Raw genomic sequence first — 68181 nt, 5'->3', positions numbered from 1 at the left:
ACGAGGCTAACGTCTTGGACTGGGCCACCTTTTACAAGAAGTGGGGTCCGATCTTGGATGGTATATCCAGTTCAGAGTCTAACACTTCCTCTTATGGTAGGTTATCCATGGGAGGAATTTTGCCGAACGTGCTGACCAATATACACTCCTGCCGAAGATGATGAGCTCAAAATCTCCTTACTGGTGGGTTGATCGGGAGGTTATAGGCATCCCGTATTTCTATTCGGCGGATAACAACCTCGAGTGGAGCTTTTGGCATATCCGACTGAGGGTTTCTCGTGGCGTAGTCTGGCAAAAAAGGAGCGTGTGTGCCAGGACATCCTCCTGGAAAATAAGGATCGTCATAACTTCTATATGTATGAATACCTCTGCCACCGGATTGGCGTGAAGGTTCCATTCGGTGACTGGTCCGCCCAGGTATTACAGCATCTGCAGGTGGCCCCTTCTCATTTTCATCCCAACTCTTGGGGGTTTATCCAGACATTAAAAAAAATTTGTGAGGTGATGGAGCATTCGTGCACGCTCTGTCTCTCTTACTGGATGTTCCGAGTGGAGCACAGCTCCAATAAAGATGAAAGTGACATGGGCCGACGTGGATGGACTTCACTTCAATCTGCGAACGGACGTGCCCTCTTCCAACCCTTCGAGGGATCTGTCAAGGGGTGGAAAGCATTTGTGGGCGTATGAGCCTGATGGACAAACTCAGTTTTCCTTTTCCTAGAACATGGGAATCCATAAAAAACCGGCCAAGTCTTTCAGTTTCTCGTACGACCAGCTGAATCGTTAGGAAAGGGAGGTGGCAGATGAGATGCTTAACTGGGTTAAGGAGGGTCAGGTTGTAGTTTGTTACAAGCTGACTCAGGGAGATCATTTTTTTTAGGCTGAAATTGGTGAGCATCTGGGTTTACAGATATAGTATGCATGTATTATTTTATCTCTTTGTATCCTTTATCCAGTTCCGATACCTTTTTCTCTTTTTCAGCAGCTGCTATAGGTGATCAATCCGATCGATCAAGTCTCTTGAGGAGGGTCGCCCTGAAGAGGAAGAGTGTTGAGGTTACCAAAAAGGCGAGGTTTGACTCGCCCACCCGTGTAGAGTCTTCTCGAGGGGAGTCATCTGTTTTGGCGGAAATGGTGCCTCCTCCTTCTGAAACTGAAGCGGTGGTTGTGCTCACCCCGACTGATGCCCTCTCGGTTGACCTAATCGGGGAAGAAGTTGTGCTTGTGGGGGCTCGTGATCCTCGCACGGAGGAATCTGCTAAGGGGAAAACCACTAGCAGTGGTAAAGGAAAAGTGGCCGCCAAGCCCTCCTTCCTATATCGGATTCCCAAGGTGGTGGAGACTGGGCTGCTCAACCCTGGGGTTTTGGAAAAGATGGACTCACTTCTTGTGTTGGATATTTTGAGGAGGGTTCGGGAGGTCGGGGTTTTGGCTGCTTCTGTGGCTAAATACCTCAAGGGTGATGGGGTTTTGGCTACCCGAGTCGAGGAGGATGCTTTGGCTAAACTCCAAGAGCAACATTCGGCTGAACTCCACGAGCTGGAGAAGAAATACTTCGAGGCGCTTAAAGTCCAAGAGAAGCAGAACTTGACTGCTAGGGAGCAGCTGTCGACTCTGACACTCCAAATTCAAGAAGCTTGGGATGCAGCATTGTAGGCCCAGGCCGATATAGGGTCTATCCAACGGGAAGTTGGGGCCCTGTGCGATCTCCTTGACCGAGTTGATGGGGAGAAGCATCATCTGAAGACGAAGTTGTTGTTGGCTGATGAATGGAATGAGACAAACAAAGGTCACATTGTTCGGTTGAACGAAGAGTTGGCCCAGCTGAAGGCGTCCTACCAGGACCTAGAGGAAGATGTTGTCGGTATGGGAAATGCCGGGTGGGATAATGCATTTGCTCAGGTCCGGCTGGTACTACCAGATGCAGACTAGTCGTGAACCTGGATAGATGCCACGGTTCCTCTTGAGGGGGAGTTGATCGTTGATGACGGGGAAGGTCCAGTGAAGCTTCCGGTCCCGGGTAGGATTTAGTAGGGAGGGAGCTGACGAATCTTTGTATTTTGCATGGATTTTGCAAATGAATGAAATGTTGATTTACCCTACTTATTTACTTTGTGTGTCGCTCTGGTGTTTATATTGTCCGATTAGCAACTTTATGGACCTTGAACGATTGTTTGACAACCTATCCATTTAATAAACTTTAATACCACCTCGTCTTGATTAACCGGGTTATCCATTTAGTAAACTTGAATGACCATCGAGTCTTGATTAACCGGACTATACATTTAATAAACTTGAATAACCATCAAGTCTTGATTAACCAGGCTATACATGTAATAAACTTCATTAACCAGACTATCCATTTAGCAAACTTGAATTTTTTTAATAAACTCCAAGTCTTGATTGGTCGGGCTATACATTTAATAAACTTGATTAACCGGACTATCCATTTATTAAACTCGAAATTGTTTAATAAAGGGGAGACGGGTCCATCTTTTCGAGGGATGGTGACGATTTAGGGGACTTGATCCCATTTTGGCCTCACTAATTGCTCGCCATCAGAGGGGACTGGTCCACGCCTCTAAGGGGTGTATTGCTGGCAACCAAGAGGACTTGGTCCCGACTTGGGTCGGTGAATTTGAACTGCCATCAGAGGGAGACTGGTCCAGGCCTCCGAGGGGTGCATTGTTGGCATACAAGAGGACTTGGTCCTGGCTTGGGTTGGCGAATTTGAATCGCCATTAGAGGGGATTGGCCCACGCCTCCGAGGGGTGTATTGATGGCGACCAAGAGGACTTGGTCCTGGCTTAGGTTGGCGAATTTGAACTGCCATCAGATGGGGATAGGCCCACGCCTCCAAGGGGTGTATTGTTGGCGACCAAGAGGACTTGGTCCTGGCTTGGGTTGGCGAATTTGAACAGCCATTAGAGGGGGACTGACCTATGCCTCCGAGGGGTGTATTACTGACAACCAAGAGGACTTGGTCCTAGCTTGAGTTGGCGAATTTGAACCGCTGTCGGAGGAGGACTGGCCTACGCCTCCGAGGGGTGTATTGCTGGCGACCAAGAGGACTTGGAAAAGACATCTAAATAATACCTCGTTAACATATAAGTGGGATTCAGTTACATCATTTTGTTCAGTCGTATAAAGGTCTGGCACAGGGTTTACATTGTGAAGCATAAAATTGTAGAAGATTTGCCACGTTCCAAGTACGGGGGATTTCCTTCCCTACTAGGTCTTTGAGCTTGTAGGCTCCTTTGCCAGTCTTGCTAGTTACCCGGTACGGTCTTTCCCAATTAGGTGCCAGTTTGCCCTTTATTTTTCTGACGTCAGCTCTCCTAAGTATTAAACTGTATGTTTCAAAGTCTCGCAGTACTACCGTTCGGTTGTATTTCTCGGTGGCTCTCTGTTTGAAGGTGGTTTCTCTGATTCTGGCTTGGTCTCTCTTCTCTTCGATCCAGTCTAAGTTGTTCCTTAAGATGGTCGAATTGGAAGCGTTGTCGAAGTGTGCTATTCGCTAGGTGGGTTCGTCGATCTCTACTGGGATCATAGCCTCAGACCCATAAGTAAGGTTGAAAGGAGATTCCCCATGGTGGAGTGAGGAGTTGTATGGTAATCCCATAGGACAAGATGCAGTTGTTCCGGCCAAGCTCCCTTAGCTTCTTGTAACCTTCTTTTTATCCTGCGGTGTAGGATATTGTTAGCCACCTCTGCCTGACCATTTTTCTGAGGATGTTCAACTGAAGTGAAGCGTTGTTTGATTTGGAGGCTTGTCAGCAGTTCTATGAACTTCTGGTCAGAAAACTGAGTTTCGTTGTCAATGACTATTGCGGCAGGTATCCCGAACCTTGTTATGATATTTCTCCAAGTGAACATCCGGATGTTGGCTACCATAATGTTGGATAGAGGTTCAGCTTGAATCCATTTAGTGAAGTAGTCGACCGCCACTATTAAAAATTTAAGATGGCTGGTTGCTGGTGGAAATGGTCCCAAAATACCATACCCCATCTGCAGAAGGGCCATGTGGTTATTGTCGTTGTCAGCTCTTCAGGGGGGCCTTGTAGAGGTCAGCAAACAATTGGCAGGGTGTGCACTTCTTAGTGAATTCGGAGGCGTCTTTGTCCATGGTTGGCCAATAATACCCAGTCTGGAGTATCTTTTTGGTGAGTGATGCTGCGCCAAGGTGGTGACCGCAACTTCCTTCGTGAATTTCTTGAAGGACATATTGAGTCCTATCAGGGCCGAGGCATTTGAGCATGGGAGTAGAAAAGCCCCGACGGTACAAACAACCGTGTACCATGGTGAAGCATGAACTATACCTGAGGAATCTTTGTTTGTCTTTCTAATCTGCTGGTAGGTCGCCTTTCGGATCTGTGCTTGCTCGACAGCCATGACACTGGGTTGTAGGATTGTCCCTTGATTTAGTGACATGTTGTTACCTAAGCTCTATGTGCTTGCTAGTTTAGACAGAATGTGAGCACGAATATTCTGTTCCCTTGGGACGTGTTATATGGAGGCAGTTTCGAACTTGCCCATTAACTCCTTAACCTTGGCTAGGTATTTTCCGAGTAACACGTCTTTTGTCTGATAGGCCTCTATAATCTGAGAGACTGCAAGTTGGGAATCACTGCATATGGAGACTTTCACAGCCCCTACTTCTCTGGCCAACTGCAAACCGACAATGCATGCTTCATATTCTTCTTGGTTATTTGATGTGGGAAAGGTGAAAGTCAGCGAGTGTTCGATGGTCATCCCCTGGCCGTTATCCAACAAAACCCCTGCTCCGCTGCCCCGAGGATTGGATGAACCGTCAACATATATGGTCCATATTTGCTCATAACTACCTGGATGTGTGGTCAATTCGACAACAAAGTCGGACAGGACTTGGCTTTTGATAGTCGTCCTGGGTTCGTACCATATATCAAATTGGAATAGTTCAATACTCCAGGAGATCATCCGCCTGGCCAGCTCAGGCTTGTGCAAAATTTGGCAGATAGGCTGATTGGTTCTGGCCACCACCGGATGAGATTGAAAATACTGTCGCAGTCGTCTTGTTGCCACCAAGAGGGCGTATACGAACTTTTCTAACTTCTGATACCTGCGCATGTTGATAATTTCTTGGCATTTTTTTGGGTTGGCTTCAATACCCCGACTTGTTAACAGAAATCCTAAAAACTTGTCGGCTTCGATTACGAATGTACACTTTTCCGGGTTGAGGCGCATATTAAACTTGCACAGTCGACCGAAGACGAATTTTAGGATACTCAAATGATCCTCTGTTGGCAGACTCTTAACGATCTTATCATCCATATAGACTTTCATGTTCTTTCCAATCTGATCTCCAAAAACGGTGTTAATCTTCTTCTGGTATGTAGTCCCCGCATTTTTCAAACCGAACGGCATGACCGTATAACAGTAAGTCGCCTTGGGTGTAATGAAGGTGGTCTTGTATTGATCTAGGGATACATGGGAATTTGGTTATATCCTGAATAAGCGTCCATAAATGACAGAAACCGATACCTGGAAGAATTGTCAACGAGATGATCGATGTTCGGGAGGGGGTATGGATCCTTTGGGCACACTTTGTTCAAGTCTGTATAATCCACACACATCCGCCACTTCCCCGATGATTTTTAAACCAGCACGACGTGTGTAAACCAGGTGGTATATGTTATTTCTCGGATGAAGTCGACCATTAGTAATTCTGAGATCTTTTGAGTAACCTCGGTTGCTCTATCGGCACCCATTTTTCTTTTCTTCTAGGCCACCGGTCGTGCTCCTGGATTTTTCGTGAGGCAGCGGCATGCAACAGAGGGGTCTATTCCGGGTATATCCGCAGTGGACCAGGCAAAAAGATCTTTGTTGGTCTTCAGGCATTTGATTAGTTTTGACCTCTGAGCTTTGTCGAGAGTACAGGCGATATACACCAGATTTTCTTTCAAGGGGCCGAGTTGAAGGGAGGTTTTTTCTCCCACTGGCTGAGGTCACAGGTCTTCTGTATCTGCCCTGGCATCTAACTCCACCAAGTGCACGCCCCACTGTTTTTTATTAGGGGGTGGTGCTCATGTTGAAGTTTGATTTGGTCGAAGGCTCATCTGATATCAACTTCTTGCACTATGTTGATCTTCCCTAACCGTGCATACCCTGAGGTCAGATAAGAGAAACTTCATGCAAAGGTGTGGAGTGGAAGTGTTGGTCGACCGAGTATGGCGTTGTAGGCCGAGACATAGTCGATGACCAGGAACTTTGTTTGAATTGTCCGAGTCAGATGGTTCCCCAACAGTCAGCATATATCAATATAGTCTCAGAGGTGATTCCTTGTCCAGTGAAACCGACAAGCTGTCCATCATATGGCAACAGGTCTCTGTCCTTGAGTTCCATTTTTGTGAACAGGTCTTGAAACATGATGTATGTCGAACTGCCTTGGTCAACAAATAAACATTCCACCTTATTATTATTAGTTTTGGCAGTGATGACGAGGGGATCGTCATGACCGCGGACGACGCCTTCATAATCACGATCATCGAAAGAGATCAGGGGTGCTGCCTGGTGGCCCTGATATTGGCGGGATTTTTGGACAGTTGATTGCATTATCTCCCAGACATATATTTTATGAGCTAACCTGGATGTACCATCGGCAGTGAATCCGCCGGATATGGTGTTGATGTCTATTAGGCTCCATTATCGCCTATTGTTGGAGTGATATTGGTCTCTCTGATCTCTGTTCGGAGGACGTTCCTAGTGATGGTTTGAGGGGAACGTCTCCGAGGAGAACTGGATCGATGCATATGTGGCGATTGTTCCTGGCGGGCCCGAGCTATAAATTTCTGGAGATGTCCGGCTTGGATCAGGTCTTCGATAGTGTCACACAGTTGGGTACATTCTTCTATTACATGGCCAAAGAAGGTGTGGAAGTCACAATATTTGGAGCGGTCTTGAGTCCCTAATCTCCTGCTTGGATTGGGTTTGGAGAGCTGGACTAAGTGGGCGGCCATAACTTCTTGCAAAATTTTAGTTCGACTAGCATTGAGGGGTGTAAGAGGAGTATTTGGGTGTTTTGGGTTGTCGGAGTGGATCATCTTGAGGGTGTTCGTGTGTTTTTGGGCGTTTGGTTTCCTGTGAGGGGAGTTGGTATTCTCTATGGTCGGTGGGTGGGCGGTTATGATGGATTTTTTCTAGATTGATGAATTGTTGAGCCTTATATCAGAGTTCTTCCATTGTGAGGTCTGAATATTTAGCCAATTCTTGCCTGAAGAAGCCATCCTGCAAGCTTGTCACCAAGATATGTATCGCCACCTCCGGGCTTAGAGTGCGAACCTTCATGGCCGCCGAGTTGAATCTGTCTAGGTAAGCTCGGAGGGGTTCATGTGACTCTTGCCGTATACCGGACAAGGTGTAGGAAGAGCGAGGCTGCTCTTTGCTTGTTGTGAAGCGGATGTTGAATCTGTTGGCGAGAGTGGCCCATTGGTCGGTATTGTTTGGTGCGAACCAGGTAAACCACTGCAGGGCAGCCCGTTTCAGAGTAAGGGGAAATGCTCGGCACATGATATGGTCGGTCGCCCCATGGAAAAGCATTGAGGCCTCAAAGGCATCCAAATGATCATGTGGGTCATTTGTTCCATCGTATTGTTCGATATTGCTTAGTCGAGTAAGATGTTTTGGGAGTGGTGAGGACATAATAGTTTCGGTGAAAGGATGCCTTGCTCGTGAGGAGTTGTGGTCGTGTTTAGGGGGGGTGAGTTATCTAAGTGGTTTTCGTGTTTGGGGGCTATTAGCCTAGAGGCTTCAGCGGAGTGCTCATCAGCAACTGGCCGTGAAGGTCCATTACTGGGTTCTGGTCGATGTTGGTGCAGCTCGGCTAGTAGTTGGGCATGTTGTTGAATAATTTGGCCTTGGGTTTGTATCATGTGTAGGAGTTGTTGGGTAGTGGATACTTCTAGGATGTGTTTGGGGAATGACTTTGGCTAGGCTGGTGAGATGGTTGCACTAGTGTTGGAGGTTCAATGGAAGGGATATCGTGATTCGGGTTGAGTGGTTGCATGGCTAAATGGTTGAGCTTGGTTATGGGTGATCACCATGTTGTAGGTAAGCCACAGACGACGCCAATGTTCTTTGTTGTTGGGATTGGACGATCGGGAATGGAGGACGGATGGTCGAGAGCTGATGATGAATGGTCGGGAACGTGTGGGAGAGCAGGAGACTTGGTCGGATAATCGTCTGGACCTGCTGGGGGAGGTACCTGAAAAGGTTCTCCGACGATTGAGTTAGTAATGTATTCTAGAGAAAGAAGGGGAGTAAACAAGAGAGATGTTAGAGCAATAAGTGTAGCAATGAATGAGGGAATGAGAATTAATTATACTCCATGTATGGTATCCTATTTATAGAGCATTGTGAATGCTGAGTTGGCATCTGGCCATTGGTCAGCATCTAACAGACATAAGGAACGTACTCAGATCGTCCTTTCTTGTCCTACGAATCTGCTCTGGCCAAATTGTCGGGGACAGGCGGAATATGCAGGTGGCATGGTAGACGGTCTGTTATCTGACATTGAAGGCGGGTCAGCGACGCATTAAATGGTGGGTCATAAACGCATTAAATGCTATGCCATGAGCATTAAATGTTATGCTAGGAGCATTTAATGCTATGTCGGGAGCTCTTATAGTTTCTACCACAGGGGAACCTACTTAAGGTGGGCAAAAGAGGTTAGGCGGGATAATGGACGTTATGTTCAGGACCTATGATCAATTGCCCGGTTATGACCGGGATGGAACACCACCCTCAAATCTTCATTATCCCCGTGATGCTACAACCTTTAAATTATTATCATTTTACTTCACTGTGATCAAATATTCACATACAATCTTTACTAGCTAGATTCTAAAGTGCAATCACGAAGTTACTTTCCAACTTGGTGAATTACGTGTTGCAAACCAAATTCAATTTCTGGGGAATCAAGGAACTACACTTCTGTAGCCATCATATAGAAGAAATGTTACACGTGAAGGTAAATGGGTGATAAATGAGGTGCATGATAATACAGTTATACAAGTGGGACACGTATGGTGGAGAGGAAATCAAGCAAAACCACACAAGTTAGAGAAAAAGAGTCATCAATACTGCACTGAAGGATTACATCTGGGCAATGAAGTGAGGATATAAGGGGAAAGAAAAACAAGACATGGGCATGAAATTAGTGTGAACAAATCCTTCTTTCTCTGGCCCTACCTCTAGGATTTTATCTGCACTGCACTTTTCTTATTTTCTTTTATATTGTGATAGTTGAATTTGGTACTTGTTAAAATATGGTAAGAGTCATGAAAATAAAGTTTCTTGATGAATCAAGAAATATATAAAAGAAAGCTTAAAGAAAGAAGAATGAAAAACAAAGATTGATAATATTTTCATTGAATTAATTGATTTGATTGAATAAGAAGTGAGTCAATATAACTTATTTATACAAGAGAAAAAATAAAAAGAAAGTTTGTAAAGCAAGTAACTAACATAAACCTAACTTGCTAATTCCTAACTTTCTAACCAACTATCATCTTCCAAAATAACCTATCATATATCTTTAATATCCCCTCAAGTTGGTGAGTGATAATTTTTACTCTCCAACTTGGAATTGATTTGAAGTAATAACAACGTTTAACCACCCATGACAGAAACTATATCATCAAACATTTAATCATCCATAGCAGAAGCTATATCTTTGCTTAACCACTATGGACATAAGTTACCCATCCGATGCTTAACCATCCATGACGAAGTTATATCTGAGCTTAACCATCATAGACATAAGCAAACCAACCATTGATGATGAAAGAGAGAGAACAGATCAGAATCTTGATCCTAATGAGATGCTTCTATGATGAATAAGAAAGAATGGTAAATGATGAAGAATAAGAAAATTATCTAATCTTGTATAGGATAAATTGGTCATGCTACTCCATTCTTGAAGAGCTTGAGGATATCAAGAAGCTAGCTTATGTACTTGAAAAGATTTTTTGACCAAAAACAAACTCCTTTGATTTGAATTTGAAGGTCGATGAAGAAGATGATAATGAAGAATTTAGGGCAAGGTCGATGAAGAAGATGATAATGAAAAATTTAGGGCTATATGTTGAAAAGAAACATTGGATGCTGAAGAACAACGCTGGAGCAATCAAAGAAATCAAGACAGTCTTGTCACATGTAGCATTTTCACCTATTGGAAGCAAAATAACACTAATGAAGACCATTGAGATGAAAAAGAAAGCATCACCATGTTCTTGATTGTTGAAGTTTTCCATGAAATCCTTCATGGAACCATAAGCAGACGCTATCAAAAGATAATTATGCTCTGATACCATGTTAAAATATGGTGAGAGCCATGAAAAGAAAACTTCTTGATGAATCAAGAAGTGTATAAAAGAAAGCTTAAAAAAGAAGAATGAGAAACAAATATTGATAATATTTTCATTGAATTAATTGATTTGATTGAATAAAAAGTGAGTCAATATGACTTATTTATACAAGAGAAAAGAATAAAAAGAAAGCTTGTAAAGCAAGTAACTAACATAAACCTAACTTACTAATTCCTAATTTTCTAACCAACTATCATCTTCCAAAATAATCTATCATATATCTTTAATAGTACTCATCATCATTACCTAAAAGTGGAATATTCTTCTTGTAAAGAACAACACTGCTACTAGTAACACGTATATAAATTCCACAGTACTCTTTCTACAACTTTTTCTGTTTCTGTGCTTAAACTCTATTGTTGTGATTTTCTCTTACAAGAAACAAATTGAGAACACAAGATAAAGCTGTGGAAGAATTCTTCATATACTATGTATGAACAAAATAAAGGAGACATAAAATGCAAACTAGAACTTCAAAGAAAAAATCAAATTAAAACTGCTAAATTTTACAAACTGGGTTTGAAATGAGTTTGTGTACGTATTAATCAGGTAATGAGGGAACAGGAAAAGTGAAAAAACTAGCAACAAAAAGGCACAAGCTTGCAATGGCATAGCTTATTGCACCAGGAAAATGATGTTTCACTTGACATAAGCAATGGTACAACCATAATTCATTGGATTTTCTGGTTCATAATTAGTAACACGAGCATGATTTCTCAGAATCTCAAGTGCAAGCTCCTTGATAGCACCAGTGCCCATCCCATGTATGATGAAGAGAACTGAATATGGCCGGCTTGCATTAATTGCCATCTCAAGGTGGATAGATGCTTCTTCCACTCGCATACCACGTAGGTCCACCGTATTTTTAGATGTCTGAACCACCGGACCATAAGAAAGCTCGGTCTCCAAATTTCCCTGGTATTCTCTATTTTGTAGATTCTACAATATTAAATCAGATGTTAAAATTTCATTAATTTTGAATGGGACACTGATGATTATCATCTTTTGAACAATTTCTTACTTCTCTTTCAAAGATAGATCTTGGTGTTGGATAATGTAAGAACAAGTTATTGATAAAAAGGGATTATTCTTGAAACAGGTTATATAGTGTGATATAGTCTATGCTGATAAAAAAATCATCATCAGAATTTGGAAATAATGTCTGGGTCTGAAATTACTTAATTCAGTAGGAGGTGCAAAATATCCAAGTGATGGACAAAGGTGAAATTTAGAATTAACCACATCAAGTCAAAAAGCCTGTTAAAAAAGAGCCGATGAATACTTTATAGATGAAAACTTCAACGTGCCTAGATTATAGGATGATCTGAAGTTAAAAACAAGATTTACTACAGGTCTTGACTCAGCTATTTTTTCCAGTGTTCATAGAGGTATAAATTATATGAATCAAACATTCACATGATTGTCTATACTTCTTAACACATACCTGCCCCTGCCGATGTGTAGAAGAACTAGGTATAACATTCTTTGCACTAGATGGAATAGCTCTGATACCACTTTTCTTCACACGGGCTTTCACTTTACCATACTGTACAAGGATTGTCTCGTCATCTGCAGGCGACTCTAACACTGTGGCTAATCTCCCTCCCAATCCCTTGACAAGGACTTGCTCTCCAAATTGTGGAGTATATGAAGCCTGATCAGCTTCTTTAATGGGAAATTTAACAGCAGGTGTATGAGCTTTTACAATGGAGGCAATTGCAGATTCGGATTCTCTAATAAGTGAATTGAGTTTATCGCGACCAGAAACCATGAGTAGCTTTTCAAACTTCTCTATCACAGTTTCTATCTGAGATTTTGCATCTTCTAGCTCTTGTTGGACCTGTTGGGTTTCCTTTGCCATAAGATCCACCTCACGTCTATCAAGATCTTCTGCCTCCGCTTGGATCTTCATATTTTTTTTAAAAGAATAAAATTAGAAGAGGAGAAAAAGCAAGGAAATGGACAACTCCAAATATGATGATACCCAATTTAAGTCTGCTGGAAAATGCTCAAGATTTCTTTTGCTGGACATATTTTTGCAATAAAGGCATTATGAACTTCTTTGATGGAAGAATCTATGTACCTATTTTATAATTGTGGATATAGTCAATCAGATTATCATATTCTAGAAGTAACTCCCCAAAAAATATTGAAAAATTAGCAGCTGTTGGCTGGCCATCTCCTATTATTGGTCACATCTACTAAAGATTACAAGTTACAAGGAACTAAATCAAGTGTTAATCAATTCAAAACCTATACAGCATCCTATCACTCTCTACCCTATTGTGGTCAATTAACTGAGTCCTTACTTATTAAGAATGCAAATCTCAGATGAGCTTGACAAGTAACAACATTGATTGTAATGCTATATCAACCAAGGAAAAGAAACTAGAGTCAAGAAACAAAGAACATCTTTCTAGTTAAACATCTAGATTTTACCTCATAGTATATGTTCATAATTTCGACATGAATGGATGCAGCCCTTTCAGTCTGAGCCTTTAATCTGTTTCTTTCCCCCTGTAATGACTGATAGAGCATTCCTCTCCGCTCTTGCTGCTGCTCTGGTTTTAACTTCTCCACCCATTCTTGTGCACAATGAATTATATTTCTATCAAATCCAATGGACTGTGCTATGCTCAATGCATTTGAATCACCAGTACATCCCCAGAGGACCCGATAAGTTGGCTGTAATGTTTCAAGAGAAAATTCCATTGCTGCATTGTCAAAACGGGTATCCTTTTCCTTCATTCTACTTAGATCGGCATAATGAGTAGTCACAATGGCCAAGTTAACATGATCTTTAAGATATTGCAAGATACTGGCAGAAAGAGCTACACCCTCTGAAGGATCAGTTCCACTGCCAATTTCATCGATTAGAACAAGTGATTGTTTTGAGGCGACTTCCAAAATCTGACAGATACGTGAGATGTGCCCACTAAAGGTTGAGAGATTTTGTTCAAGGGACTTCAATTTGAAAAAAGAAAAATAAAAGAAATCAGAAAACAAATGAAACAATATACATCAACGAAAAAGTATTTATTGGCCCACGAAAAAAGTTCAGGTATTACCTGGTGATCTCCAATATCTGCCAGGATAAGATCAAACCAAGGAAGTTTTGGATGGTTTTTGGCAGGCAAATGCATTCCAGCCTTTGACATGAGTGATGCTAGGCCCAATGTTTTCATGGAAGCAGTTTTCCCTCCTGTATTAGGTCCTGAGATCACCACCACTCTGGTTCCATGTCTAATTTTAAAATCAACAGGCACAGGGAAGTCTGGTATGCCTTGTGAAATATTTTTAGGAGCCACTGCTCCATTTCCGTTACCTGACTCAATGGCATTTCTGGATCTTAATGCAACACTTTTTGGAATTTTTTCTAGACAAGATTCCAGAAGTAATGGATGCTGCATACCATCAATATTTACTGCTAAATCATCATCCTCTTCAACATAATCACAGCCTTCAAAATTACCTAAACTGAAAATTGGGCACACCGCATTCATCCATTGAGCATATGCAGCTCTTGCAAAAGCAAGATCAACCTCAAGGATTTTATCCAATAAATAATTTATCTCCCGTTCTGAATTTGCTATTTCAGATGCAAGCAAACTCAAAATTGCTCTTTCTTCAGCCTTCTCAGAGTTTGAAAGCCTAACTTCCATGTTGTTTAGATCTATTGCATCTTTGGGTTCCATAAAGTATGTTGCTCCAGAACTGCTAACATTCAGAATTATACCATCTGGAAGCAAATATCTATGGGAAGCCCTAATACCCACACACATTCTAGACCGACGCTTTGTTATTAATGGTCTGTCAATGCCCCCTGCCTGAAAAATCTGAGATGATACTTCCTTCAACAAAGAATCCAGAATTTCAATGTTCCTCTTTCTTTCTGATCTAATGATCTCCAGGTCTTCACTTGCTCTATCAAGAATTACTGAAAGATTGCAATCTATGCAAAATTCAATTTTACGCTCCAACCCCACTTGGAAGTCACAATTTTGCAGTATTTCGAGAAGGGGTGAGTACCTGATTGGAAAAATTGCATCGATAAGGTTATTGATTTTGATCCATTATCTTGGAATTCAGGATGGAAGCAATCATGCCCAAAAGAACAGGTGCAATTAGGGTATCACACTTTGTATGCCCATCACCTTTGAGATATACTTTCTTTTAAGGCCTTATTGGGACATGAGAATCCATTACCATATGATCTATGCTCCAAACTTTGTCAAGAAAAACACAATACCTAGCCAAAATGCATAAAAGAAGCTTATTGTAAACTGAACCAGACCAAAAAAACCTTGAATGCTGAGAAAATAGATTTTAAGAATTCTATAATTTGCACAAACCCCTTTAATCAGCTCAAAAATAGATTTCAGAACATCATAGTCATAAAAACCTTGTAGAATGCCAATGCAAGTAATGATTGACATACTAAAGCATCTCAATAAAACTTCACTAGCAATTAAGTTCAACCTCTTATCCTTCTTACTGATATTTAGTGTAACAAGTTTTAGGACTTAAAAGTAATCCTCCATGTTTTCCAAAGCATAAATACGTAAAACAACCAACCCAATAGTCATTGGCTAATACATACCCCAACCAAGGTTGACATAAAGAGCTTGTGATTGCAGAGACTGCAATGCCAAAACCAAAATACTAAATTCTGGAAATTGTAACAACCAATATCCTCACCTATAAAAGGGTCCCTAATTGTTTTCTGTTAAAGAAAAATACACTTCATTCACTTGAAGTTAAAAACTTGTCATATAAATCATTGCATTAATTTGATATATAAAATTTGGATTCAACTTTAATGAAAAACCTGTTTACTCTATCATTGATAATTTATCAAAGAACTTCAATTACCGTTACCTAGAAAGTCAACTTTCTTAATGACATTCTAACATGTAATTTGATGACATTTTCAAGAGAGAGAAAAACTGGACACCTTCAATGCTTATATTTAAACATATTTTTTTAACTCTGGATGCTTCTTTCATGCATGTCAGACCAAACAATTTCATTAAAGACTCGTCTGTATACACTTTTTTACAGAAAAAAAATGATCATTTCATTATTCTAATAAAAGGATCACTACAACCATCTGCACATTTGTTTAGTGGGACTGCTACAGAAAAAAAAGCAGAAATTTAAATTTAGCTTTCTTTGAAAAAAAAGTAAAAATAAAAAATTAGCTACTATAAAAGATCACTTCAGCCAAAATCGCTATTACAGAATTACTTTCTTCAAGTCTTAATCTTAATAAACCATTCCTGAAACTACTACAAATTGTATCCAAGAAAAAAGTTACTGATTCAAGTATAATGCACTAGCAGTATAAAATTCATTTACACCATGAAAATGTGAATCAATCATGCTGTAATTTACAACCATCAAAATTAAACTCTTATTACCTTTGTGGATGACTATCGTTGGAAGCCAATTCATTAAGCTTCTGGAACAGTTCCCTCGTAGCTCGAAGCGTGCGTCGAACGGTACACAGTTCCCGGATCGTTAGCAATTGACCAGAAGCAGCGAGAGCAAGAATCTCCGACAAATCATTGATTCCAGAGAAATCCATAGGGTGATCGATTAACCTTGCCGCAGAAGTTTGATCGAGAAGCTTCTGACTCTCGTGGAGGGTTCGGCCAATTGGCAATGTTGCGTTTTGTGCTGTAGAAGAAGCCATGGAAGTGGAGGTGAAGGAAGAGAGTTGGTTGCAAATGGAACTCCATTGTAGGGTCTCGAATTGGAGTGAGTTTGACTCGGCCGAGTTGGGAAAGCAGAAGATGGGTTTGAATAATGATGGTTTTGGGCTTGGTGGTGGTGGTGATGGTTTAATCGATAACAGGTTGCTGCTGAGTTGCATCACTGAGTTTCTTCCGAGTCACTCGTTATGGATTGGATTTTGGATTTTGGATTTCAGTTTCTTACTAAAACACTGCGGGGGTGGATGAGAATAGTTTTTTAAACCCCAAATTCAATATTTTTCTCTAAAATACTATTATCTCCATTTAACAATAAGATATTTGTTTAGTAGTGTAAGATCTATTTAGTAATACTTGTTGGGAACAGTTATACACTCCAAAATGATATGATTATACTCTTGGTACCAAACAAATATTCATCTCCATTTATTAATTCTCCGTATGATGTCATATTATTTTATTAAAGTTACCTGATAAGAGTTGTACATAATGGAACTTATAGAGAAAAAATATTGAAGTAAGATTCTTTGATTGCTTTCATGATTATGTAGATGAGTTTTATATGTTTGATATGAAAATGTGTATTATGGTTATCTTAATGGATATACTCCTTGATTTTATCCTCATGAAATGTTTATTAAATAATTATAAATAAATTTGAGTCTTTGTGATTAAATAATTTTTTTATGTCTATAATTTATATGTAATATATCAAATTATTTATTTGATTAAATTTTACATAATGGCATGTGAGGGTGTTATTATTTGAGGCATAATGCTTCGTTGTTATTATAATTTGTTATGGATTCTTTGTTGTAGGGTTCTAAAGTTTGGAAATCTATAATTTACAGTCATATTGATTGATTTTTATGTTGGTACAAAAGTCATGAGTTAATTGTAAGGGGTATGACAAGCATTACATTACATGAGAATAAAAATAAAACATTCAAGTGTAAGAATGAAGAATCAATTAATTTATAGGATTATCAATGTTAATCAATGATGCATGAATGGTAAAAAGAAGAGTGAATAATTAATTAGTAATTTGAGAGTCAAAAGAAATGATGATGCTGACTATAATTAGATAAAGATTCTTAAATTTTCTAGGTGATAAGGCTAAAAGTTGGAGTTATTGAGAGTTCATGACCATTCATATACTTGGAAATTGTACTGAAATTAGGACTTTGCCATGGAATCATTTATCATTTATCTATTAATAATCATGGATTCTTTAATTAAAATAATACAATGAATAATGACAATATACTCAGATAATGTAATGATACTTCAAAAATCTCTTACATTGTCATTCCATACATTTTTTTCTCATGATTCATATTGGTTACAGAAGATGACAATAAAGACAGAAACTACCTTTGCTATTCTGTTAAATATGTGTTTCTAAAGATATTTCACATTGGAATATAATGTGCACAATTCTTGTTGATAAAGTAATTCCATATGTACAAAGGATTTACAAAATGAACTAAGCTTAGATACAATTTACCATCTCAACTTCACCACCAACCCACAATAACACTGGGTTGGATAATTCTGGTAGAAGTGGGAAGCAATTACTTCAACCCCATAGATTTATATATAACTAAATTCACCCAATATAACTTGAATTGAAAGGAAATAATAACTAGCACAAAACTTAGATACAGTTCTTTATGTCTTTGTCGAAGTACACCTGTTATGTTTTTATTGGAGAACAATACGACAAGTGCCGAAAGAACTGTATCTAACTTTTGTCCTAATAATTATCCTTCCAGGACAACAGCATACATTAAAATGTGCATGTTTCAATGGGAATCCCTTACCTCAAGTGGGAGTCATAAGTGTCAAAAAGGGAGTCTGGAACAGTTAAAGGTAACTTATCTATGTACATGAAAAGCCTTTTAAGATTCTCCCTTGTCACTGTTGCCATATCAACTACATCCCTTTTATCAGTAAATATCCAGAGATCACCCGAATTCACACTCTTGAGACTGTCACGGCAAAATGGGCATGACTGTGATCTAGTTCGCCTGCAGAACATATCAAATTATTCAATTATGCAACAAGGTACGAGACGGAAGCGAAAATTTGACATGCTCAGATAATGTGGAAGGTAACTTTGTGCTATAAAGCTATTGCTATTCGCAGATACATGTAAGGACTTAGGGGCCCATGTGTGTTGTGTATGTGACCATGTGAGTAGTGGGCCTTCAAAGAGAGAGATTCCAAGATTTGAAAATATGACCTCTGAGTCACAAGGCAACAACATCTGACAGTTGTGCAAAGGCTTCCGTTTGTAATGTTGGATGGCAAAAAATAATATATCTAGTTGAACACTAAAAAACCACAACAGATATATGACTCTCCTAATTCAAATTCAAAATCAGATCACAGATATGGAGATTTGGTTGGATACTCTAGGGCAAAAGTTATCAACCCAAGAAAAATGAAACAAAATTCTGGTGAGCCACAACATAGAAGACAAATTTCAGGGCATCAATAGATTTAACTTGCTACACTTGTGAACAAGTTAAGCACAATACAGTATAACTTGTACAGCTACAGACTTTTAATTCATCAAGAACCTGGATATGACAAATCTTCCATCCCGCAAGAAATGTATGACTCAGGTGAAATAATGAATGGCCACAGGGGGGGTATAAACCACATGCTTTTTTCCCCATCAATTAGAAGGTCATAGTGCAATCACCAAAGGATAACAGTCTGGTTTCATAGCCATAGCCTAATACTTCCATTCTTACTCCCAATTAAGGCATTAAACTACAAATAAACACATAATAGTTCCACAAGAAAATAGCGCTACAATTTTTCTTTCTAGAGTCGCTAGAGGACTAAAGTTAGTTAACTATTTAAAACCTATTTGCTATTTCATTTGTCCAAGATAGGAAAACCCTTTAATCTTGCACCTTACTCGCACATAGACTTGATAAAAGAATAGAAGGCAATGATTAGTTGATCATCACTGGACCGTGTCATTCAAAACCTACAATCCGGATATGCCAGGAAGGACAGCACATCAAAGCCAGCTAAAGAGATAATTTAATCAATGTTTTAGGCCTAAATAAATCCTAACTGTGACGTGACAAACAAGACAGAAGTACTAAAATGATCCTAGAGGCATTTAACAGATACAGTATAAAACCTTTTTAGGCCTAAATACTCGGTTTAATTTTATTTGTTGAATTATTAAATATTCACATTCAGGCAGCAATAACAGATCAGTGAAAACTCATAGCCTTCGATGCATGGTCCTATGACGATACCACACCTGCAATCAAGCATGGGATTCCAGAACCAGTTCACTTATAGTAAGTCTCATTAATATTCCACTACTTACAGCCTCTGTCATGGAAAAATCTATGATCTCAACAAACTGAAGAAAACCAAAATCCATGGAACCGGATGCAGGCTCAATGGATTACATTCTATTATTAGTTACACACTGTAGTCAGTAGAAAACTATGATGCAAGAAATCAGCAAAAAAACTAAAAAAACAATCATAGACATAAGAGTTCATTGTTAGAGAAACACAAAATCAAACATATATGGGAAACAGCTACAACTTCATATAAGGAAGCCATTATCATAAACAGGGGGAGAGCGAGAGAAACTGAGAAAGTACCACTCCCGGTAACATTTCAGGCACATGGCATGATTGCAGTTGGGCAATACAATCTTACTATTCATCTCCATGCATATTCCACATTCATCTTCTCTTTCAATGTCCTTGTTAGAACATTGCCTATAGTCCTCATCATCTCTTCTACGGTACCTTTCCATGCATACAGCATTTTGATTTTTATCCTCTGTATCAGTAACGCCTTTTTGAAGTTGCATCAAAGAAGGGTAAATGACCGCTACTCAAAGCAGGGATACAACATATCAGCAATTAATAAAAACTAAATGGAAAACTAAAAGTTCTATTAGATTCAAACAAGACGGAAGATATACCATAGAATTCTCTAATACTTGCTCTTCTTTCTTGAATAGACATGGTGGTTGATCCATCCACATACACCTACAAAATGAGGCGAAGTCTTCAGCTTGTAACAGTCCTTCATTTAAGTTTGCACATCCAAAATTCAAAACAGTTTACCTTGTAAATTAAGATTCTTAGCAGTCCAAGAGCTCCGGCAAGATTACAATCAGTCCATTGCACCAAAAAAAGAAACAGGCGTGCAGCTGGACTGTATGACATTCTCATCTGAAGGCATGCACCATCATACTCCCTCGGGAAATCTGACGCCCTACACATAGGATTTGCAATATGAAGCAACAACTTGTATTATGATAATTTGATACAATTAAGACAAATGAAACCACAACTAGGTAGCTAAAACATAGCAGGAAATAAGGCAATAGCATTCAGAGATGAAGAACCCAGAATTTATATCAAATTGCAACATCCACCTTTTCAGCTAGTCATTTGTATTATTTGCATGTTTATGTAATTATGTTATATGTCTGTTTGAGTTTTTAGAATGAATGCTCATTTCACTGAATAACTGAGTACTTAATGAGATTTCTAGTTTGAGAACTCTTGGAATATAGATAAGTGCTTCGAGATAAAATGAACAAGAATCAGGTGCTTAAGAGGCCTTTTAGTCTAGCCTCTCATGAGAACTAAATATTTCACCAATGGGTTTTAAAAATCAATTACAAAGGACTTATGCAACAACTAAGTCAGGCTTGAAAAGGAAACAAATCTAAAATGCAAACTAACTTCATTTACTAATCGAAAAGAAACATTACAATTAAGATAGTATCGAAGTTCTACAACGATGGGACAAGTATTCTTGTATGACCTGCAATCTTACATACTCTATAAAGTTGTGGATGACCTTTCCTATGAATTGATGTTGATTTTGGACGATCATAAAGACTTCTTCTTAATTATGGATTATTACACCATTCATACATTCATTTTTCAAACAACAAACTCTTTGTTAATCAGTATTAAAGACAGATTGCATTGTGTACATGGGATCCACTAATGTCACTCAATCAATATGAAAATGTGGAGTATGTAAAGAATTAAGAAGAGACCTTGATGAATGTCCAAAATTCACACATCTTCCCTATGTAATATTTTATTTCTTATGAAACCAATAACTGATTCTTGGAATCTGTCTTAAAAATATTTCCAATATAACTTCCCAAAACCTTCAAAGTTATAAATTAAAGTTTTCTAAATACTAAATTATTAAAATTAAATTTTATTATTAAAATTATAAAAAAAACAACTTTTTTTATAAAAAAAAGTTAGAAAGTGGATTTTGGGCCAAACTAACTTCCCAACAAAACCATGTCGACAGATGTGTATTAAAAAACAGGTCAATAAGTCGATATAACTCAAAACAAATCAGATTTTAGTAAATATAGAATGGACTAGGGGAAGCTAGAATTAGTTTATTTTTTTATATTAAAATAAAAAACCTCACAGAAAACCCAAAATTAAAAGTCTGAAAACCCAATAGTCACATATTACTAGTTTAATAGTATCAAACATACTGCAAAATAGTGTGATGTGTTAATTTTTGCCAGAGCGGAGAGAAGGAGACAGAGAAAAAGATAAGGAGAGTTTACTAGATAGTCAACATTGAAAAACAAATCAACCATAATAATATGTCACTGACTCACTTGTCGGTAAATTAATTAAATGCATCCAATTTTGAATAATGACAAGGAAGAAAGACAAGTACATTAATGGAATAAAGTTATGACAAGGCTAAACCCCAGAATATCATTATACCCAAATAGAAGAATTTCACTCAGCAATCATCCACCATTTTTTTCAAAAAATAAAAAAATAAAGATAAATCTTTTCTAAGAACGAAAAAACAGAACAGTCCATTTTGTTATACCTAAAAAATGTTGCAAAAAAAAGAAAAGGAAGGATTATGAAAGTAAAAAGGAGAGAGAAACTGACATGGTATTTGCGTGTTGAATATCAGCTTCAAGGAGTTTCAAGGAATCCTTGAAAGACTTTCGCATGGAAGTAACATACATGTCGACAAATATATAACTTTGTTTTTTTGCAAATAGGAAGAGAATAAGAATCAGGAACGGAGAGGGAAGAAAAGTGAGAGAGAGAGAGAGAGAGAGAGAGAGGTGTTTGGTGTTGTATAAAGGCAAGATGGTAAGGTTGCCACAATAGGTGTTCTCACCAACAATGTCGTCACCCCCATCCTTTCATATAATCCCTTCACACTTTTTTATACTCTTAGGGTAATCTAATAATGTAACACTAAACTAGATTTTATGTATCTTATTATACTTAAAAGTCAAATGTTTAACTATTAAGAATATTTGTTGGGGGAGAGAGACTCACACTAAGAAATGAATTAAGATTAATTCATTACTTATTTAGTGAGGGATATTATTAGTTGTGTGAAAAAATGAATAATAAGTAATGTATTATTTTTATACTATAAATATATTATCTATAATTTATATCTTATTTTCAAGACTATTACATCTTTACACAACATATATTATTAGTTGCTTAAACTAGTAAATGGAATGATGAGTTGACACTTCTCTAACATCTATCTGTCGATAGATAAATTGTACATATCTTCGTATAAAAGGGTGTACTTTATATTATCAAACCTCATACATATAACATAAAAATAAATATAATTAAATGATACCTCAGTTTTTATTCTCTAAAAAGTAATGTATTTTTATTTTATTTTAGTACTTATAAAATTACTATTTTCTTGTTCAAATGTTAAAAGTTCACGACATTTGTTTTTAGTCTGTAGTGTGATGAGTTTTTAAAGGTTTATATTTGTTGTCTAACTCAATAATTATGAGATATGATTGACCAGAAAAATATTTAATAATTAAAATTTTAATTTAAATAATTTTTACAACCAATCAGATAGTATACAGAATGATACAAAAAGTGGAACAATAGATGTACTCTCACTTTTTAAAGCTTTCACTAATCAGTAATTAATAGGATATGTGACTACTTGCACTATTAGCATATAACTTAAATGACAAAACAGATTAAAATCAAATATTTATAATTTTACAACTCAAGTAAAAAAAATATAATTCTAGAGATTAAGAAATAAAACAACAAATATAAAGGTTCTCATAAATGTTACTTGTGGGAAGACTTCAGGTTCTTAATATTTTATAATTATTCTCACATCTACACAATTTTGGTATATTATTAATATAATTCTTTTATCATATATATATAAATTTTAAAGAACAATTATTATAAAAGTTAACTAATTTCAATGGTAAAATACCGCATAATTAATAATCGGAACCGTCCCTTACAAGTAAATTTATTATATAAATGCAAAATAGGAAAGAAAGTAATAAATGGAATATTGCTCTTTCTCATATTCTCAAGAAATATTTGTATAGATAAGTTATAGTTAAGTAGACTAAGACAGGAATATGGCCATCATTCACTGCTTGATAATATCTAACTTGGTAACTCTTGCTAACAAATATTGTGTTATAATTTTTTAATTCAGTCGTTAAGTTGTTGGAGTTATTGAATGAATACAACTGCGGAATAATATAAGGTCATAGTATTAGAATAGTTCTTACTAAACAAAACTAAGTAAAACTGGAATGGCGTTTAGAATTTTATTGAAGTTTTTTTATATTATTAGGGGTATCTCTTATTTTACTGGTAAAAAATTAATTACCTTTGGGGGTGTAGCTATTTATTCCCACTAGTATTGGTCTCATAAATCGAACTCTTAACTTTTTGGTAATTCTAAAGATCCAATGAAATTTTATACTACTAAATGAATACATTGATTTCATTGTCTCGAGCACAATGATAAATGACAAGCACAAAATTAAGGAAATTAATTTCGACTATGCTAGCCACCCATAAATCATTCATTTAACAAGTATAAATCTCTAAAACACTTTATCAAATAGAGGTGGATGCTTCCCTATTTTCTCACGAAGAGGTCAATACACTTAATAAGCAATTATTTAACACTGGTGTAGGTACACATAAACATATGTTATCTCGAGTTATTATATATGTCATAAATTGTAATTGATCAAAAAAATAATTAATTATTAATTTTGTAATTTAAATATATTTTTTTGAACAAATTACATAGTGTGAGATATAAAGATAACAAATATGCTCTGCATTGGAAACATCGTGTCAAGAGTGGTGCTTTTTGCTTCCTCTTTTGATATTTTCAAACCCCTTATTTAGTTGTTCAGAAAACTTTTTTACTCCAATAATTTAGACGGTGCCAAAAGTAATAATAAGGTGACAAAAAAGCATCCCCAACAAACAATTAACACCATATCCTGTAGGGAATTCACTCCAAAAATATAGACTAGATATAATCATTTAGTAAATCGGAGAGTTAAATTATGAAACCATTTTTTAAATTACGGTTCCCTAGTATTTTGGAAATTTCAAATAATGCCTTCCACACCCTCTGACCCTCACTTTTCTTCATCAAACCACAAATTCCACCACAATCTCTCAAACGATTAGACATTCCAACACTGATTTGTTACAGGAATGTAATACTTATATTTTATTCACTGTGAAAGCTTATACTCAATACATCATTCATATATAAATATATGTATTATTTATTGAGTATAAAATTTATGTGCTAAAGTTTTTACACTATTAGCACATCATCCACTATTAATTCATATTATTTTTATTTAAGAGTCAATAATAATTAACAAATCAATGATAGATAATTTACTGACAGTATAAAAAATACTTATACTATCAGTGTATATATACTAAATCCTTATTTATTTTTAAATATGAATAATATAATAACAATAAAAAGACCCATTAGTATATTGTGGGAGACACATTGGATATGATAATTAGTATTTTAGTTAGGTACCTCAAATTCTGCTTGCATATTAAAATTACCGTAGTCGGTTAAGCTTCAAATATCAATGTCCCATACATCTCCACGTATCACCATGCAATTTGGTCCCCAATGAGATATGACATGGGCATGCAGCTACAAGCACAAGTTCCGCAATACTTATGTTATTAAGATTCTGATCGCAAGTTTAGTTTTAGAGGGAAAAGAATGAAAGGGGAAGACTTAAGAGTTATTTGTAAGTGTATTTCATGGTTCCCAAGTCTTTATCTTTCATCTCTTGTTCTTCAGAAACCAACTTGCAAACAGATCCTAAGAATGCAATAATAACTCTCAAACTCTCTTCCTATCTATATATCTACACCAAGAAGCATTATAATAGAAACGAGAAAGTGAAAGCTATAGCTATTCTAACATATGCTTGTAATTGGAGTATGAAGGTGGGGATATAGAACATTAGAACTATAGAAGGGGAGATATTCATAATTTTAAAAAGGTTCATAATTTAATTCTATTAAATTTTAGTACAAATCCTTTTTGGGCTAAATTAAGTACTTGTAATGTGCCACTATTGCCCACCAAAGAAAAAACTAATTTATAAAATGCTAAGCTAGTCCTAATTACAAGGTTTCTGACCCAAAAACACTACTTTTCAGTCTACACTATGTTCTTACTGTGATGGTGAATTGGTGAGTAGCATCTACATACTACATGTCAAAACAGTTCAAAAACTTATGCAGAAGCTCTCTGGTATTAAGAAGTGACAACTAACATAGGTTCCTGATCTCAAAAAATAAAAGTCAGATATCCATGAAATGATTTCGAATAATAGAAGCCGGAGCCTCGTGATCATATCAGGAGAACTACTCAAATGCAATATTGTTTGGCTACCAACAATAACAACAACTAAACCAACTTATAAGGCAATGTACACCTCTTCTATTCTGTATAATTCCAGAAAGCATTTGTTCGTGCATGCATATTATACAGTTAGCTACAAATTTATGCATGCCTCAATTCCCCCAAAGTGAAACTCATACTTACAATGATAATAATGTAATGAAGCTAGCTATACAACTCGAATCCATGTTCCACCGCACATCGGGCAGCCATAAGCCCAGCGGCTGATCCACCGAATCTCATTGTCATTCTGACTGGGAGAGCTGGTAGCATCCGGTGAAGTAAATGCAGAAGTCTGTCGCATACATCTTATGCACTGCATGAAAGAAGTAAACAAAATCACAAAATTGATGATGATAGACCACAACAAATATTGACAGTAACATGCACTATTGTGGAAAACATGTGCTAGATGTCTCTATCTACATTTCAAAGAAAATGTACCTTTATTTCCCCAATATGTTCATTCAAACAGTGTTATGAACCAAAAGCATGGAATTTCACATTACTATAAATGGCTGATCTTCAAACTCACACCAAGAACTGTTGATACAATAATCATTTAGAATTCCAGAGTTGATTCTAAGGTTAAATTATTGGTTTAAAACTCAATGCACATCCACATCCCAGACCTAAGGAGATCCATGCTCAAACAACAACAACCAAGTCTTAATCCCACAAGGCAAGGTTGGCTACATGAATCGAAAAATACCATAATGCTCTACCATAATCATGTTCATTGACAAAACATTCATCTCTAAATCTTTCCTAACTGTTTCGCCTATGGTTTTTCAAAATCTCTAAATCCATGCTCAAACATTTGCAGTATTTATCATTCACTAATGTCATTCAAAGTTAATGTGGTCCCTTTATGTGCAAATGTGCAGAAAACAATCTAGACAAATGAAGAACGTTTTTTTTTCAAACCTTATACCAGACCCCTTCAAGACCAGTCTTCCACATTGCAGTAACAACATCTCTTCGAGATCCCATTATACCGAGATATCCTCCAAGGCCCACAGAAGTGTTCAACCCAAAAGCAGCATCTCTTTCAGACATCCTGCGCTTCCTTGGCCATAACCGTTGGGCTCCATTGTAAACATCACAATGCTCCAATGAGCTGAAATCGTGTGGGTCAGAACTAACTAGTCTCGGTGCATCATTTGCAAAATCCACATCCTCTGGATCAGTCCATGGTCCTCCAAACATATTCCGTCTATGCCACTCTTCTGCAGGTGGGTAGAGTTCTAGCTCGCGTAGTAGAAGACCAGCAGCATCTACACCTCTAGGACGGGGCATATTCTGCAGATTACATTTTTGTTTTTATTTGCATAGGAGCCCATTAACCAAGAAGTTAATCCAACAAAACAAATCATAAGGCACTTTAAAGAAAGAAAAAAGAGAGGATCAAACAAAAATAACTAACTAGATATCAAAGTCTTATCTTTCAATCATCAACAAGCAGCAACATAATCTAATAAACATCATTGCATCAGAAATAATATTTGGCTATAAAAAGGAATCCCAGTGTAATTAAAAGATAATTGAGTCACTTTCCTACTTGATTAAATTAAAAAGCATAAAAAACTTGAAGCAATATATTTAAATATTAATTATAACAAAAAGAATTTGTTTCCCAGAAACACTAAATTTTAAAGAAGTGGAAAAACATGAATTTACCTGCATATGTGGGCCAAGAGAAGCTTCTACAACCTCTGGCAGTACAGTGTAGTTTCCATCGATATAATGCAGCCGAACCTGAATGTTGCTGCTCCCAACCTGAGAAATTGGTAATGGGTGTTGCAGGGCAGCAGTCCGGCGACAGAGATCAATAAGTAACATAAAAAGCACCTTAACCTGTATTATAAGTGAAAAGAAAACTTAAGTAAAGTTATATTGCATCACTTCTAAGATAGATTTTTTTTTATAAAGAATAGGATTACAAAAAGGGAGCATAAGAAATCAACACCAGCAAACTACCAAAATAAAATACCAAGGAACCAACAAATAATATTCAAGCTAACAATAGACAATGGCAGCACAAAGTCAATGCAGAACCTCCAATGAAAACAAATAAGAAACACTTAGGAGCAAAGAGGTTGGGCCATGTAACACAGCAGGCCGATTTCTCTGCATATCAAAGAAAGAAACACCTCTAAAGAGACCATGGGAAGAGCAGAACACCAAAACAAAGCCAAAAAAGATAACTCTGTCCCAAATGTTAGCTAAAGACGAAGAAGTTCCTTTGAATATTCTCATATTAGGCACCAAGGCACAACAAACACAGCGCACCGTCAAAGAATCTTAGTGTTTTTGCAGAGCCAGAACCACTAAAGTTAATAAGAAATTATTGCAGACCCTTGGGAGGACAAACCCAGATTTTTTCCAAATATTTCAAAAAGCTCATTACAAAAAACATTACTCCATTTTCTGAACTAGAACAACACATTAACATGTCATTATTGATAATGTTGTTAAGAACAATCCAGACAAAAGGAACGTGTTTACCGAAAAGGAATATTTCCCTATTAGGGGATTTAATCAGGCTGAGAATAGGATTTAAGCAAAAAGACTCCCTAAGAATAAAAGGAGCAAACTCTTGTCCTTATCGAACAAATCTTGGGCAGATTCAAGCAAAACCACAAAGGAGTGAGGGACTCAAATTCAATAAGTTCTCTATGATACAAATTTCAACTTCAAGACGTTGGGTGAAGAACATATGCCTCGGAAAGAGGAGCATTTCCAAGCCAAGTATCTTCCCATAATTTGATACCACCTAGCCACTTAAGGTCAATGACACAAGGTGAGTAGCTCAGTTCACAGAATTGGTTTCCCACCCATTCAGACGCAAACCATATTTGCTTCTATTATCTTTCTACCATGAAGAGGAGATTTGAAAAGGAAAATGCCAAATCCACTTAGCTGTCAAATTAAGGCCTAGTTTATCATCCCAGTAAGTAAAATAAATTATCAATACTTGGAAAACTTATATGCAAATGATAAATCACAAAAAAGTTGAGCCTTTGATTCAGTCAACATTTTAACACTGCATACCTCATCAAATGTATACCCTTGGCCAGCATTACCAGCACCTAATCTTGAACGCGCAGAAGATGCTTCTTCAACTACTTTTGCCCCAGGCACGATGGAACCAGCTCGACCTGTCTGACCATCATCTGACTTAACCACAGCTGAAGCTGGTTTTGTAATATCCTCTACTTTTCCAGGAGCAGAAGCATTAGGTTGAGGCTTTTGCATATTTGTATCAGCAGATCTATTTGCAACCCCTGAATAGCGGGGAATTTGTGTTCGTCGAAAGAAATAGCAGAAGAGCAAAAGTTGGCATAATCTGTGAAGGAAATGACAGTCGCCGATAAGTCTAACTGCTGGTGTTCCAGGAAATGTTCCTGTATTAATGCTAATAGGCACAAACGTCGGAGGACCACTGATAGGGTTAGGAGTTGGATTGGATGCTCCATCTGTTGTGTTACTAATCTTGGCAATAGCCTCTTGTATCCAAGCTATCTGGGTACTTCCCATAGAGGTCGCACTACCATTTTGACCTCCTGGGAAACATTGTGTTCATTTTAGTTTAATATGTAAAATAAACCAACAGATAATACTAACGTTTAAAGCATTCAAGCAATTAAGGGTAGGATAATTGATCATTTTCGATGACAATTAACAGAGAAGCACTAAATTTGTTCAACAGTGATACCAAATTAAACTAAATTAAAATTCAGAAGAATGGATCGATACAAATTGCTATTATTTTTTTGGATGAACAGAACAGTAGTACGGGTATATTCCTCCAATAATACTGATCAGAACACCAGTGGCATGCCAGGAACCCAGAGGAAATGCAAAGGCTCGTAGTGAGGATTACCTCCAAAATTTACTTTTCTCAAAGGTGGTTACTCGACTAGGCATGGTGTTATTTTATAAAAAAAAGCATATGATAAATATCTACCCCAAAAAAATGAAATTAGTGTTGAAGTCTAAGTCCCTATATACTAACTACTGGAGCTTTGAAATATATCCCTGTAGTTCCCTGGAAAAAAATCAGCAGGATCCTTGAAGTTGCTTTCTTTAAAACAATAGGAACCCATTAATAATATTACTATGGAGACTATTTTAAAAACTATAGGAACCTGTAGACTAGTTTAACCTCCCAAGAATAACAACTGAACAGTGTGCACTGACCCTGACTTGTTGCAGGAGTTGCAGAACTTTGGGTAGGACTGGTAACCACATTGCGGTTGTTGCTTCCAGTGCCTGAATTCACGGCATGAGTTGCCAATGTACGGCAGAAACTTGCATAACGCCGCAAACGTGTAATAAAATGTGAAGCCAGGCATAGGAGCCCATTAACCAAGAAGTTAATCCAACAAAACAAATCATAAGGCACTTTAAAGAAAGAAAAAAGAGAGGATCAAACAAAAATAACTAACTAGATATCAAAGTCTTATCTTTCAATCATCAACAAGCAGCAACATAATCTAATAAACATCATTGCATCAGAAATAATATTTGGCTATAAAAAGGAATCCCAGTGTAATTAAAAGATAATTGAGTCACTTTCCTACTTGATTAAATTAAAAAGCATAAAAAACTTGAAGCAATATATTTAAATATTAATTATAACAAAAAGAATTTGTTTCCCAGAAACACTAAATTTTAAAGAAGTGGAAAAACATGAATTTACCTGCATATGTGGGCCAAGAGAAGCTTCTACAACCTCTGGCAGTACAGTGTAGTTTCCATCGATATAATGCAGCCGAACCTGAATGTTGCTGCTCCCAACCTGAGAAATTGGTAATGGGTGTTGCAGGGCAGCAGTCCGGCGACAGAGATCAATAAGTAACATAAAAAGCACCTTAACCTGTATTATAAGTGAAAAGAAAACTTAAGTAAAGTTATATTGCATCACTTCTAAGATAGATTTTTTTTTATAAAGAATAGGATTACAAAAAGGGAGCATAAGAAATCAACACCAGCAAACTACCAAAATAAAATACCAAGGAACCAACAAATAATATTCAAGCTAACAATAGACAATGGCAGCACAAAGTCAATGCAGAACCTCCAATGAAAACAAATAAGAAACACTTAGGAGCAAAGAGGTTGGGCCATGTAACACAGCAGGCCGATTTCTCTGCATATCAAAGAAAGAAACACCTCTAAAGAGACCATGGGAAGAGCAGAACACCAAAACAAAGCCAAAAAAGATAACTCTGTCCCAAATGTTAGCTAAAGACGAAGAAGTTCCTTTGAATATTCTCATATTAGGCACCAAGGCACAACAAACACAGCGCACCGTCAAAGAATCTTAGTGTTTTTGCAGAGCCAGAACCACTAAAGTTAATAAGAAATTATTGCAGACCCTTGGGAGGACAAACCCAGATTTTTTCCAAATATTTCAAAAAGCTCATTACAAAAAACATTACTCCATTTTCTGAACTAGAACAACACATTAACATGTCATTATTGATAATGTTGTTAAGAACAATCCAGACAAAAGGAACGTGTTTACCGAAAAGGAATATTTCCCTATTAGGGGATTTAATCAGGCTGAGAATAGGATTTAAGCAAAAAGACTCCCTAAGAATAAAAGGAGCAAACTCTTGTCCTTATCGAACAAATCTTGGGCAGATTCAAGCAAAACCACAAAGGAGTGAGGGACTCAAATTCAATAAGTTCTCTATGATACAAATTTCAACTTCAAGACGTTGGGTGAAGAACATATGCCTCGGAAAGAGGAGCATTTCCAAGCCAAGTATCTTCCCATAATTTGATACCACCTAGCCACTTAAGGTCAATGACACAAGGTGAGTAGCTCAGTTCACAGAATTGGTTTCCCACCCATTCAGACGCAAACCATATTTGCTTCTATTATCTTTCTACCATGAAGAGGAGATTTGAAAAGGAAAATGCCAAATCCACTTAGCTGTCAAATTAAGGCCTAGTTTATCATCCCAGTAAGTAAAATAAATTATCAATACTTGGAAAACTTATATGCAAATGATAAATCACAAAAAAGTTGAGCCTTTGATTCAGTCAACATTTTAACACTGCATACCTCATCAAATGTATACCCTTGGCCAGCATTACCAGCACCTAATCTTGAACGCGCAGAAGATGCTTCTTCAACTACTTTTGCCCCAGGCACGATGGAACCAGCTCGACCTGTCTGACCATCATCTGACTTAACCACAGCTGAAGCTGGTTTTGTAATATCCTCTACTTTTCCAGGAGCAGAAGCATTAGGTTGAGGCTTTTGCATATTTGTATCAGCAGATCTATTTGCAACCCCTGAATAGCGGGGAATTTGTGTTCGTCGAAAGAAATAGCAGAAGAGCAAAAGTTGGCATAATCTGTGAAGGAAATGACAGTCGCCGATAAGTCTAACTGCTGGTGTTCCAGGAAATGTTCCTGTATTAATGCTAATAGGCACAAACGTCGGAGGACCACTGATAGGGTTAGGAGTTGGATTGGATGCTCCATCTGTTGTGTTACTAATCTTGGCAATAGCCTCTTGTATCCAAGCTATCTGGGTACTTCCCATAGAGGTCGCACTACCATTTTGACCTCCTGGGAAACATTGTGTTCATTTTAGTTTAATATGTAAAATAAACCAACAGATAATACTAACGTTTAAAGCATTCAAGCAATTAAGGGTAGGATAATTGATCATTTTCGATGACAATTAACAGAGAAGCACTAAATTTGTTCAACAGTGATACCAAATTAAACTAAATTAAAATTCAGAAGAATGGATCGATACAAATTGCTATTATTTTTTTGGATGAACAGAACAGTAGTACGGGTATATTCCTCCAATAATACTGATCAGAACACCAGTGGCATGCCAGGAACCCAGAGGAAATGCAAAGGCTCGTAGTGAGGATTACCTCCAAAATTTACTTTTCTCAAAGGTGGTTACTCGACTAGGCATGGTGTTATTTTATAAAAAAAAGCATATGATAAATATCTACCCCAAAAAAATGAAATTAGTGTTGAAGTCTAAGTCCCTATATACTAACTACTGGAGCTTTGAAATATATCCCTGTAGTTCCCTGGAAAAAAATCAGCAGGATCCTTGAAGTTGCTTTCTTTAAAACAATAGGAACCCATTAATAATATTACTATGGAGACTATTTTAAAAACTATAGGAACCTGTAGACTAGTTTAACCTCCCAAGAATAACAACTGAACAGTGTGCACTGACCCTGACTTGTTGCAGGAGTTGCAGAACTTTGGGTAGGACTGGTAACCACATTGCGGTTGTTGCTTCCAGTGCCTGAATTCACGGCATGAGTTGCCAATGTACGGCAGAAACTTGCATAACGCCGCAAACGTGTAATAAAATGTGAAGCCAGATCAAGAACTGAATCAACATAAGCCTGCATAATTTGAAACACAATTAAATTGTATTTTTTTATTTACTAAACAAAATAAGGAACGTAGGTGTCAAACTGTAACTAAAGCATGCCTGAATAGTAGGAACTAATGCAGGTTCAATAGCCATTGATTCAGAGTCAATGTTGTTTAATGCCTCAGCGGATGCTTGCCAAGGCTCAGGCACTAAAGCTGAAGGATTTATCAAAGCAGACTCAATTCCTTTCCCAAGCATATCCAACAACAACCTAGCTTGCATATCAAGAACCATTGCCCTGACCTCTTGGGCATTTGATCCTTCCAGCAGCCTACACTTTATCCTGTCTAAACTCTGCATTTATACAAAACCATGTTCATTAGCCTAAAAAGCAGTGCCACAGACAGACACTTCCACATGTCTGTCCAAATGTAGAATATTAAACAGAAGAAACTAAATTCCATATTGTGATGAAGATTATATTATACTTCTCCCAGATGAAATATACGTCAAAAGGATGGTGCAAATTTGGTTCAAAAGTGGACCTTAGTAGATTTCCCAGGACTATAAAAATCACATTCACGATGAAACCCATATGGACATAATCAAACAATTCGAAATCATATGAAAGCTTGTGGTATTGAGCTGATCTCAAATCAAATGTAAACTATGAACAGTCGCAAAACACATTAAGCTTTTTATCATCCACAAATTCTTCAGGAAGGACATTAATTTGACATAGTGCTTGTGCCTAATAATATACTTAAAAGTTTTAAGATAAAGTATAAAATGGTTAATATCAAGCATTTGCTTCTGGATCAAAATTCCAATGTTTTTATAGCCATGAAACATTCTACCAACAGCTTAATATGAAAGAATGTACTCAGAAGAAGAATGAGACACCTCTGCAGCTAAAAGTGAAGAAGTTGAAGAACAGTACAAATCGGGAAAAACTATGAAAGCCAATAACAGGTTACTGAAAAGGTGATAGTTGAAAAGTAACATACAGGACCGTACTGTAGCCTATGCTGAGAGCTAGGAAGAGAATGGAAATCCGCATCCAAAACTGCAATAACGCTGTTAAGTGAAACTGAAACATGAAAATAAGATCATGCGTTAATATACAGCGCATATTGTGCAGAGTGCCTATATGAAGCAGAAAATTATATTTCCTGTCATCTCTTTCTCTGGCACATACTTGAAGAAAACAGAACTATTAAGCGGACTCAATAACAACTTCCTTACCAATACCATCCTCAGCAGCACTCTGGGTGCAGCCCACAGCATCCCACCAATCAACTCCAACCAAAAGGCTCCACCAAAACCTGTTTTCCTAACAGATGTTAGCAAAGTCATGCAAAGCAGACAAAAGAAACAAATCACAACTTCCAACATCTGGCAAAATTGACAAAAATTAGAAGCTGTATATTTATAGGAACGTTAAGAAAAGGCTAGGATGTCACATACTAAAAGGGGTTCATGAAACCACCTTTCAGCAATTGCACGCTCCCAAGCTGATGAATTGGCCTTTACTTGACTGGTGGGAATAGCAGGAGGAAGAACCCGAATTATTTTCAATATAGTATGATCCTTACTAGAGTCATGCCATACAGAAGCTGAACAGCAGCTTGTTGAAGAAAATGCAGGAACAGCAATTGCAGATCCAACATTAATCTGATAGTTGTCTACAGGTGAAAAATTTGGACCAGAGAAAATGTGGACTCCACCCCGAAGAAAAGCAATGGCAATTTCACCACCATGAGCAGAGTAAACAACTCGAGCAAGTGTTCTAACATCACTTGGAAGATCAAATGGATCAAAATTGACCCTTTCTGACTTATCAGAACCAGACACGGATACCCTTTGCACATCAGTAATTATTCCAGGTGCAGGATGGTTCTTGAAATCATTTGTCGGTGGTATGCTAAGGTCCACTTTGGACTGCCAAACAGTTTGCATAGGCGGTTGTCCACCCATGCTAGAAGTAGGGTTCCCAAATATAGGATGGAGAACAACTTGCTGTAAAGATGATTCCCAGCGTTGCACTCTCCACCCTGTAATTGATGGGCCTTCATCCGGATCATAAGGGGACATGTACTGTCCTGCACAGGTTAAATCAGTTATAAATCAATTTCTTAGTTCAATTTATGCCCATGAAACATCTCGCATAAAATCCTTATATACAACCTTGAGGTGTAAAGAAGGCTAGGTAAGTATATGGGCGCTTTTAATTTTATGGATCTTAGCTAGTCATGCAAGCTTGCCCCAGTATGAATAGTACAAGATTGCAAGCAGGATGAACTGGATCAAGCTGGTAACTGTTTCATTAGCAATCATTTGAAATTCAATTTTTGCTTGACAATATAGCTTGTAACAGTTTCAAATGATAACAGATGGCTTTGATCACAATAACCTAAGTTATAATGGGTGTAAATTAAAAATCCCAGCTTCCAACCACATTTTTCTCAAATATGTTGGAGCCATTAAGTACAAAGAGAGAAGAAACTTGCGCATGGGATGCTGGGGGAGCAGTGTAACAAAGGAGCAAGATAAACAAACTGCATAAAAGTACATCTAGAAATAGAATGTTGTATGCTTCCCATGGGAAAAAATTTGGGTCCTGCACTCCTTACATATAGTTTTAACTTTTTCAAAACAAGAATAGATAAACACAATAGATCTTCATATATCTCTGATACCCTTCAACAGAATTTGATGATAAAAATGGGTAAAATCGAGATGGACGTGAATTACAATGGAAAATGAGGACTTGAAATACCAAAAACAGGGTAGGAGTAAAAAGAAAAGAAACACCAGAGGAATAAAAAACTCATCATCAATGGAGATGCACCACAGCATAGAACAATTTGTGAACTTGTTTAAGTAAAAAAATCAGAATCAGCTTCATACCCTCAACAATGACAACAGCTATCACAGAACCACCACAAGTTGGATCAAAGGCCACTGCTGTTACACCAGAACCCCATGTAGTGGTTGCTGCAGATTGAGCTGCAGCTTCAGGAGTCACATATGCTGAAAAATTTGAAACTGGTGAACAGTATAGAGGTACAGCATCACCAAGATTTTTATCTGTCTGTTTTCTCCCTTGCTTTGCTTCAGATAATAGATAGTCTTGCCAACTAAATAAATACGCAGCTAAAGGTGCAAAACCTGCCCAGTTGGGTGGACTAAGAGGTGGGATACCACACGTGGTACTTGTCTTGGGAGTTACTTGGAAACCATTTCCAGGTCCAGGTGTAACCTCCCAAACAACAACGGTGGATGGGTTCACAATTGGTACACCTGCCACATGCATGGCACCACTCTCTGTTATGATTGCATCACCAGCCATAATACCACTGGGCCCACAACCCAAGAGTCCTTTACTAGTATAAAACCATTTGGGTGTTTTGCCATTCTGACTAGGAGGCCACTGGGACCAATGAAGCTGAACCGAGCCCGATGAGAACACAGAACAGGCACAAAGAAAATTGGGCCACCTAGCTGAAATGAAAACAGTTGCATGCATCAGATACACATAGTACTTTTTAATGCATAAAGGTGTACAGTATATGTTTTCCTGAAAATAAAAATCACAAAATGAAAAAACAAATATGCAACCAAATAGTCCTGGCAGGTGTCATTATAGCATTGACCATCACCACCAAACAAATTTGTGCTACTATCACAAATCATTAAGATGATTGGCAATCATAATTTTATTAACAAATGCCAACAAATTTGTAACTCAATTGGCATTAACCCTAGTTTTTAAGGCTTGCACCCCCCCCCCCCCTGGTGCTTGCACATCCAATGTAAACCCTCCACCCCCAAAATAAGAGAGGCCACTAGAATAGAGCATAACAGAAGAATTGACCTGAAGTTTGAGATTGCTGTGAAAGAAACTTTTCCTCAAATGTCGACTTTGAATTGGAAGGAGCACTTGATTTGGATGAAAGCCACCTATACTGGTTAATTCCAAAAGCAAGTAATTCAGATTAAAAAAGAAGTCATTAATACTAATTGTTCTCAATTTAAATCATGATACTAGAATCTCCCACACTTTTAATGAATAACATCCAAAAGATATTATCACCATGTGATAGCATAAGTTTAAAAGATTTGCACATCATCATAAGATGTGGACAATATAACTATCAGCAAATGAAACTCCTGAAGCAGTATAATTATCAGCAAATGAAAAGTTCATCAAAAGACACATCTTAAAACAACAAACATTCTTATAATAAATGATAAAGAAGCTCCTAAAGAGCGGTTTTATAAACGATTCATACAATCAACTATATGGAGTAATGGAAGAATCAATTGCACAAGTTAAGAACAAATCAGAAGAGAAGAAATAATGACAAGAGGAACAAAACTGCAAAGCTTTCCTTTTAAGGATAAGGAAAAAGAAACATAGTGATGTTCTCAACTCGATGCTTAAGATCTCTTTGGAGGGAAAAAAAGGATTTACATTACAGTATAACAATTTGAAACTACAGTCCATGTTACTGAAAAACGATAATATGCAAATGCTGAACCAATTCTAATTGCTCGTTATATCAGAAGAAAAGTATTTTCTCAGAATTTGTACTATTGAAGGTTATGATTGAAGCTACCAAACAAGGGGAGAGAGAGAGAGAATACCCCACCCCATACACGGCCATATAAGTTCAAGGGCGAAGTTAGACAAATTAAAATGTCAACAAACTTTCTCAAAAGAAATGTACAGAAAATTCGAACATGACACAGTAAGAGACTAGTAAACCATGTACCGGAGACACCCCGGATAGCCACTTTGTAACAACTGCAATATCTTGCCGCCACTCATGCTCACGCTGCCAGCAGGTAGTATCATGGACAAGATTAGCTGGTCCCTGAATGTACAAACTATTAGAAAAACAAACATACAACACAAACAAATCTTAGCAATAGAGAAGCCAAGGAAAGGGTAAAGGTGCATAAATGATCAACCATCTAGCAAACACAGGTACTAAATGCTAAATCAGTTACATTAACTTTGTTGAAGAGCTAAGCTATAATGCATAGCTAAGTCTCCCTTCTAAAGTTCTTGCAATCATACCTTTATACTAAAGTGAAAATATATGTTAAAATGTATAGTAGCATCCACTTAACCCTAGAAAAGAGACTGCTAATTCTCACTTACTTGAGAAGGTTGAGTCCAAATTGTTACCCTCCCATGGAAATTTGCAATCAGTAACGCACGGGAACAAGAGGTAGGGGACCATTCAATAAACTGCACAGAATCACGAGGAGAATCTGCAGAAGATATAAGTATAACCTATAAATTTTCCACAAGAAAAAAGGAACGAATGAAATAGTTCAGTTGGAAAATAGAAACTCAACGAAATAATGTCAAAGCAAACATGATCATATTTGAGAACAAGGAAAATTATATACATGAGCTGGCTGCTTCTTTATTCCAGCCCTGCTATGTACAGAACCTCATTTCCAATTTTAGGGATTGTAGAATGTATCATTTAGATTAAATAAACTGAGTTATTTTTATTTTAACACTGCAGAATGTACGATTTAGACTAAATAAAATGGGGTACAATTTTATTTTATCACTGTTCCTGCTATGAAACAGCCTCTCTGGTTCATAGTGGCAGAGTAGCATGCATCTGGCTGCCTTTATTATTATTCTACGCATAGGTTATGATAGCAATAATGAGAATGGTAATGATCCATTCGCATATATTTCCAATCACAAGAACCCCAAGGCTTGTATGCTTATCTATTATGCTGTCCTTTTGAAATCCGATTATAATGATGTTGTTCACTGTGGGGTACCACCAAGAATTGAGTCTGTGCAATGGTGCCATAGGGGCATAGGGACTTGACAAAGGCCACTAAGCTAGCAGGCTTCAGTGGTTGAAATCCTGTTATAATTAAATACTTCACGTAGACTTGGCAACAATATCTACCCCAGCAGAAAGTAAATTAAAATAAGTGGACAGATGTAACTAAGGGTAGTTTCTTTTGGCTTAAAAAAACGATCTTCGGAAATGTTTTTACAAAAACAATTGATGTAAAATAATTTGTGCTTGATTACAAGTTTGTAAATTGATTTTACTTTTAAAGTGGTTTGAAGTTGTTTAGGTCTAATATTAGAAAAACGACCTTTTTTATGAAATTCCATAAAGACATTAAAAACACTTTTCAAATCATGTCCGGATAAAGAAAGGTGTTTAGGATGAGCCTTGGTGCAATGGTAAGGTTCCTTGCCTTCTGACATCATGGAAACAGTCTCTTCCTTTACAAGAGTAAAACTACGTACATCTACTCTCCCCAAATCACACTAGGTGGGAGCCTCATGTACGGAGCTGCCGTTACTAACTAAAACATGAAAAGGTGAGGCTACGAGTCATTTCATAAAAATTATAAGGATATTTTATCAAAAAATAAGATAGTTTTGGCATAAACTACTATCTTCATATTCTGAATCAAATGTTTTTCCATAATCAACTTTTTTCCAAAAGTCAAACCTAAAAACATTCATTTTCGAAAATAAGCCAAAACAAAAGCAGTCTAAGTCATAACATATGACATTTAAATGCTACCGGATCATGTCCCTCCACCGATTTGATTCAATGTATTCATGTGCTACAATATCTGAAAATTAGAGGATTCCTTCTTTAAGTTTAAGCAGAGGTCTTATACACCAAATTTGTAATCTTAAATTCAAGGGGAAAAGCCTATAAAAACACCCTAAACATTATGTTTTTTTTTTCAAGTAGTCACCAAGAACTATTTTTCTTCATAAATACCCCTTAAATTTTAATTGTTGGTGAAATTGATTCTTGCATAAAGATAATGTTAAATTAATAGCAATGAAAAATTATTGCATGCATTTTATTTTTAGATCATTATTATTAAATTTTATTTTATATATACATTCATATATCAATATTATTGCATTAACCACTTTTAACTATAAAATTTACTTATCATCTGAATCAATTTTATATTTTGATGGCGGTTTCCTCTGGATATCAAGTTATCAACCCTAGCTAACATACACAACTGCATTGCTACTATTGTGAGTGTAATTGCAGCGATTTCCTTATTGGCCTACTAATAATTTAACATTATATTTATACATGAATCAATTTCACCAACTAATAAAGTTTGAGGGGTAATTAGGAAGAAAAAATGTTCATAGTCACTACTTGCTAAAGGCATAAAGTTTAGATTGGCTTTATGCACTTTTCCCTAAATTCAAATATGGCCCTATTAGCTTATGATATATTACTTTGATGGTATCATCGTAACAACACAAGCTTTGTGCGAAGGAGACCATAAGAAGCACCAGCAATGAGAGTAGATCAAATGAAGATTAGTTCAATTTCTATAGTCAGAGAGAGGCTAAGAAAAACCATAGACAGAACAATTATTAAATAAATAGAGATCAATGTTTTGTCAATGGACAATGACATGATTTATGATAGAGCATTATGGCATCGTTCGATCCCATGTTAGCCAATTTTGGTGTTAGATACAACTAAAATAAAATATTTACAATCATAGTCAAAGCAATTACCCCAAAATACCTGCTATGACATTAAACACGGAACATTCAGTAGGCCTCTCTGGTATCACAATATGTATAGGGATCCAAAATGCTGGATTTGTGGTTGAGCTATAGAAGAAACAAAAACACTAATAAGCATATCAAGTCGCAAACAAACGCAAACACACAGGTGTCAGCAAACCATTACACTGAGGAATTAATACATGATTGAGTAAGGTAAGACAACATCCATCCTCCTTGTAAAAAATAATGTAAAAAATATATAACAAGAAAATATAACGAATGATATGGGCTTCAGACACATTTAAGGTTTGCTTATTTAACGCGTGTACAGACCTGTTTGCATTTTGCAATACACTAAGTTCAGTGAAATTTGCTTGTACGTTTGTCTAATAAATGCATATGCCTAAATATATGCATATATAATATGTTGAGATCAACCAAAAAAACTGTTTACAACCCATCTTTTAGCAAATTTTGTATTGTAAAACTTTTACGATATTACTAGAAACTGTACAAGACAAACAAAATATACAAGCATCACAACTACCTAATAATCAGTTAGGTGAGAGGAAAAAAAAACTAACTAGAACAAAAGTTAGGACTCATTGACATCGAATGTCGAAAAATTTACTTACAGAGTTACAGCAAATCCCATCCCTTTAATTTAATAAAATGGTTGATCTTTATTTACTTTAAAAATTCACTTGACTTCTAAAAAGGCATGTGGCTTCTCATCGCATTTGAAACCCAAAAAGCCACCACTTTGGATCCCTATGTTTACTCCATTTCCTCTTTGCTTCTCAAACTTTCCCTGAATCGTCTTCTACATTCATCCACACGATTTCATGATTATCGATTTTCAGTTCTTAATTTTTTTCATTTCTAAATAACGATAAATTTTAATTTACACACTACATTAACTATCTGATATGGGGTTTAAAATTATTGAAGGCAAATTCTGTTTGAGATTTGATTGTCATCTTGAATCTGTCATCAATTGTTTGTCATGACAATGACGACATATATGAATTAATTCTGACTTCTGAGATGATCTGAGATTCATTTTTATTACTTCATTTCATCAAATTCTTACAAATTGGTATCTTATTTCTAACTGTATGCTCTGCAATAGCATTGCTTAAATTGGATTTTTGGCTTATCAATCACCACCTGGGACAGATCCAAGCCCTTGTTGCTACCTGTTGCTTCGCTGATTTATGAAGCATAGAAGGGGTGAGAAAAGTTTGATAAGGTGCAGAGAAGATTGAGAAGAATAGGGGGTGAGATGAACACAAGTACAGAAGTCAAGTGGCTTTAGAGAAGTGGGGTGGATTTTTAAAGTAGTTAAATATCAACTATTATAAGAAAATAAAATGAAGGGATAAAATTTGGTGTAAGTAAATATTTTGACACCTGGTGTCAATGGATCTTAACTCGAACAACAAATACTTTCTTTGGTTCTACATATTAGATAAAGCTTGGTTTTCTATTCTTAAGTATTAGGTCGGTGTTTTACATCACAAAACCATAACCACTCAAAAGTCTAATTAGCCAAATATGTTTTCCCTTTTTCATCTAACCCCTTTAGCTTCAACATGGCATTAGAGTGACACAATCCTCCATAAGTTTATGCCATTCGAACCATTTGAGTTGTTTTCAATACACACTGCTAAGCAAGCCATTGAACAAGCTCCTTTAAACCGTTGATGCCTTTGTAATTGATCGTGTTCATTGTTTTTACGTCAGCTCATGCAATGGGACCGCAAAATAATTTTGTTACTCTTATCAATTCTTCAGCTCGTAATTCTTCTTTCAAATATCACTTATAAAAATAGAAAGTACTGCTCTTAATGAGACATCTAGCATACAGTCATGGATTTTTGGGCAGGAAACGTTTTTCAAGTGGATGAAGATACACAAACCTTGGAATTCTTGCACATGTTTCAGCTGCACAACCTATAGCATTCATTTTTCCGCACCAAGAAACAGCACTGCACAAATAACAAACAACATTTAAAAAATTCAGCTCACCTTTTTGTCAGTGGATATAAAACCAACCTCTGAAGGAAATAGAAGGAGGTTTATTTCTAAAGTACTTAAACTGATTTAAAATGTTCAGGAAGAAGGAAATTTAATGAAATGTAATATAATGTCTTCAGGTTTAAATCTTACTGAAGATATGGTAATCTGTAATTCAATGACACTGCAGGTGAAACTTTTAGTTTTCGATATAGTTAGTGTTCACTACTTAAAATGTAAACATATTTGCTCTCACCCTTGTAGCCAATAGAAGCACTGTTGCATGCAAAAGTGGAATAGCAGAGCAGATCAACACCCTAGCACTCCCACCTGACGTGTTGCAGAGCAGTTGGCCAGGGTGGAAATTGTGACCACTTTTGCAGCCAGCCGCAGCCCCTCACTGCACATGTGCTGCTAGATTATGGCTTTTTGAACATTTCTGTTTCCTAACTCATTTTCTTACTATTTTATCCTCACTCACTCGTCAAAGGTCATGTTTACTATAGCAGCTATCTTTGGTATAGCAGTCATCCCGCTATCCATTATACCATAGCATTTTAGGATCGGCCATTCCGTGCCACTAGCCAGGGTTAACTACCTAGCTCTCGTCTACAATTTTGATAGAGGTTCCATTAATTAAAAGCCAGAATGTTATCATTAAGTCAAAAATCTAAAAAAGTTTAATTATCAAATTTGTTATCCTATGGCCAATTTCAACAACTCATTGACTGCCCTAACAGCACCGGAAAGCTAAGCACTAACTATTTGAATTCGTAGATCATAGAAGCATAAGATAGATCTCAAGACACAACTAATATTAAATTTTGGCATCAGGCAGAACTGAAAGAGGTGATCAATCAAATTAGAATCTGACTCAAAGCAGAGTCCAATGACACTTAATGGTTAGCATTTTTTAAAACTGTGTCGGTATTCCAAACATTTCTATCAATGGATCAGCAATTCAGATTAAGAGAGCATATGAAAGAGCTTAGAAAGAAGTTATTTAAGCTTATCTTTTCAAATAAGCACTAAAGCAAGTATCTGGTAAAGCTTAAAAAACATCTTGTTTCATAAGCTCTCATTAAATAAGCCCTTAATTAAGCTCTGCCAATCCACAACCCCAACCAATATATGAAAACCAAATTAAAATTTAAACAAAACCCAACAACAAATTCAAGAAATTGAGCTATAATCCTTCAAAATTATAGTGAACATACCTGAAATTACGACAAATTTCAGGAACACTCATCTTATGAAGCAAATTGGAGTTGGGTTGCTTAAGCCTAATGCAAAAAACAGTTGCAGGGTTAACTGATTCTTCCTCCATTGGAACTGGTTGATCCACAAGTGGCTTCTCCTTGTTCTCTTCTGAAGCTACCACCTCTTGTTCTTCACCACTCACAGGTTCAGAACCCTTTGGATTTGGAAGAACAAGCTCTTTGTCTTGGTCTAGGGTTTGTTCCTGTTCTGGGTCCTTTGTCCCAGTGGAAGAAGAAATTTGAGTCATACCCAAAAGAAAAGGATGGAATTTTTATATACCCAATGGAGAGAGAAAGAGAAAGAGAAAATGGGGTGGTAGTGGTGGAAAGTCGCAAGTGAAGGCGACAGATATCACTGTTGGTGTTTGATATAGAAAGAAAGAGTGTAGTGAGTGGGGTTAGCGTGCGTGACTCAAAGAAACATAGGTTGAGGTTTGTTTTATTTATTTATTTACTTCTTTGTTTAATTGAAGCCTTAAAGGTGTCATTTTTATTGGATTTTGAGGTTAGGGTTGTTGTTTAGTGGTAGACAAAGGAAAACAGTTTATTCCCAGAATTTGTTTTGTTTTTATGGAATACATTATATGTCTTCAATGTCTTTTTGTGATTATCTCTGGATCTAATGATGTAATATCTTACTAGATTTTTAGGATGATAATAAGTTAAATGTTTGATTCGGAAGAATGACAAGAGCATTCGCACTCCCCAAAATGAAATAATTTACTGCCAAAAAAGTGGGGAAATATTTTTAGAAGTACCAAAAAATTGTTTATCTATACTATCTATAAAGTCAAAACATGGTGTAACCACCACCATGGCATAATTTATATATTCATATTTTGCCCTTTAAAATTTTAATTTAAAAAACCATATAATCATATATAACCACCTCAAATATATTAACTATAAGTTGCATAGCTATACTACTTAATAAAGGAAAAACATAACCTAACTTTCATGAAGTTATTTTGGGTTTTCATATTTTATAACTTCTAATTTTATTGTATAAGTTATACTTTCATATTTATATATACTTATACTACTAAACATTTATTTCATATTTTATAACTTCTAATTTCATCTTTATATATACTTATATTAATAAACATTTATTTCATATTTTATAACTTTCTAATTTTATTTTGAGAGTAATGTATCTCCTTATATAAGGAGATAACTTATCTCCTCTAACCAATAAAAATGTGACATGTGTGCTATTTTGTTTATTTTTAAAAATATTTTTATAGAAAATTGTGAAACATGACACATGTCATGATTTCACTGGCAGGAGGAGATAACTTATCTCCTTATATAAGGAGATATTCCATTCCCTTTTATTTTATAACTTCTAATATTATCTTTATATATACTTATACCAATAAACATTTATTTCATATTTTATAACTTCTAATTTCATTTTATAACTTTATATTTTATCTTTACTAGCGTGTTTGTTGATAGGCACTACCGTGCCTGTCAAGCCGCTTTCATATTGTTTGTAATGTGTATTCTACATATTAAGTTGTATTATATATTGTAATTTGCAGTTGAATATATACTAACGTGTAGTCTGGAGGTTTTAAATGTCAAATATTTACATACTCTTTACTCAATTGCATACATTGTGACCATTGCAATATATTTCATGCATTCCTATTTTTTAATTTAATGGATATACATTGTGATCAATGCAATAGATTTACTCAATAGATTTTAATTAATTAGATAAAAAAATGACTTTTATATGTAGAATACACATTACAAACGATATGAAATCGGGTTGACAGACCCGGTAGTGTCTGTTAACACGCTTGTATATGCATCCTTTCTTTAAGATTAAACAATTACCTCAAACGAATTTATTTTCAACTGCAAATTACAGTATATAATACAACTTAATATATAGAATACTTATTACAAACAATAGGAAAGCGGTTGACAGGCACGGTAGTGCCTGTCAACACGCTAGTCTATATAAGGTTGTTGGTCGGGTTTGTTTAACTTAATAAACAGAATTTTAGTTTATGGAATATAGCTCCCTTTTATTGTTTTCTTGTTTTGTTTTGCTTTCCATGGTTTTATGATATGGCACACAAGAAATGGGGGATTTTTTTCATAAAGAAAACAATACATTCCCTTAATATAGAAAGTCATTGAAGATATTACTTAACTTTTTTTACAAAAGTTTTGAACAACATTTTTCTAATCCACTCCATATGTTTCCTTTTTTATTTTTTATATTTCAAAATTTGAGAAACACTACCTTTTTCATCATAACTCAACATTTTTTCCCTAGGTCCTCTCTCTTCCTTTGTTAGTTTATGTTTGGTCGGGATAAAAAATGAATGAACTAAAGGAAAGGGAAGAGAGAAACTTTTTTTCCTAATTTTGTGGCATTCAATAAATAGAATGAAAGAAGAAGAAAAGTGAGACTCATGTCTTTATATTTTCTCTATAAAATTAGGAGCAAAACTTAAATAAAGAAGATTAGCCATGGATTTTCTCATTGCTATTTCCCTATACTTTTAAACAAATGTATTTTATGTTAGATGCAATTATAAATTATACTAATTTACTGAATTTTCAAAAATGTAAACCAACCATGTCAATATCATTTCTTGGTCAATATCTTTCTATTTTATATAATACTAATGTGTTGACAGGCACTTTGTATCTGTTAATTCACATTCTTATTTCCTAGTATTAAATATTTAAGAGAATCGTATTATATTTTTTGTGATAAAAGAAATATGAAAATGAATTGTAGTTTTTTTTAAAAACTATAATGATAATATAATATTTTTAGGTATGTAACTTTCTCTAACTCCTATTAATATTTGTTATTATGTATAAAAACATTGTAATAATAGTTAATTAGAAGGGTAAAATAAGCAATAAGAAATTACAACATATTAAATAGTTATAAGATGTTTTGGTTCTAAGAAAACTAGCGTGTTGACATGCACTGTCGTGCCTGTCAACCCGCTTTTCTATTGTTTGTAATGTATAGTTTGTATTTTATAAATTCAAATATAATTTTTTGCGCTAAATTTACGGTTGAATTTATTCAATTTGTCTAATATTCATTTTTTTAAATACACTTTTAAAATAAGAAGATAATAATGATAAAATAAGAAAATAATATTATATGGTTTTTGGTAGAAATAAAAAGATATCGATGGCAAAATAATAAAACACAAATTACACCATGATAGGGTGGTTATTTTGTGTTTTTCCTTTATTAATAGTATGTATAGATAAATATATAAATATAAATACAGATATAGATATATAATATAAATATACTATACAAATAAAAAAAAAGTCTCTACATTTTCTCCCCTCAATTTTTCTTTCTTTGACTTCTTGTTATAAACCAAACATATTTGACTTTTTGTTATAAACCAAACATATTTGACTTTTTGTTATAAACCAAACATATTTGACTTTTTGTTATAAACCAAACATATTTGACTTTTTGTTATAAACCAAACATATTTGACTTTTTGTTATAAACCAAACATATTCTTAGTGTCTCCCTCCTTGTCTTCTCTCTCTTCTCCCTTCATTTATTTCCGTTCTACCGTGGTTGAGAGCAACTTGTCAATTGAAGACAATGAAAGATAGCAATGACGGTTTTTTCTCTAATTTTTATATGTGGTGAATGGTGGTGTGTAATGTGAATTTTTTTGGTTTCCAATGAAAGTGATAGGTTGCAATGGTGGTTGTTTTTCTTTCTTTTTCCATATATAAATGATGGGGGTGATGGTAGTTTAAGATCCAGTTGGTGGTAAGTGGTAGTAACTGTTAATAACTACGTGCATGTCATTGATAATTGCAATTATAAGTGGAAAGCTTGGTAATTTTTATTAGTGTTGGTAACCATAAAAATGATGCGTTTTTTTTTACATCGAAAATAAAAAGAACAATACTGCGAAGATTTAGAAATATCTTGACCTAAGAAGAAGAAGATCCCATTGATGGGTAGAAGTAGTTGTTAGATCCCCAAATTTAGCTAAGATATTGCTTTGTCGCTTCTTGATTATAGTGGCAGCCTATAAGGGGAAATGAATGTTTCTCCAATTCTAAACTCTTTAATACTAGGGATATGAGAGATATTTATTTCTTAATATTTAATTTAAAATAAAAATAAAAATTTGGACCATTAAAGTTTTATTTTTCCATGTGTCATGATCTTACTAATACACTGTCATCCTCATAAATGATATTTTGTTGGTACATGCAAGTATTAATGTTAGTAATTTTCAACAACAATAATAACAATTGAGCCTTAAGAATACGGGTACATATCTGCTGTCTCACACTTTGTGTCACTCCATGTATTATGGGTTTATGATTGGTCAGAAAAAATATATTTAAGTTAAAATTTAATTATTAAATATTTTTCTGACCAATCATAAACTCATGGTACATGGAGTGGCACAAAGTGTGGAACAGCAAATGTGCTCCCAAACAATACCATTGTGAAAGTTATTGCTCGATGTAAATGTAATTAGTTACTAATCTAGATAAAAAATGAAAGTCATGTTAGATAGTTATTAGAAAATATAAATTTTATCGAATTTCTATGATATAAATTAATATTCACAATTTTAAATTGTGACAATTGATCGAAAAATAGATAGCAATATTCGGAGAGAGATGGTGGTTGAGAAAATGTTGGTAATGATAGATCTATTGTTATTAACTCCTAATAAAAATGAATATTTTTTAATGAGTTGTTAGTAATTGGAGAAAGTTATATCTTTTTTAAGCTTGGTGGCAGCAACACAACAATAAACATATGTCATTGTCTAAGGATGTGATAAGTGCCAAAGGATGATAATAAGGGTTGAGATCATGTATTTATACTCGATGAGAGTGTTAGAACAAAGAGAAGTGAATGAAGAAAGATTGAGAGAAAGAGATGAATGAATTTGTTTCTTTTATATTGAGTATGAGTGTGTTAGTTATTTATATCTATATCTATACTATATATAAAGCCAAAACTTGAAATAACTTCCTTCATGGTGTAATTTTTATTTCCTATATTGCCCTTAATATTATTTAATTTTTACAAAAAAACTATATAATCTAAGCAACTACCACCAATACATTAATTAATCACATATCTCACCTTAAATTAAACATTATCATAAACACACAAAAATATAATATAAAGTACACCGAACACAACAAATACATTTTAATTCAAAAAATGAAATATATAAAAATGAAATATGTAGTATCACACAATATTTACTGGCAGGCACGAAGTGCCTGTACACACTAGACATCTATAAATGGCAAGTCTATTTATATTAACCTACTAACTACTTAACTAAGAAAATTGAATTTTGAATTACAAATCTAACACCCCCTATGAGTCAAATTCAGTAATTACAACTACAAACAACAATTGAAACTACAATCGATCTTTCAAGTTGTGTATTCCAATCTTCTTCCTCAATTCTTTAAATCTATCCATCTTCAATGGCTTTGTCATGATGTCTGCCAATTGAGCTTCAGTTTTGCAATGAACCAACTTTATTCTCCCTTCTGCTACTTGATGTCTTAGAAAATGATACTTAGTTTCAATGTGCTTACTCCTACCATGAGAAACTAGATTCTTTGCCAAATCAATGGTTGATTTGCTGTCTACAAGTAGTTTCATGGCAGCTTCACTTTCTATGCTCAATTCCAGTAACAGAGAACAAATCCATAAGGTCTGGCAAGCAGTGTGACAAGCTGCTACATATTCAGCTTCACATGTTGAAAGAGCCATCACCCTCTACTTATTCGAGCACCATGAAATTGGAGCTCTATCTATCATAAAAACATACCCATAGTGTTTTTTCTGTGCATCACATCACTATACCAATCTGAATCAGAGTAGGCCACAAGTTGTGAGTTAATCTTCTCATCTTGGTGTGGGAATACAATTCCAAAATATAGACTTCCTCTTAGGTATCTTAGGACCTTTTGGCTGCAATCATGTGTGAGTGTCTTGGATCACTCATGAACTTGCTAATCATGCCTACACTGAAGGAGATTTCTGGTCTAGAGTGACAAATGTACCTTAAGCTCCCACAATTTACCTGAATAGAGTTGCATCAATAGTGGTTTCATCCTCACATTGGTCCAGCTTCAAATTCATTTATGATGGTGTTTCTAAGGTGTTACAGTTCATCATATTGAACTTGGTTAGAATCTCAAGTGGGTACTTTCTTTGATGCATGAATAAGCCATTTTCAGTGAATTGAAACTCAAGACCAAGAAAGAATGAAAGTAGGCCTAGACCAGTCATCTCAAATTCACCTTTTAGATTGTTCTTTAAGACTTCTATCCCCTTTGAGTTACTCCATGTTATTAGAAGGTCATCCATATACAAACAAATGAACAAAGCTCCCCTATTTTGATCTAAAGACTTGATGTACATGTCATACTCTACTGAATATTTCTGGAATCTTAAGTCAGATAGGAACTTGTCAATCCTCTTGTTACATGCTATAGGTTCTTGTTTTAAGCCATAAAGAGCCTTCTTTAATCGTAATACCTTGTCTTCATTGCCTTTTTTAATAAATCTATGAGGTTGATTAACAAATATCACCTCCTCATTGAGGAAAGCTGATTTCACATCTAACTGCTATAATCTCCACTTCTTCCAGCTAGCTAGAGCCACCATGAGTCTTATTGTTTCCAGTCTAGCAACTAGTGCAAATACTTCAGAGTAGTCAAGTCCCTCCCTTTTCATAAAACCCTTTGCAACTAATCTTGCTTTGTGCTTTGTAATTGTGCCATCTGGTTTTAATTTCACCTTATAGATCCACTTGACTATTATTGGTACCTTCTTAGTAGGCAAGGTAACAAATTCCCAAGTGTCATTCTTCTCTATAGACTTGATCTCTTCCAAAATTGCTTCTCTCCAAATACTACTTGAAATTGCCTCTTCAAATCTTATTGGTTCAACATAAGCCAATAGAGCTAAGTGTTGTACAAGGTCTCCTTCCGAGTTAATTGCATCATCTGAGTATAGCTGAAAGTCTCATAGCTAGATGAGAATGTTCTATGCCTTTGTAGTCTTTCACCAACTTCATGAGATGTCATTGCAATTGTGTCTAGCACCTCTTCTTCTCTTGGCAACTCATCATTTTCCCAATCCAATTATAGACTTGTCACTTTAGTGATTCTGTCTTGAGACCACTTCTATGATTCACCTTCTTCAATGTGCACATCTCTACTAAACATAATTTGATTATTTGTAGGATTGTATAGTTTGTATGAGCCAGTGGTTTTGTAGCCAATAAGAATCATAGGTTCACTCTTGTTGCCAAGCTTCTTTCTTCTTTGGTTTGAAATGTGAGTATAACAAAGTGAACCAAACACCCTTAGATATCTTATTGAAGGCTTTATTCCATATGATGCTTCTTCAGGTAGTAGTGAGTCTAGTTTCTTTGTTGGACATTTGTTAAGGACAAACACAGCTATGGTGGCAACCTCACCCCAGAAGTTATATGGTAGATTCTTTGTCTTCAACATATTCTTAACCATGTTGAGAATTGTCATGTTTCTCCTCTCTGCAATGACATTATGTTGAGGTGTATAGGGGACAGTTACCTCATGCACAATGCCTTGATCCTTGCAAAATTCTATAAATGCTCCTGACGTGAACTCACCACCTCCATCTATTATGAAAATCTTAATGTTCTTGTCTGACTGCTTTTCCACCAATTTCTTAAACTCCTTGAATATTGAGACTCCACATTTTCTAGACTTATCTAAAATGTTCTATTGGATGCCATGGTTGTTCTCATGACTAGCCTCTTTCTCTGATCATAGATCTCCAATGCTCCATTGAGTAATTCCATTGAAAATCCTTTCTCCAATAGTTATCTCATGCTTATCAAGTTGTTTTTCATATTTGGTACCTAAAGTACATCAGTGATCAATGTTTGATTCCCATCCTTCTTATTGATCAAGACATCACATGTGCCCTCAACTTGGATCACCCTGTTATCAGCAAATCTAACAGTGCTTTTCCATTTCTCATCAAAATGAACTAACCAATTTCTATGTCCAGTCATATGGCTTGAGCAGCCAAAATCAACATACCACATGTCATTGTTCTTACTAACCTGACTTGTGACCATCATGAGCGGGAGAGGTTGGTCATCAGTTTCTGCCTCATTCTCTTCCTTAACCATATGTGCTTCACTATGTTGTTTGCTTTTATTGTCATCTTGTGTAGATGGTTATTTGCATTTAGTTGAAAAGTGTTTAATCTTGCCACAGTTGAAGCACCTGATCTTCTTTCTATCTATTGTTTTCCTTCATCCTCTCCAATGACTTAGGCCACCTCTTCTTATTGAGTTTTCTGGTTTGTCATGATCAAACCTTTTTTGATCTCGATTTTGGAAGTTTTTATGATTTGCACCTCTGAAACTCCCTCTGCCCTTTCCTCTGAATCCATTCATTCATCCATAACTCCTTTTGCCTGTGATTTGGGCATGTAGAGCTTGATCCATTGATCTTTCATTTGATCTTTCAATGAGTCTATGCTCATGTGCCTCAAATGATCCTTGAAGATCTTCTATCTTTAACACCTTTAACTTCTTAGATTCCTCTATTGCCACTACAATGTGGTCAAATTTAGAGGTGAGTGTGTGCAATATCTTCTCAATCACTGATTGATCAGTGATTGTCTCTCCACAAGCCTTCATGACATTTATATATGTGATAATTCTGTTGAAAAACTGACCTACCTTCTCATTTCCCTCCATTTGTATCAATTTATATTGTCTCTTGAGAGTTTGCAATCTTACTTTCTTCAATTGTTCAGCTCCCTGGTTGCAGGCTTCAAGAATCAATCAAGCTTCCTTTGAATTGGTTGCACCAGAAATCTTTTCGAAATGTGTTTCATCCACACACTGATGCAAGAGAAACATAACCTTACAATCATTCTTCTTGTTCTCCTTGTTTATTATGCTTTGTTCATCCGGTACTCATTCGTCAAGAGTGGGCTAGCCTTGTTCTACAATCTCATCAACATCTTGGCACCTCATAATTGCTTTCATTTGTACCTTCCATCGATTCTAATTCTTGCCATCCAAAATTGGGAGGTTTGCTGGAAAACTTGATCCATTCGGCCCCATGGTTCTTTCTAAGTTTTCTAAAATTGATGAAGGTTTCTTTATTGATCTTGAATCTATGCTCTGATACCAGTTTGTTAGAATAAAGAGAAGTGAATGAAGAAAGATTAAGAGAAATAGATGAAGAATTTGCTTCTTTTGTATTGAGTAGGAGTGTGTTAGTTATCATCTATAAATGACAAGTCTATTTATAATAACCTACTAACTACTTAACTAACAAAACTAAATTTTGAATTATAAATCTAACAGAGAGATTATGTATTTACTAATAGTTCTTATTATACATGTCTTTACTAGGTTGATCACATCTCCTAACCCACTGTAGATTATGGTAGAGTGATACCATAATTTAGGTGCATATCTTGCATATATATATATATAAGTATCATACAATTGTGATTTATCTTGAGTTTATCTTATAGTTCTATCTATGAAACAAGATAACTTGAATTATCATTATGATCTTTGGAGCATCGATAATCTTGATTACATCTAGCATTTAATCATTGACCAAGTGTTATTTTTAATTCATTTGGATAGCCTAGCACTACGAATCTCTAAAGGACAAGCATGCATTTTGGAGTCCTCTATTTGAGATATTTAGTGATCTTTAATTTGAACCGATCACAAATGGTAACATGATTTAGGTCAAGGGTTTGTGTAATGATACAACTCATATGTATCAAAGTAGTTAATTTGGTTCTATTTTTAAATGAAGACTTGTAATTTGAGATCCCTAGCTGTCGTTATGCTCATTTATATTATATGATCATCTTTTTTGCTATTCATGATCTTGAGTCAATGTTTTAAGATTAGATTGATTTCCATGATCGATTTTCTTTTTGAAAATGTTTGACTTCTTATAATATCTCTAGACAACACTTTTAGAAACACCGACATATTTCACTTCTTTCTCCTTTCTTATGAAGTATGCACAAATTTGTATCTCCTTTCAAGTGAAGTAGAAAATGCTAGAGAGTTGAGGAATTGGACTCCTCTCTAGTAATGGAGAATAAAATACCATATAAAACAAGACAAAAAACAAAATGAAATGACAACTATTGATTCTATTTACATTTATAATGATATTTTTATCCTTAAAACTAATATAAAAATAATATTTCTCTAACAAATACTGGATAAGATCCCTAGTCAAAATTGAGATATCTCTCACATCATTTTCCTTTCTTTTTCCCTTAAATAAATTAAACAATACAAAAATCCATTTTTTCTTATCTCCTTTTTCCATTCTATTTCTTACATATTTCTCTCCTATTAAGTTAAACCAAATGAAACATTAATGTCTATCCAACACACCAGACCGTGTGTTGAAAAGTTAAGCCTAACTAAAAAGAGGGAAGTGTCATTTTCTGCACTCTCTCTGTATATGAATGCAACAACAAGACTCAAAACACAGATATTTTGAACAAGTCCTTACAAGCCAAACCCTTACTCGTTTCAATGACCAATTACACACAACAACCTTTCTTACTATTCCACACTCCTATTTTTTCTTCATAATCCAATTATTTAACCAGTAACCATCAAATTCTTATTCTTATTTTTCATTTTCCTTTCCCATTTTACTCGTTGCTATTAGATGCCTTTTTCATTTACTGTTTGTCGGTGAAGGTGATGTTTTTTTCTCTTTTTTTCTTTTCTTGTCTGTATTCCTATGATGCCTTAATCTTATCATGTTTCCTTAAAAGGGTTTTTCCTTATGCCTTGTGATTTTCTAAAAGTTTTATTCTTTATGAATTATGAACTGAATCTGGACATGGGTTTTTTCCCAGGAAACGTGTGTTTTGGTTTTAGAGTTTTTGTTGTTTGGGGTGGGTTCATCATCAGTAACAGGAAATGGGTAGGGTTTAGGTTAATTTGGCTGAATTCACTAATTTTTTAAGTCAATGCAGCTGGCTTTTTGTTCTTTGGATCATGACTAAGTTAGAAATTTTTGCAAAGTAGAACTTTGGATTTTAATGCTTTTATTTTATGTCACTGTGCATGTTGTTTTGCAATCTAAATCTTTAAAGTGATCTAAGGTGTGGAAATGTTGACTTTTATTGAAATGTATGTTCTCACTTCTTAGTCTATACCTCTATGTATTAGGTTCGGTTTGATAGAATTTTAATTTTCCTACCCAGAAATTATCCCAAGTTATAGAAATCCATATCAAGTTGAACAAAGGCTTGATCCTTGAATTATTTCAGGTGAACAGATTACTATAGTTTGTGCTTTTCGAAGTCTGTGTTTGTGTTCACATGCCTGTGCATGGCTATGTCTCTTGGTGTTTTAGAATTGAAATGTACAAATGTCACTTCACTTACATTTCATTATGGCATATAATGTAGATTGTAGACCATAGCAGTTGCTTTCCTGGACCATTATGAGTTGTGGCTGCTTTGGAACTTCAACTCCGAAGAAGAAAAGGAGCACTTCTCGTACTACTAATGAAATAGATGGTGAGGGCCTGGTGATTACGTGTTTTCATATATAATAGCCTTCATTTTGCTAAAAGTTTGAACAGACACACATGTCAAACTTTTGGAAAGTTGTATTCTTTAGCAGATTTGGGGCATAAACCTTTTTGTTTTTCTAGGTGGCATCTTCTAGTGTTATAGTATCATTGGATGATTTTCATGTGCAGGAATGCATCTCCTGAGATTCTTTCTATTTTTTTCTGCTCATTTGAGAACAATCTATAATTTTGCCTTATTTCTGTGGTTCTTATATTAGCCTGCTGCTTTAAACCGTAAGCAATTTACATGGGAATTCACCCTGGCTTTGGCACTGTCAATTTAATCACAAACGAAGAGAAAGACAGTTACCATACTGTTGTAAATTTCAAAAGATGATTATGTTCATTTAGCCTATACATTAGTGAAAACATGATCTTAGTACAAGAGACACTCTTTAGGATGTTTGCTAGTTTATTCTTAGTTTCTTACTTCAATAAGCAATACAGCTGTGACCTGTTCATAAAAGTTCTGATGTGTAATTAGCAATACTTTTTTAACAATTTAACTACATTTTTCTTCATACCTATCATTGTACTTAATGTCTTGTACTCTTTATTGTCCATCTATTATCTTGTTGCTCAGGATACCCACTTGATAATGTTAGGCGTTTCTCTGATAAAGAATTGAGATTGGCCACTGACAATTATCATATGAGTAATAAGATTGGACGAGGAGGCTTTGGAACTGTTTTCCGGGTACAGCTCACACAGACTCTTGTATAAGTTGTACTTTTTTTTTGAGATTGATATGTATGTTAGCCAGTTGAACTTGCCATCATGATTCTTTACAGGGGTTTATGCTAGTAGACTGACTGGTATCTATGATTTTTATTTTTGGTTCAATCTTTCTTTGACCGAGTTATGATGCCATTTAGGGTTTAGGGAATGCTTTTCTGATTTGGGTGCAGGGAATGCTTCAATTTTATACGACTTAGCATTAAAAATGTAAATCCTTCCATCCTTTTATATGAGGTAAAATCTAAAACGAATAAAATGCCTCAACTTTATCCTACCAGGTCATATCTCCGTTGGGACAAAAAAGATAAGAAAAAAGAAGAATCAGAATATTGTTGAAGTGTTATAAGCCGAATCTTCCAAAAGCTTAAGCTATTAGGTGAAGGAACCCGGATGATTTTATTATATCTCTAATCCACCCCCTTAGTATGCTTAAAGCCCTTGATACCATGTCATGAACCAACTCTTCTAAAGGCTTAAACAGTTAGGTGAAGGCACATAAATGACTTTATTGTAGCTCTAACATAATGTATGAGGGCTCTGTGTATGCTAGCTTAATTAAGTATCAATAAAAGATGCCACCACATTTATCATTTTATGCCCCTATTGATGGTTAAAAAACCATTAAACATGTATGTTACAATTTTCTAGGGAACCTTAAAAAATCAGAGACAGGTAGCAGTGAAGACCCTTTTAGCTGGGTCAAGGCAGGGAGTTCGTGAATTTTTGGCTGAAATTAATACTCTATCACATGTTAAGCATCCAAACCTTGTTGAATTGATCGGCTGCTGTGTCGAAGGACCAAGTTGTGTATTAGTCTACGAGTACGTGGAAAATAACAGCCTTGATCGTGCATTACTTGGTAAATTTGACAAATGCTTTTGTGTGAATTATGAAGATGCAAATTCAGATCAGAGGATCAGAGGATGAAACATATAATCTCTTCTCTTTTTCCATCTTTTTTTGTAGGCACAAGGACTTCAAACATCAGACTAGACTGGAGAAGAAGAGCTGGTATTTGCATGGGGACTGCTAGGGGTCTTGCATTTCTTCATGAAGAACTTGTCCCACATATTGTGCACAGAGACATAAAAGCTAGCAACATACTACTTGACGGAGACTTCAATCCAAAAATCGGCGATTTTGGGTTGGCAAAATTATTTCCAGATGACATCACTCACATTAGCACACGAGTTGCTGGAACAACGTATGCTTATTTCAGATTCTTAGTAATTATTTATTTATTTATTTATTCATTATGCCATAACTATGGAAGATTTCAACTCATTTACTTTTTAAATAGCTATTCCGTCTTCAAGGAAAAAAAAGATTAATTTGTGTGATTTACTGATATTATAGGGAGTGGGAACTCATTATATTTAGTGGTTATTATCATCTAGGTATGTATGCTAGTAGAACTAGGAGAAAAAGATAGCCACACAAGGATGTCTTCATCCAGTTGGTCATTTATCTTCTTGTTTTAATTGCTCGGAAATATCTTTTGATCTGCCTTTCAAGAACTCTTTAGGCATGTCCTCCTCCATTTATACCCGAAGAAACGTTTTTGAATTTTATGGTTACTTTTAATTTCATTATAAAGGTGAAATCTGAAGCAGGTAGTTTCAGTGGATTAGGGTTATATTCTCATTTTTTACTTGTGTAGACTTGACACATTTTGAAAATTGGTCAATGAATAGTTATGCTATGGAATTGGTTAATACTAAACCTTGCTTTGGTATCTATTTCTGCAGTGGTTACTTAGCGCCTGAGTATGCAATGGGTGGAAAGTTAACCATGAAGGCTGATGTATATAGCTTTGGGGTTCTTATACTTGAAATAATTAGTGCCAAAAGCAGTGTGCGAGCTAACTGGGGAGGGTCACAGAAATTCCTCTTGGAATGGGTATGTAGCTTTCGGTTTCCCGTATTTATGAGTTACTACTTCGCAACATCCTACATTTTATGTTTTATAACTTTCTAAATTAATAATATTTAGCCTATGAATTCTTAACATTATAAATGAGGATTTAATTATAATACACTGTTAAAGGTTTTTCACACTACTATCAATCAATCAATCATGCATTGCCCTGCCCTTGTTATAACTAGTTAACTACCTTAAAAGTCACAAAGAAAGTGAAGTATGATCGTTTGAGAGGGTCATATTTATTATGGGATTTGACTCATCTAAAATGGATTGTCTATAATATGAGCAAGTAAGGTTGTAAAAAGGGCAGCCCGCTACACGAGGCTCCCAATTAGTGGGTCTGAGGAAGGTAGATGTACGTATCATTACCCCCTGCAAACGGTGAGACTGTTTCAATGATTTAAATTTGTGAGCTCATAGTCACTAAGTAACAACCTTGCCGTTGTTCCGAGCTCATTGTCTATGAGCAAGTAAGGTTGTATTGCTCTTAAATCATTTAGTGAATTACGATTCCCGATACTTTATCAAAGCTATCCTTTCTTATCCACCTTAAAGACATAAACACATTAGAGGATCCAAATCCATTATTGATATACAAGATGAATATGTAGTTCTCAATGTGGGTCTTGAGCTGGACATAATGCTAATCATTTTTGCAATATCAGGCATGGCAACTTCATGAAGAGGGGAGACTATTGGAGCTTGTGGATCCAAACATGGTTGAATATCCTGAGGAAGAGGTAATTAGGTACATGAAGGTAGCTTTCTTCTGCACACAAGCAGCAGCAAGCAGAAGACCACTAATGTCTCAGGTTGTCGATATGCTATCGAAGAATATCCGCCTCAACGAGAAGCAACTTACAGCGCCCGGCTTCTTCCTTGATTCGGGAGAATCCGCAAGAAATAAGTCTTCATATGGTGGCTCTACAAGCTATCAATTTAGCTCTACTCCTGTCAGTATAACTCAGGTCACCCCAAGGTGAAGCCAATCAAGCCACTTCTATTGTGAATTGCATAGTTGAAAAAGGAAAACATAAATACATTATAAGAGATCATATTTTGTTATTAGTTTCTAGTTTTTTATTTCCTCTACTTTTTTTTATTGTACTTATATATTTTTTAGTGTGCAATATAACGTTGATGCAAGTATCCTTGTGCTATGGGCTGCTGAAACTAGAGGCCAATGTTTATTTGGATGTACCTTAAAATTAGTTTTGCTTCTTAGAGAAACAGCTAGTGAATATTTAAGTCTGAACTGCATGAAAAACAAGTCAGAAATTGTTTAACGTACACAATTCTTTTGCCCCTTCCAATAAATTTATGGTGCTCCTTCTTTTAAGGTTCATTTATAATACACTTGAGAGTATATTAAGTTTGAATACCATTGATTATTGAATCTTATTTAAATAGTTTGGATTAAAAGATAGATATGTTGAAATCTAAAACCCATGTTAATTAGAAGATAAATGATTGTCTTCTTATCCATGAACACCTTAATGGTGTATGAACACTCTAATGTCTTATGAAAACAGTTGGGCATTGACCTTCATTAAAAATATAATTAGCATAGACAATTTTAAGGCCTCCTTTGATTTTTATATAAGATTTTAGAAATGCATGGAAAGATAAAAAGCTTGTGAATGGTGTGATTTGTTATAAGAGAAGTTGTGAAATTTAGATTGTTCAAATAACATTGTTAACATACAAGTTATCAAACCAAAAGATATACAAAATGTGTGAATGCTTATCTCCCTCGTCTCTCTTACTAAGTATACTGCCTTTTCTTATTTCTTACTAATTATACTCCCTTATTTATTTAGAGAAGTGTGTTTTCTTTTTACACTAAGCAAGTACATTTCCATAGTTCATTAAAAGTTAAAATGGAATAAAGTTGGAAAAGAAAAAATAGAGTGTGGAAAAGCATCTACCACAAAGTGAATCCAGCAGAGACTGTCAAATTCCAATCCATCATACAACTGTAAACATTTCTAGCTCATTCCTGTAAAGGTCTAATTCAGTGTGAAAATAAAAATGGGCTGTAATAGAATCACCAATTTCTATTAATAGAATGATTATTTACTTTCACTTTAAAATTAGTTCAATAACGGTAATATTTCTACTACAAAATAAATTTCTGATTCTTTATAATTACAATTTATCCATAATGTTTTTATGAGCTTACAAATAATTTATCATGAATGAGGAATGTACCTTAAATAAGTTAAATATTCTTAAACAAGAGGAATGTACCTTAAATAAGTTAAATATTCTTAAATGGGAAGAAGGCAAGAATGAAAAATATGGGTCGTGAATAATAAGACGAAAATCAGTCGCATGCAATGGAAAGAACAAATTCAGCAGAAATGTTAATTCATCTGTTCACTTGGAAAAGAAAAACATTCCCATTGACATAGCAATCCCCAGTCATAAAATTAATAAACAAATGCTCTGTTAGGATGTATATAAAACCCATGCACATTGAATTTCACAGTCAATAATTGATTTAACTAATACAAAACCTTGATGTTAGAATTACAAAGCAACCAATAAGCCATAGAAACTAACAGCAGGAGAATAACATCTGTAAAAACTGCAGTGAAAAAGGCAAAGCAGAAGAAGCACAATAGACAGAAATATTTAGCAGAAAATTTGAGAGAGAGCTGAAATATAATAAGCAGAAGCAACATTATACAGCAGACTTCTCCTCAGCGGCAGGAGCATCTTTTTCAGGTGCATCTTTTTCGGGTGCATCTCCGGTGCTGTTGTTATTGGCAGCATCCTTTGGTTGTGATTCCAGGGCACCATCTGGTGCAGATCCATTTGCTTTAGGTGCTGTTTCTTTGCCATCCTTGGAGTCTTTAGCAGGGGCAGGTGGAGGAGGAATCATGTGAGCTGGTGGTGTATGTTTCAGCTTTAACAGTATGTGTCGCAACCTAGAAAGATCGGTCGGTTTTCCAGGCTTTGGGCCTTGGATGACCTTAACCGATGGCTGCTTGTCCTGATCTTTTTTGCCTCTTTTCTTCTCAATATTGGGTACCTCACGAGGAATGATCTCTGAAATCGCTTTCCAATAATTTTTGTCTGCCTCTTTGTGGAACTTCTCTTGATTAGCCAAGTATAACTGCTCCACATACAAATTTTATATTCTAAAGTTAATAGAACGCATAGAATATACTGTGGAAAAAAAAATCATGAAGCGTGTAAGCTTTACCTTCTCCCTTTCTCTGTTTTGAACCTTGTTAGTGTCAACATTAAGCTTCCTTTTCTCATAAAAAGCAACCTTATATTCCTCAGCTTCCTCAATAATCTTTGCTCTCAATTCTTTTTCCCTTTTCTCCTTCTCCTCAAGCTGAATGGCATTTTGACTACATAAAGAATTCATTTTTGTTGACAAGTGAGTTCACCACGCATGAATAGATCTTAAATCTTAATTGACCTATAAGATGACATTGTAGTAAAATTCTTGTCCTAAACCATTAAATTGAAGAATAATTTTGCCTCAAATAACAATAAAGGGGATTAGTATAATGGTTGCAATTATTTTATTATAATTATTAGGGGAGGGGGTAAAGTATATTAATGCATTAACAATATAGTTCCAAAACTCTAGCATCAAGCACAAGCAGCAAAATGAAGCACACTTCATGCCCATATTTGAAAGAGAGCAAAACGCAGCACCCCCAAAACAGGTTCATAATTCATTAAGGAGCTATGATTGCAGAGCACGGAAATGACAACACATGCAATGAAACACTTATTTGTCACCCAAGGTCGGGGGGAAATAAAGAAGGGGTTACTCCCCTAATTTATATTAACATAATACACACTCTCCCCGTCCTTCCATTGCAAGATAATGACAAATTGCCCTATTATTGAGTTGTTATTGCAAGCAGCACTCTGAATTTTTTATTTATAAAAACTAAACACTTTATCTAGGCTTGGGAAATAAACTGACAAATATATACTTTATCTAGGCTTGGGAAATAAACTGACAAATATATGATCGTCTGACTCATAGTCCATTCAAACTACGGTCAACTATGACTACATTTCCAGCATTTAATCCACAATATCCAGCACACGATACAGATCCTACAAACTATTTGAACTCATCCAACAAATAAAGTTTTATTTTAGATAAAATTTACCCACAAAAGCAACATAGAATAGCTACAGAGGGGTCCAAATTCACAGACCCATAGCAAATTCAAACAAATCTGACGTTCTTTTGGTAATAAAAGGTGGGCACAAATCAATACCTCCCTAGCATAATAGAATTAAACTAAATCTCAACCAAAATATAGAGTATAAAGTCAGATATTTATATCTTGTGCATGCAGGTAGGGCTAAAGGGACAACACAAGATATGGGCGCCCACCCCAACCTCTATACAAAGGGTTGTGTATTGGAAATATTGAAACATTCCTTTCCAGTAGTATTACTGCTGTCTTTTTTGCACCGTCTGTTGTTGTCTGAATTATGTGGTGTTTTGGAAGGATTTGGAAACTATAGTCCAGGGAAACTTTAGGAGAAAAGGATTTTCATAAGAGGGGATCGCAAAGATATGAAGGATTTTATGGGGTTATGATCTAGGGAAACAAATACGGAAGGTAAGACTATTCTAGACTTCTTCCCAACTTTTGATTTTCCAACAGTCGATGTCCTAAAAGTGGGATGAACATCTTATCACATATAAGAGTGTGGTGCGTGTTTTCAAAATAATTTCTTCCTTATAAAGAATTTAGATGAAAAGTTCTGTTTGGACTATAAAGTCATACTTGAAAAGAGCTTGATGACCCAACATAGTGTTTTGGTTATAGATAAAAGAGCCAAGAGTAGAGTGAAAAGAAAAGGTCAAGATAGAATCCAAGAATCAAGTGGTGGAAATTGAAGGGTGAGGAACGAAGGAGCTTCCAATAAAAGGTTTTGGATGAAGAGTTTCGGGAGGCACAAGGAAGTTCTAATGATATGTTGGATGGGATGTCCAAAAAAATTAGGAAGATGGCAAAGGAGACATTGGTGAGTCTAGAGGCTTTGGACCAATGGGTAAAGAATCATGGAAGTGGGATAAAAAGTGTCCAAGACAAAGTTAAGGTGAAAAATGAATGTTATAAAGCATGGTCCTTGTGTAAAATTACTGAAAGTTGAAAAAATACAAGGCAACTAAGAAAGGCACCAAGAAAGTGGTGAGCAAAGCGAGAGTAAGATCGTAAGATGAGTTATACAAATCTCTAGGTACCAAGCGAGAAGAAAGAAATGTATATAGGCTTGCAAAGAGTAGGGAAAGAAAGACAAGGGAATTGGATCTGGATCGAGTGAAATGCATTAAAGAAAGATGGAAAAATCTTTGTGAATGACAAAAATATAATGATAAATGGAAGAACAATTTTCACAAGCTTTTCAATGACCATCATGATTCTATGCATTATGATAGGCTAAACAATAAAAAGGTGATCAAAAGTGTACCTTTTTATCATAGAATTCGGGAGTTGAAGGTGAAAGAAGCTTTAACAGTGTGGAGAATGACAAAGCGGTTAGACCAAATAATACACTTATTGAGACCCGGAAAGTTCTAGGAGACCAATGCACTTGGAGAAGAATGGAGCTCATGAGTCAGACGAGTGGAGGAGAAACATTTTAATTCGAACAATGGAAGTATATAATATTGTGCAAAAAGGAGGATTAAACTCATGAGACATACTATGAAGGTGAAAGAAGCTCTAAAAATGTTCGACGAATGGAGAAGAAACATTTTAATCCTTATTTATAAGAATGATAGAGGTAAACAAAATTGTGCAAACTATAGAATGATTAAACTTATGAGTCATACTAATACTACGAAGGTCTAAAAGACAATATTTAAGGATATGCGTATTACTAAAATTAATTTGGTTTTTTGTTGGGGTAGTCAACCAGGAGGCTATATACTTGCTATGAGGATTGATGAAAAGATATTGAAGGAACCAAATGAGCTTACACATGATTTCCAATGATTTCGAGAAGGTGTACAATGAGGTGCCTACAGATGTATTATGGAAAACTCTATAGAAGAAAAGAGCTCAAATTGCCTACATTCGAATAATCAAGGATATGTATAACGAGGTCAAGTGTGGTGTGAGAACACAAGATGAAGTTTCAGGAGATTTCTCGATTGATCAACAACTCAACATTGAGTCCCTACCTGTGTAGGGTGATCTTGGATGTGCTTATTGAGCATGTCCAGGAACCAGTGACACAATGCATATTTTTTGCATATGACATTGTACTAGTCAAAGACTCGAGAGAATAATTAAATGAGAAGCTAGAAATGTGGAGACAAGATTTAGAAGCATATGGATTTCATATAATTCTAAGTAAGATGGAGTATACGGTGTAAGTTTAGCAAAAGACAAACAAATCCTACTATAGAGGTAAATTGATGATCAGATTATACCACAACTTACTATATTTAAGTATCTTTGGTCATCATATTGTGAGAAAATTGAGGAATATGTAAATCATAGGATTCAAGTGGGGTCGATGAAATAATGAAATGTTTCAAGTATCATATGTGATAGAAATGTGTCACTCAAACTTAATAGAAAATTTTACAAAATCCACAATGTTGTATGTGACTGAATGTTTGGAGGTAAAATATTGACAAGAGAATAAACTCAATATAGCGAAGATAAGAATGTTACATTGGTTGAGTTAGCACCCTATAGAAGCCAAGATTAGGAATGAAAGGATTAGCAAGAGATGTTGGGATACTCTTGTTGTAGGAAAATGGTAGAATCACGCCTTAGTTTGGAGGATATTATTATAAATCAATAAGGAGAGAATATCATATGAAAGTTAGCCTAATTTCTAGACATTGGGAGACTAAGAAAAATCATGTGCAAAAAATTAGGAAAGAGTTAGAGGGTAATGTTTTATCAATGGATAGAAGGACCTTTCGCCAATCCCATAATAAGACTAAGGCTTTGTTATAGCACATCTCAACTAGCTATTGAAACTTAACTAAGTTCACCAAGCTTCCTAACCTAAGTATTTCGAATCAAAATCAAATCACGGAGGAAACTTTGGGATCAAGCAAGCACGCAATGAACTTCTAGGTCAAATACTCAAATCGAGATCACCATAGATCTAATCAGATTCAAACGAGATCTGGAAAAGTTCACAAAACAAAGTCAACAAAAGGAAAAAGAGAGACGATAAAATTGAACTGAAACACTCACCGGCGCCACTCCCGAAGGGCGAAACCATCCTCAGGCTCCATATCTCCAGGCGGTGGAAGCACCGGACCATCGGAGACAAAAACGCCGTCAACATCAGCATAGCTGTTCCCGTTCCCGTTTCCATTCTCTGATATGTGCACCGGTTCGAAGGGAGACTGAGAGTAACTCAGATCCGGATCAGTGAACCCGAAGATCTCCGTTGGTGCCGACGCAGAGGTGTGGTCGACGCCGGAGAACCCTGAGTAGGAGCCGTAGCCAGAGTAGTTGTCGTCGTCGACGGCTTGGAGGTGATCGGAGTTAGTGTTGAGATCATCGACGGAAAAGGTGTCGAAGGAAGAAGACATGTTTGGATCTTTCTTCTGAAAACGCTTTTGCTTCAATTGAATTGAATTGGAAATGAAGTTGAAAAGAGAAGGTTCGTTGCGGTGCTTGTTAGACTTTTTATATACTTCACGGTGAAAAGGTCAAGAAAACAATAACAAACCAGTAATGGAAAATCAAATTAAAAGAGAATATTATTTTATCATTTTTAAGGGAAATTTGTTTTTTTAATGAATAAAAAATATTAATGTTATGAGTATTTTCACCAGGATCTTCATAAACTGATAACCATAAAGTTGCTACAACAATAGTATAAAATGAAAGAATGGACAACTAATAATAAGTAATGAGTGTTAGTAAAGGGCTAAGTAAACCTTTATTTATAGTGAAGAAGTAAAAAAAATAATTTTTTTAGATGTTGTTGGTAGAGTGTTGGAAATTTTCCATCTATAATCCTTAGATTAAACGCGGAAATCCTTATGATCATGACTTCGTTCCCATAACTCAATGTTTATGTCCATACATAAATTCAAATGGAACAACTATGATCCAGACCGAAGAAACCCCAATTGATTTCATGGTAAATAAGAAGAACATACCTTGATTAGCCATTTGGAATCTCAAATGTATGTGGGTGTGATGATCTTCCATACGTTAAAGTCTGATGGTTTTCCTTCTGCTTCTCTAGAGGGGAATGAGAAAGCCAAGGGGAGTGTATGTGTTTTGAGGATGAGTCTTTGCCTTATGGTTTTCTGATGGATGTTGTAACCACTTATGGACAACTCCTTATGAAAATCCCTTTATTCTCATCAGTCACTCAACTTAAAATTCGTTGCTCTACAAATGGGGACCATAACCAATAAAAGTAACTGAAGCGGTTACTACTTAAGTTGCAACAGTTCTAATTCAGTCCCTTCATCAAATCAGAAATTGCTTGAATGTATATACACCTATAATATTTTATGTCACATATGCCTCACACATATGCCCTTAGCCACCAAATTAATTCTTGAAGACCATTTTATATTTGACTAATTAAATAATGGCCATAACACAATTATAGAATTATATTCGTGACCCATATATTGTCAGAAATTCTAACAATCTCTCACTGGTCACACATATGATTCTCCATACGTGTTATCCTTATTGCGCGCTTAAATATTGCCATTATGACTCAGACATACCTAAATTATCCCGTCCATTAGTCCTGTCTCCATATCGAATCATAGTGAATTTTGCCATATCAATCATGACTAATTCAACATTGATCACCAACATTGACACAACTAAATGACATAGATGCAACATGAAATGTATAGCATGAAAATCACATGAATATGATTTGTACATGTCAATTTTCAACTGGTCTTACTTAACTTAGTGAGATTCTTAATAATAATATAAATCCTTATTGTACAAAGTATAAAGACAGAACACTAAACTGAATGATTAATCAACTGAAGTTTGAACACAAAGTATCCATACATAATACTGAAGTTACATAGAACATAATAAAATGTGTGCACAATCTAATTCGCACTAAACCAAAAAATTCTCACATTGCAGAACACCCATGTGAGTAGTATGCTCATGAAAGACCTTGGGCGTGATAGCTTTTGCAAGAGGATCCGCAATCATGAAGTTAGTGCCTAAGTGTTCTATGGAAAGCTGTCCACTTTGTACTTTCTCCTTAACAACTAGGAACTTAATGTCGATGTGTTTCGACTTTGCTGAACTCCTATTATTGTTGGAGAACAACACGGCTGATCTATTGTCACAATATAACTTTAGTGATATTTCAATTCTTTCCACAATTCGCAGCCCAGTGACAAAATTTCTCAGCCATGAAGATTAATATGATGCCTCATAACATGCTATATATTCAGCTGACATGATGGATGATGCCACAAGAGTTTGCTTGGCAGAGCGCCAAGAAATTGCACCACTAGCTAACAAATAAACATAGCCCGAAGTAGATTGTCTATTATCTTGGCATCCCACAAAATCAGAGTCAGAATACCCAATGATCTCCAATTGGTCTGATCTCCTATATGTGAGCATATAATCTTTTGTTCCCTTTAAGTACCTCATGACCCTCTTAGATTACTCATATATCTGCCTAAAACCCCAACTATGAACGCTATATCTGGACGCGTACAAACTTGAACATACATAAGACTCCCTATAGCTGATGCATA

At 35.7% G+C, this 68181-nt stretch overlaps 5 protein-coding genes across 12 annotated transcripts; 1 reads left to right on the top strand and 4 right to left on the bottom strand.

The window, feature by feature from the left end:
* LOC109331698 (endonuclease MutS2) lies at positions 10790 to 16345 on the bottom strand. 4 transcript variants are annotated; one of them, XM_019566364.1, is made up of 6 exons: positions 15824 to 16345; positions 13472 to 14432; positions 12843 to 13367; positions 11848 to 12309; positions 11042 to 11342; positions 10790 to 10852 (listed from the first exon to the last, which is right to left on the bottom strand). In XM_019566364.1, the coding sequence occupies exons 1-5, from the start codon at positions 16276 to 16278 to the stop codon at positions 11043 to 11045; spliced, it is 2703 nt and encodes a 900-aa protein (XP_019421909.1). In that variant the 5' UTR covers positions 16279 to 16345; the 3' UTR covers positions 10790 to 10852; position 11042. The 4 variants fall into 4 exon arrangements, with proteins under 4 accessions (XP_019421909.1, XP_019421908.1, XP_019421910.1 ...); XM_019566365.1 differs by lacking the exon at positions 10790 to 10852 and adding an exon at positions 14433 to 14652 and having other exon boundaries at positions 10875 to 11342; positions 13472 to 14355; positions 15824 to 15935; XM_019566366.1 differs by lacking the exon at positions 10790 to 10852 and adding an exon at positions 14433 to 14652 and having other exon boundaries at positions 10875 to 11342; positions 13472 to 14340; positions 15824 to 15935.
* LOC109330634 lies at positions 17600 to 22299 on the bottom strand. The gene is made up of 5 exons (XM_019564886.1): positions 22069 to 22299; positions 20236 to 20386; positions 20091 to 20157; positions 19762 to 19996; positions 17600 to 18147 (listed from the first exon to the last, which is right to left on the bottom strand). Exons 1-5 carry the CDS (start codon positions 22146 to 22148, stop codon positions 17937 to 17939), a joined length of 744 nt encoding a protein of 247 aa, XP_019420431.1. The 5' UTR covers positions 22149 to 22299; the 3' UTR covers positions 17600 to 17936.
* LOC109331381 (mediator of RNA polymerase II transcription subunit 16-like) lies at positions 25464 to 44546 on the bottom strand. 4 transcript variants are annotated; one of them, XM_019565826.1, is made up of 17 exons: positions 44073 to 44546; positions 42759 to 42827; positions 40853 to 40941; positions 38446 to 38558; positions 38054 to 38155; positions 37153 to 37243; positions 36186 to 36779; positions 34765 to 35377; positions 34521 to 34600; positions 34283 to 34365; positions 33393 to 33629; positions 33129 to 33303; positions 31980 to 32491; positions 30606 to 30782; positions 26828 to 27202; positions 26045 to 26216; positions 25464 to 25780 (listed from the first exon to the last, which is right to left on the bottom strand). In XM_019565826.1, the coding sequence occupies exons 1-16, from the start codon at positions 44360 to 44362 to the stop codon at positions 26070 to 26072; spliced, it is 3747 nt and encodes a 1248-aa protein (XP_019421371.1). In that variant the 5' UTR covers positions 44363 to 44546; the 3' UTR covers positions 25464 to 25780; positions 26045 to 26069. The 4 variants fall into 4 exon arrangements, 3 of the variants coding, with proteins under 3 accessions (XP_019421371.1, XP_019421370.1, XP_019421369.1); XR_002105785.1 differs by lacking the exon at positions 25464 to 25780 and adding an exon at positions 25782 to 25971 and having other exon boundaries at positions 26004 to 26216; XM_019565825.1 differs by lacking the exons at positions 25464 to 25780; positions 30606 to 30782; positions 31980 to 32491 and adding exons at positions 27581 to 27757; positions 28955 to 29466; positions 30104 to 30244 and having other exon boundaries at positions 25808 to 26216; positions 33270 to 33303; positions 44073 to 44545.
* Positions 54577 to 59469, top strand: LOC109331960 (putative serine/threonine-protein kinase). 2 transcript variants are annotated; one of them, XM_019566781.1, is made up of 8 exons: positions 54577 to 54895; positions 55057 to 55135; positions 55615 to 55725; positions 56365 to 56477; positions 57168 to 57378; positions 57486 to 57723; positions 58268 to 58418; positions 59108 to 59469. In XM_019566781.1, the coding sequence occupies exons 3-8, from the start codon at positions 55650 to 55652 to the stop codon at positions 59423 to 59425; spliced, it is 1107 nt and encodes a 368-aa protein (XP_019422326.1). In that variant the 5' UTR covers positions 54577 to 54895; positions 55057 to 55135; positions 55615 to 55649; the 3' UTR covers positions 59426 to 59469. The 2 variants fall into 2 exon arrangements, with proteins under 2 accessions (XP_019422326.1, XP_019422325.1); XM_019566780.1 differs by lacking the exon at positions 55057 to 55135 and having other exon boundaries at positions 54578 to 54895.
* Positions 60851 to 66089, bottom strand: LOC109331720 (clathrin light chain 2-like). Its single transcript, XM_019566397.1, has 3 exons — positions 65660 to 66089; positions 61654 to 61807; positions 60851 to 61563 (listed from the first exon to the last, which is right to left on the bottom strand). Exons 1-3 carry the CDS (start codon positions 66001 to 66003, stop codon positions 61129 to 61131), a joined length of 933 nt encoding a protein of 310 aa, XP_019421942.1. The 5' UTR covers positions 66004 to 66089; the 3' UTR covers positions 60851 to 61128.

Source organism: Lupinus angustifolius, chromosome LG17 (assembly GCF_001865875.1).
Source record: "Lupinus angustifolius cultivar Tanjil chromosome LG17, LupAngTanjil_v1.0, whole genome shotgun sequence".
In the NCBI taxonomy this organism is placed as follows: Eukaryota; Viridiplantae; Streptophyta; class Magnoliopsida; order Fabales; family Fabaceae; genus Lupinus; species Lupinus angustifolius.
Note: the sequence above shows the minus strand (reverse complement) of the source record. Positions and strands in the feature narration are given on the sequence as shown.

Bases quoted from the DNA above. Each gene is read 5' to 3' on its own strand.
- LOC109331698 (XM_019566364.1), bottom strand. From the start codon at position 16,278: ATGCAACTCAGCAGCAACCTGTTATCGATTAAACCATCACCACCACCA. The intron at 14,433-15,823 runs GTAATAAGAGTT...TTTTCCAATCAG, and splicing joins AACGATAGTCATCCACAAAG to GTACTCACCCCTTCTCGAAA. The intron at 12,310-12,842 runs GTAAAATCTAGA...AAAAATATGAAG, and splicing joins TTATGAACATATACTATGAG to ATCCAAGCGGAGGCAGAAGA.
- LOC109330634 (XM_019564886.1), bottom strand. From the start codon at position 22,148: ATGTATGTTACTTCCATGCGAAAGTCTTTCAAGGATTCCTTGAAACTC. The intron at 20,158-20,235 runs GTAAACTGTTTT...CTCATTTTGTAG, and splicing joins TAAGAATCTTAATTTACAAG to GTGTATGTGGATGGATCAAC. The intron at 18,148-19,761 runs GTACTTTCTCAG...TATGTTCTGCAG, and splicing joins CTGAAATGTTACCGGGAGTG to GCGAACTAGATCACAGTCAT.
- LOC109331381 (XM_019565826.1), bottom strand. From the start codon at position 44,362: ATGACTCAAATTTCTTCTTCCACTGGGACAAAGGACCCAGAACAGGAA. The intron at 37,244-38,053 runs GTACATGGTTTA...GGAATTAACCAG, and splicing joins GGCTATCCGGGGTGTCTCCG to TATAGGTGGCTTTCATCCAA. The intron at 36,780-37,152 runs GTCAATTCTTCT...TTTTCATTTCAG, and splicing joins ACAGCAATCTCAAACTTCAG to CTAGGTGGCCCAATTTTCTT.
- LOC109331960 (XM_019566781.1), top strand. From the start codon at position 55,650: ATGAGTTGTGGCTGCTTTGGAACTTCAACTCCGAAGAAGAAAAGGAGC. The intron at 56,478-57,167 runs GTACAGCTCACA...ACAATTTTCTAG, and splicing joins GCTTTGGAACTGTTTTCCGG to GGAACCTTAAAAAATCAGAG. The intron at 57,724-58,267 runs GTATGCTTATTT...CTATTTCTGCAG, and splicing joins ACACGAGTTGCTGGAACAAC to TGGTTACTTAGCGCCTGAGT.
- LOC109331720 (XM_019566397.1), bottom strand. From the start codon at position 66,003: ATGTCTTCTTCCTTCGACACCTTTTCCGTCGATGATCTCAACACTAAC. The intron at 61,808-65,659 runs GTGAGTGTTTCA...TTCTTTATGTAG, and splicing joins GCCCTTCGGGAGTGGCGCCG to TCAAAATGCCATTCAGCTTG. The intron at 61,564-61,653 runs GTAAAGCTTACA...TATGTGGAGCAG, and splicing joins AAAACAGAGAAAGGGAGAAG to TTATACTTGGCTAATCAAGA.